The sequence below is a fragment of the Cenococcum geophilum genome (genome assembly GCF_001692895.1).
Source record: "Cenococcum geophilum 1.58 unplaced genomic scaffold K441scaffold_31, whole genome shotgun sequence".
NCBI lineage: Eukaryota > Fungi > Ascomycota > Dothideomycetes > Gloniales > Gloniaceae > Cenococcum > Cenococcum geophilum.
In genome coordinates, this window is record NW_027137589.1 from 638,930 (window position 1) to 711,018 (window position 72,089).

Below are 72,089 nucleotides of genomic sequence, written 5' to 3' on the forward strand. Positions count from 1 at the left end.
AGCTCTTAATTATTGTTAGGGGGCGCGCTAGCGGGTTAACGGCGAGGCTATATTTTATAGCCATCGCTGTAGAATAATTAAGGATATAAGACGGCGCGTAGAAGACGGTATGGTAAGAGATAAAAGATAGGCTATTAACTAGCTAGAGCAGCTACGGGGCCGGCGTTCTTTAAATTAGCTTTATAAGAATATCTAACTACTAGCTCTTAAGGCGGGGGAGGGAGGAAAAGGCTCTATATTAAATAGTATATATATATATATAATACTATCTTATTATAAAACTACTATAGTAACCAAGACGCCTCAATATAGGACTGTACTACAGCAACTAAGACGTCTTAATATAGGACTACTGCAGTGACCGAGACGCCTCGATATAAGACTATACTATAGTAACTAAGACGCCTTAATATAAGACTATACTATAGTAACTAAGACGCCTTAATATAGGACTATACTCTAGCAACTAAGACGTCTTAATATAGGACTATATTATAGTAACTAAGACGCCTTAATATAGGAATGGCACGCGTTTAGGTGTTTAAAATTTAGAGCAACATTACGCGACCGTCTAGAAGTACCGATCTAACTTAAATTATGTACCTTTTCGCCCAAAATCGCGTGCAAAGGTACTTGGGGGCGGTCGCTGCGCAACCTCGTGTAGGGTTCGCGCTAATTATTAGTAGAGGTAGCCCTAACCTCGTATTAACCTGGGCCGTAACCGAGCTAAATGACCCCCCCCGATATGTGATAGGTATAGGCAGTAAGCTAATTTAGGTCTAGCTTTGCTATATTGGTAAAATATAGTACCCTACCAATGGCCTCAATAGTTGGTGGTTGACGCAATTGGCGCGCAGTTGAGGGCATTTGGCAACTCGACCGACTAGCCTATGTCATATTTTTTTGACACGCAGCCTACGCGCAGTCTGCGCGCAACCTACGCGCAGTCTGCGCGCAACCTACGCGCAACCTACGCGCAACCTACGCGAAACCTGCTAGCAATCTACGCATTTGGCAACTATAATTATATTTACCTCTTTTATACTAATAGCATATTTTAAATAAATAAAAGCTACTTTAAGGCTATTTATAAGGCTAGCAAAATAAATATTATTTTAGATAATTTAATATAATATAGCAATGGTTCTCTTCTACCTATCTACCTATTAACTTACCTACCTACCTATTTACCTATCTACCTACATCGCCTACCTATCTACATTACCTACCTATCTACATCGCCTACCTATCTGCATTACCTACCTGTCTACATCGCCTACCTGTCTGCATCGCCTACCTATCTACATCGCCTACCTATTTACATTGCCTACCTATTTACATCGCCTACCTATCTACATTGCCTACCTATCTGCATCGCCTACCTATCTACATCGCCTACCTATNTACATCTNCCTACCTATCTATATCTGCCTACCCGTTAGCATTTACTTACCTATCTATATCTGCTTGCCTATCTGCATCTAATTACTAGTCTATATCTGCCTACCTATTAGCATCTACCTACCTATTAGCATCTCCCTATTTATGCCTACCTATCTATACTGCCTTAATTCAATCGATCAATTAAATCGTTTATAGTATTCGCTAGCTAGTCGTTATCGTCTAGCTCTGGCGACGGTCGTCTGGTTCTGGCAACAGTTATCTAGTTCTGGTAACGGTCGTCTAGTTCTAGCGACGATCGTCTAGTTCTAGCGACGGTCGTCTAGCTCTGGCGACAGTTGTCTGGCGACGGTCGTGTGGTTCTAGTAACGGTCGTCTAGCAACGGCGACGGTCATCTAGTTCTAGTAACGGTTGTCTAGTTCTAGCGATAGTCGTCTGGTTCTGGTGACGGTCGTCTCATTCTAGCAACAGTCATCTAGTTCTGGTAACGGTGTTCTAGTTCTGGCAACAGCAATAGTCGTCTAGTTCTGGTAACGGTCGTCTAGTTCTGGCGACGGTCCTCTGCTAGCTGCCATTCTGGTGCCTCCCTAAGTAGGGAGGATGTAAGGAAGGATAAATAGATAAAAAAAATAAGATGGCTATATAGGAGAGGCTATCGGGAATATAGCGGGGACCCAATGCAGAGCTTCGTGTAGAGCCTCTGTACGCAGAGCTTCGCGCAGAGCCTCGTGCAGAGCTTCGTGCAGAGCCTCGTGCAGAGCCTCCGTACGCAGAGCTTCGCGCAGAGCCTCTGTACGTAGAGCTTCAGGCAGAGCCTCTGTACGCAGAGCTTCGTGTAGAGCCTCGTGTAGAGCCTTATGCAAAGCTTCGTGTAGAGCTTCGTGCAGAACTTCGTGCAGAGCTTCGTGCAGAGCTTCGTGCAGAGCTTCGTGCAGAGCTTCGTACAGAGCTTCGTGCAGAGCTTCGTACAGAGCTTCGTGCAGAGGCTTCGTGCAGAGCTTCGTGCAGAGCCTCTGTACGCAGAGCTTCGTGTAGAGCTTCGTGTAGAGGCCTTATGCAGAGCCTCTAAGTAATAAAAACTATATAAAATTCATTTGCGTAATTAGCATATAACTTTACCTTAATTGCATGTTAAAGGAATATACAGTTAGCTTTTAAAGTTGTTTAAGTAGGTTAACTACGTATTATTTAACTTTTAAATATATTAAGTAGGTTAACTACGTATTAAGTTAGTTAAATTACATATTAAGTAGGTCAACTGCGTATTAAGTTAGTTAAATTGCAATTTAAGTAGGTTAACTGCGGTGTAAGTTAATTAAATTGCATGTTAAGTAGGTCAACTACTACGTATTAAGTTAGTTAAATTGTATATTAAGTAGGTAACTGCGTATTAAGTTAGTTAAATTGCATATTAAGTAGGTTAACTGCGTATTAAGTTAATTAAATTGCATGTTAAGTAGGTTAACTACGTATTAAGTTAGTCAAATTACGTGTTAAGTTGGTTAATTGCGTGTTAAGTTAGTTAATTGCGTGTCAAGTTAGTTAAATTGCATGTTAATTACGCGAAACGCGAACACCAAAGTCAACTTAAATCTTATCCTGCGAATATTTTCCCGATGTATTAATATAGCCGTAGGTAGTATATCCCTTAGTATAGGCCGACTTAGTAGTTCTAGCTTTAGAAGATCGTCTTTTTTCTTAGATAGGTCGATATACTACTATACCTCATTAGTTTTAGTTATGTCTTAGATAATAAAGAACCATTAAATCCAATTAAATGGCTTATTAAGGATAAGGTTGATTTTTAATTCAGCAGAGGTTATTATTTTTAGAATTTAATAGGTTAGGAAGGGTCTAGGTTAGGGTTTAGCTAGCGTCTTAGCAGAACCTTATTTAGATATTCCGAACTTTTAATTTAATTCGTTAGTTTGTTTATTAGTTAGATTTTATTACAGGGAGCGCAATTAATAACCCCTACTAATAGCTCTAACTACGTCTAATTTTTAATTTATAAATTGGCAGATCTATAGGTAATAGTTATTTTAAGTAGCTCTAGGTGCGGTATATATAAAATCTTAACTATAGTATAAAGAAGTCATGGCTGCTAATATGCGGTCCCAAGTAGCATATATTCTTAGAGGTCACGTAACTCCTTATATAAGCGACATTTCCGCCCTTTAAAAAAAATTTAAAAAATTTAAAAAATTAATTAACGCTATAAATAGTAGTAATATTAATCCGGCAATACTGCCAATTCTCCCTATATACTATTATATGTATATCTAACAGCTTTAGAAGCGGTAAGAAGATAGGACGGATAGGGGGGTTAAAATTTAGAAAATTGGATTTCGCGGTTAAGTTGTTTAAAAGTTAAAAAACTAAGATAAATGCTATATTCTCCGCTTACCTCTAAGCTAGTATATAATTTCCTAATTAGGAAAAGTCGTTTATAAGTAGTTGCTGCTGCCTCTATACAAAATCTTCTTATTATACCTCTTTAGTCTTACTTATAGATAACTGAAATTGTTTTATATTAAACCTACGTTTAAACATAAGCCCTAAAAGCTTCTTAACTTATAAGATTGCTATATAGGTTAGCCTGGCTGTCTTATCCTTTTTCTTAATATCTAGAACTACCTAGTTAAGTATTAGGCCCTAGCTTTTATATACGGTAAGAGCAAAAGCTAGAGTAATTAGAAATTGACGCCGTAAGTAAGAGCCTCTTATACCCTCCTACTTATAAAGTACGGAAAATATAGGGATAACTTTCTTACTATCCTACCGAGTGAATAGGGTAGGTTTGTTATACCTATCTACCGTAATTAGTAGTAACTGAGGCTAATCCTTTTTAATATCCACGTGTCCCTTCTATATAATATCTTTAACTATACCAGTAGTACTGTTTACTAAGCCTAGTTTAACCCAGATATTCTATATTAGTATTACTTTTACGCCAATATATAGGGCTAGATTCTCTATAGTATCGTACTAATTAGGAGTAACTTTCTATATACCTATACTAGTATTAACTAACTTAATAGCTACTACTAGCTATAAAAGGTCGCGAAGCCGAATAGCGTTATACTTACCTATAGTAGCGCGTATGCTATATAGCTAAATTGCGTTATTAAAGCCCGCAACCTTATTAGTAGATAGGCTCTGCTTATACTTAGTTAAAAGAAGCTTTTAGGTCGAATTACTTATAAAATCACTACGTAGCTCTATAAGGGCGGTCCTAAATACAGAGCTCTTAGCGTTATTACAGCCCTGCCGCATAACTTGATCTAGGACAGCAGTTCGGTTAATTGCCTTATAGGCTCCTTTTCTGTAGCTAGTAAGCTCTAACGGCCTAGCAGGTAGATTACTGTATAAGGCCGCCTGATTTATAGGGGGAAGCTAATAGAAATCGCCTACTAGTAAGATATTTAAGCCTCCGAAGTAGTCGTTGTTATATATAAAGTAGATCTAACAGAGGCGGCGATTAATCTAGGCTAGATATACTTGCCTAATTATAGATTTCTCGTTAAGGATAAGATAGTAAATATCCTTAAAAGCTTACTATAGAGGCGTAAGACTGGTAGTAGGCAATTCCTTAAACGGGCGATTTACTAGTAACCTTAATAGATCGTATATAGTTCTGCCGTTAATATTAAAGGCAGTTACCCTAGTAGGGGCCGCTTAAGCCAATGGCATCGGCTTACTATTAGCCCTTGCTATATTATAGAGCGTAGTAAAGAGGATAGTAATAAGATATAATTTACCGGTTCCTGCCTCTCTATTAATATTAATCCGTAGTAGAGAGGGGCCAAGGCCTACTTAGATCTGCCTATAGTAATTAACTATAATATTATAGATATAACACTGACCTAGTTATAAGGAGGACGGAGTTGCTATTTAGGATAGGCGGCTCTATAGTAGAGGCTGTAGCTATACTTCCTACCAATAAGTCCTCTTATTAAGCTACGGGTACGTACCCTAATACGTACTCCAGTTGTAGTTATAATTAAACTCCCTATCACTAAGCCTATTAGGATCCTTAATTTTAACTCTATTAGTATTTTAAACGCGGGCATACAGGGCCTTAAAGAACTGATATAACTCCAAGTTATCTGCGAAATCGCCCTTAAACTCATTAATATTATTAGCAGTTTCGCGACCTTTCTCTAGTTTTTAATTACAGAAGTAGTTAGGCGGGTACTAATAAGAGTTAATATAAGCCTAATAGGAAGTTATATAATTAGGGGCCCCGAATCTATTAATATAAGTAGCTACTTCCTTATATTCCCTCTACGGGTAATAAAGAATGAGCTTTATACGGCAGAACTTAAAATACTACAAATAGGAAGGATCGCCGTTATATTACGGAAAGTACGATATAACTTAAGGCCTTACTCTCGGTTAACGCTTATAAGTAGAGTAATTAAAATAGAGTAGAAAATTAAGGAAAGTAACATCCTCTACCCTATCTAGGCGGCGCTTATATTTCTTATAGTTAGACAGTCTGTACCCTCTTAGTTGCCTATCTATAAGCTTATATATAGCGCTTTAATTATCCTCCTAGCGGCAGTCTAAAGCTACCACAGTTCTTAAGCCTTTGGAAAGGGGAATATTAAGAAGTAGATAGTATACCTTCTACACCAACCAATCGCGTTCAGTAATAAGCTTATTTATAAACTTAGCTACTACCAAACTAAAGGCATAAAGACTGTTAGCGTGCGGCTGTACTAATTAGAGTAACTCCTAATAGGAAGTCAACTTCTTCTCCTCCTTACTGCAATATTTGCCTATATAGTTAACTATTACTAATATACTTATAGCAGGCGACGTATTAATATTTGCCATCCACGCTAGTATTATAGCTGTATTATAGCCATTAAGAAGCTTATTATTACGCTACGGACAAAACATCTAATGATATGGATTTTAATCCTTTAATACAGCGGCCTTATCGCGAAGAGAATATGGAAAGTAAAAGCGGCACTCCTTTACTCCAGCGGAGCTGTATAATTACAGCACCTGTCGTACCAACCGCGTGCCTACGCGTTCGGTACGCCAGGTACGCGTTTACGCGTTCGGTGCACCAACCACTTGCTTACGCGTCTGGTGCACTTATAAAGCACTAACTAATCAGGAGAAGGACGCATCAGTATATAGACCACGTAGTCTGCTTAATACAATCGACAGTTACCACCATCCCAAAGAGCATACGATACTATACGTATTTCGTGCCCCGGGATATAACTCACTCGTGCTATTAAATTAGTACGAACACTAATCAGTAAGCGCGTATAGATCAGCAATCACTCAATACCCCCCCCCCGAGCGATACTTAACAGCGACCACCCGTTTAGACTCCTAGTACGACCTATTAGAAGGTCAGAAGTTAGGGATTACGGACTATCACTAACTCTATATACTTATTTAAGTCTTAGTACGGTTTACTAGAAGTTATAAACGCGAATATAAACCTTTACGGAACCCCCTATTCTCAACCCTCTTCAAACCTTAAACCCCTATTCCTACTACACCCTCCCTTAATACCCCCGACCTCTTTTCGGACCCCTTACGGAGACCCCTACCCTTCTACNAACCNTTANGGACCCNTTAATNNCCTTTANNGACNANTATAAGACCCCTNAAACTNTTACGGACCCGCTAATTGATTTTACGGACCGTTACAAGACCTCCTCCACCCGCTATAAGCTACTATAACCCGCCACAGCTTATATAGATATACAACGCTATATAATATAGCAGATACAAGTAAGCAAATTAGTAAAGGTCAAAAGAAGTAGAGCTAAGGAGTCGACCTTATGTCTACGGACGACGTTAACAACTATATCAATTTCAAAATCCTTAAATACGGACACTATAAGCTTCTAAACAACGACCTATAGGAGTAATATAAGGAAGACTTTGCGGACTTTACGGAAGCTATTCTTAAGGCTTATAACCCTACTGCTATCTATAACCTACAAACCCTTTTACATCACTAAGGTGTATAGGTTAAAAAAGATAAACAAGTTACTGTTATATAGTCCTTATATAACACAATATAGGAGAAGGACTAAACGGAATAAACTAAAGAGAAAATCCTAGACCAGGTTAAAGCTATAAATAATCTCTCTACTTCTCCTAAACTTAATAGCATCGCTAGCCTTATACCTAACCTACTTAACTAAATTCATCCTATAAACCCAAGCGATTTTAGAATTAATTTTACGGGCTAAAGCATACCCAGTACCCAAGTTATAGACCATAATACCCCCGTAAACCAAAATACGGACTAAAACCCTTCCGTTAATAAAGCTACAGATCCACAACCTACCTAAGTTATAGATCTGTAAGCCATATATCTATAAACCATATATCCGTAAGCCATATATCCGCAAGCTATAGATCTACAAGTTACAGATCCGTAACGCACCTAAGCGAAGACCTACGGTAAGGAACTAGCTAACCTAGCTAAGCTCTATACCGACAAATCTAAGTATAGCGGTAAAAACGACAATTTTAACTTTAAACTAACCATCTTTATGGACCTTTGCTAAAAGGCTAACATTCCTAAACAAGAGTTTAGCCAAGCCTACTCTACTATGCTGCGCGGCCTAGCACTTAACTACTACTACACTAACCTTAAGAGCAACCCCCTTGGTGTTCCCTTTAATAAGCTATATAAAGCTACCTATAACTACTTTAAAGGACCGGAATATAAGCGTAATATCCTTACCTAATGGAATGCAACTAAGCTACGGACCGTAATTAACAAGAATACTAAAAAATCGACTATAGAGTGTCTGCAAATCCTTATTAAAGACCTCTAGTACCTATAGTACGGCCTTAACGCTAAACTTTAAACAGACGACTTCCTATACAACAAACTTATTACAGCTTACCAGGAAGTAGAGCCCTATAAGTATACCTACTATAAGCCTACAGATACCTTAGCTAGCCTTATTAATAATCTACGCTCCTCTATTATAATATATAAAGTCTTAAACCCGCTAGGCAGCACTTAAGCTTTCGCTATAAATATTTAATATCTATAAATAGACTTAGACGTCTACTTTACGGACCGCCGCTACCGCTAGCAGCACCCATACCGACTAAGTCCCACTTATAACCCCTATAGCAACTCCCGTATAAAAGTATACCCCCATAAATAAATAAGCCAGAAGTGCTTTATATGTAGTAAGGAAGGATATTAGTCTATAAGGCATACCTAGGAAGAACATAATAAGTCTAAGAAGAGATTTAACAGACGGATTAACTAGTTTATCTTAGATTATAAAGGAAAGGAAGCAGAAGAGTCTTTTAACAAGTTAATGGAAGCCCTAATAATTAACTTTAACTTAGATACTTAGGAATAGAAGACCTTAGAGACGTTCTTAACTACTTTCGGACCTTTTACGGACAGCCAAGCCTTTAATATTACGACCGTATTAGCCGACCGCTCCTTTATACACTTAATTGCACCCAAAAACTGGCCCATAAGCACACCCGTTAGACCCATTATAGATATTATGGACGTTACGGACCACGAACAGGACCCATTTGCATATATTACCACAGAACGCTATACCCCTAAGGAATTCTACGGTGTTATAATCGACATAGGTGCCTCTAAGAAGTCTACCGTAGGCTATAGACAATACCTTATATATAAGACTACCACAGATAATAATATGGACATCAATATTATACAAACTGGGGCTATAAACGTCTAGTTCGGCATTAGCTTAACCGCATTAATTAGATTAGCTAAAGTTAAGACTCTAATTAGCCTAGTTAACTTCCACGTAGTAAAAGCAGACACCCCCTTCCTACTCTATTTTATAGATATAGATAGGCTATAGGTGTACTATAATAATATTATGGACACCTTAATCGGCCCCGTAACTGCCCTAGGAAGCAAGCATGTTACCTTACTAATTATACAACAATTTGGACATCCGTTCCTTATATGGGGAGAGACCCTACGGACGTACATTCAGGAATCTTTCGACTATAACCTATGCTACCTTACTAGTATAGAGATCCACCGTCTGCACCGCCGTTTCGGCCACCTGTTAGCCGAAAAGCTATATAGAGTCCTTAAACACTCTAGACATAACGTTAATAGGAAGGCAGTTGATTACCTAACCAAATACTGCTCCTTTTACTAGAAATACAGACGTTCCCTAGGCCAATTTAAGTTCACCCTTTATAAGGACCTTGACTTTAACCACTTAGTATACATAGACATTATATACATTAACGGCAGTCTAGTATTATATATAATCGACAAGGCAACCCACTACTAAGCCGCCCGTTAGTTACAAAATATATCCATAAAATATACTTAGAATATTTTACGGACCTACTAGATCGACATATACGTTAGACCTCCGTAGTATATTACCCACAACACCAGTAGGAACTTTATTAGTAAGGAATTCCAGCAGTATACTACGGCCATAGCTATATTAATAAAAGCTGTTTTAGTTAAGGCGTATTAGTCTATTAGGTTTGTTAAGCAAGCTCACCCAGCCTTATAAAGAGCTTACTAGATTATTACAGACGAATATAAGGACATCTAAAAGGAACTAGCCCTATAGATGGCCGTAAAAGCCATTAATAACACCGCTAGCCCTAACGGACTAGTACCCACCCTCTTAGTCTACGGAGCCTACCCAAGGATAAGCAACCTAGATCCCCCTGCCCCATCTATTACAGAACGAGCAGCTATAATACGGAAGGCAATAGCCGAGATAGTTAAGCTACGGGCTAAACAAACTGTTAATAACGCCCTACACTACCGCAATAGACCTAACACAACCTCAGTACACAACCTCTCGCTTAACTCTAAAGTCCTTATATAGCGTAAAAGCGGCAAGTGGACCGGACCCTACCGTTTACTAGCTGTAGAAAACGAGACGTACTATGTATAACTTCCTAGCAACCTAACCAGCTTTAGAAGCACGTCCGTAAAACCCTACTTTCGGCCCGAAGACACCCATGACGTCAAGCCAGACGAACTAGAAGCAACTGCCAAGCTAGACAAACCAGAGGTAACCGCTAAACCAGACAAACTAGAAGCGACCGCCGAATTAAACAAGCTAAAAGTACCCTTGCCTACCCTAAAAGTCCCCTAGAAACCCACTAAACCCACTATACCTACTATAAAGCGCGGTTAAGGACGCCCCTAAAAGCACCCTATAACTAAGAACACTATAATAAAGACTTACCTAACCTCCGCAGGAATATCCGCAAGGCAATCTCCGCCTGCGGATATATTAGTTCTAGTATAGGAAACCCCGTTTACAAACTTACAACGTAAAGAAATTAACGGACTACTTAAAAAGGGTATCTTTATAGTTATAATAGAAAGAGACATTCCGCAAGGCGCCTATATATTTAACTTACGCTTTATTAATAAAATTAAGCACCCTAGTACTAATAAAGCCTTTAAGAAATTAAGGCTTATTATATAAGCTTATAACGATAAGGGAAAGGACTTAGTCCTTATATAATTACCTATAATCTAATAAGTCAGCCAACGGATTATACTTATACTTACGCCCGGCCTACAGCAAAGTAAACCCGTAGCTTTTTACCTACGGGATATCTTATAAGCCTACGTATAATTTAATACCTACCTAAGTAGGGACATCTTTATATAACTACCCTATAAGCTTAACTTACAACTAAGAACAATTTTATAGGTTATAAAACCTCTTTATAGAGTACTAAAAGCTAAAAACCATTAGTTTAAGATATACTACTAGCACTATATTAGTAAACTTAAAATGGAACAGTTAACCTACAACCCCTACCTCCTATACAGCCCATTAAACGGCCTTAGTATTATTGGACTCTAAACAAACAATACCCTCTTCTTAGCAGACTAGATATTTGCGGATGCTAAAGAGACTAAACTATAAGAAGCTAAGTTCCTGGTAAAGCTATAAAAGTAGTTAACTAAATAAACTCTAATTAAATTTAACGGAGGCTTAATTATATAAAAGGGCAACTTAATCTAGCTAACCTAGGAACGCCAAGCTTAAAACCTAAAGCTTGTTATAGCAAAGCCTACAGACCTTACCAGTTCCCGCGGAGAGACCTATAAGACCGTAAATACAAAGGACTAATACGCTGTATAGCGTGCAAGAGGCGCCTATATTGCCACAGTCTGCCAACCCAAATCTGCCTATAACTTATCCTTTACGGCCCAAGCAGTAGATCCGCAAGAAGAAAATATTAAGCAGCTTAATAAGCGCATTTAGTAGCAAATTAATAATGCAGCAAGGGGATTTACTTTTATACCACTGGACCTAAGTTCCCTTAGCTTACTAGCATTTACGGACGCTTCCTTCGCTAATAATAGGGACCTATTATCGCAAATCGGCTTTATAATTGTACTTACGGACAGTAATTAGGACGCAAATATACTATACTAGTCTTTAATTAAGTGTAAATAAGTAACCCGCAGTGTACTAGCTTCTAAACTATATATACTAGCTTATAGCTTTAATATAGTAGCCACAATCAAATTAACGGTCTAGAAGATTCTACAACTAAAGTAGTTACCCCTAGTCTTATGTACCGATTTAAAGTCCCTCTATAACTACTTAGTTAAGCTAAGTACAACATAAGAGAAGAGGCTTATAGTCGACCTAATATGCTTACATCAAGCCTATAAACGACGCGAGATTACGGAGGTTAAATAGATTAGCGGTGGAAACAACCTAGCAAACGCTATGACTAAGTTAAAACCCTAATTAACACAAATAACCTTAACCTAGAAGTTATGGAATGGGTGGAACAAGACTAACGGAGCATCTATAGTACGTCTACGGCCCGTTAGAAGGCCGTACGGCTTATACGGCCTATTATTCTGCTACGGTGGTCGAATTAACCAATTACGATTTTCCATCCCCGGGATGGAAAATCGCCATTGGCTCGCTTAGCACTAGCGCCTTGGCGGTCCTCAAGATCTGACTTACGGCTCGTCTACTGCCCGTTAAAAGGCCGTACGGTTCATTTTACGGGTCGTAAGCAGAACTTACGGCCAGCTTGGGGCACCGTTTGGAAGGCAGCCTAGACGGCACCTCAGGAAGATTTCCTATGTATTTTCTTTTGTATTTTATGGTTCTATTAAAGCAATTACGGAGGCTGTACACAAGTGGTTTCATTTTTCAAGTACCGCTAGTATATAATTACAGCACCTGTCATACCAACCGCGTGCCTACGCGTTCGGTACGCCAGGTACGCGTTTACGCGTTCGGTGCACCAACTACTCACTTACGCGTCTAGTGCACTTATAAAGCACTAACTAATTAGGAGGAGGACGCATCAGTATATAGGCCATGTAGTCTGCTTAATATAATTAACAGTTACCACCATCCCAAAGAGCATACAATACTATACGTATTTCGTGCCCTAAGATATAACTCACTCGTACTATTAAATTAGTACAAATAGGAGCCTTTCTTTAATCTTAAGCAGTAAGATTTAGTATAATTACAGTGCTGTTAAAATCGATTAAGGTAGGCGGTAAGAAGCTTACTAGTATTAAGCTATTCCTTATAGCTAAGAGTAAAAGGATATTAAAGATTAGAAGGCCTAGATTAATTAAAATTTATTACGGATATAAAAGCAGCCCAGTGCTTAGTAAAAGCTACCCTTAATTCACTAGTTAACAGATCTGGCCTTAGGGCTATTAAACTCCATAAGAAACTATATATATAGCCGCTACCTTACACCTACCACTTATATTGGGACTAAAAGTTAGTGCCATTAAACAGACCTATAAGTACGTGCTTCCTAAATAGATTAAAGCGGCGATATAGCCAGTAAGCAGCAATATATAAATTATTATTAAGATTCTAAGAAGCAATCTAGTAGCGTTAAGCCTTATTAGCAGCCTTATATTTATTAAATAGAGGCATATAAGAGTATAGATTATACTAATGTAGATTAGCTGCGCTAAGTATAAAGAATAGAGACCCGCTTTTAATATTTTCAGCATAAGCTATAAGCTTATTTCTCTTCTACTTCTAATAAGGCCTAGTACCTTTAAGCTTCTATATATACCGTATAATCTTATTTAGAACCTAACCACCCCTATTACTATTTATAAGATTACTAAGCTTATCTAAAGATAGACTATTTTTATCTAATCGGCTATAAAGGAAGCGGGTAGCGTTAAGGGCTTACTCTTTTATAATCCGATTAAACACATAATAGCGAAATAAGGGGTAGCGGCCAAACCGACCGTCCTGATACTTAAGCATATGCTTGGCGTACGCAGCTAGGGTAACTATACGGCTTCGTAGCATATTAAAGTCGGCTTTGCTATAAGGAAATAGAGTAGGAAAGGCGCCGCGCATAATAAAACTAGCTAATTGTTTAGAGAGAGGTATCTACCGCACAGTAGGAACCTCTAGGCCCGTTTATAGGTCTTATTAGTATTAAACCTCGCGACCTAAAAGTTCTAATTTATTAAGGTTAGGCACTAGATTAGGAACTAAAGTATCTAGTACGTCGTTATTAAATTCGCTGTCTAGTATATTACTACCAAGCTTAGTAGGCAGAGAATTAATAACAGAAGGACGTTGCACAGGAGCAGTAGGGTAAGCCGTTAGGCTACTAGAATTAGACTCCAACTTATTAATATAAGGTAGCTAATCTAATATAGAGCCATTTTTAGGTAAGCTAGTAAGCTAGGTACTACATATTTTAATATTACGATAATTAAAATAATTAACCTTTAGAAAGTAAAGCCACTATACTATAGCAAAGCGCCTTATAGTATACCGCTTAGTAAACCGCCGACTTAGGTATTCGCCACCCTCTACTACCATAGGCCTCACGACCAGTATATTAAGTTTAGTAGGTAGCCGTAGTAGCTGCCTCTAAGTCTTTAGTGTATTCTGGCTAAAGTAGCAAACGTAGCTAGTATAGCGATATTACTGGCCGCGTATACGCACGACTTACAGATAAACGTATACACGCGCAATTAGAAGCTCCTCTACCGCGGTAAGTATAGGTAGGAAGCCGGAAACAGGCCCTAAATTAAGCCCGTTACTTTCACCAAACAGGGGAGAAAGGGTTAGATCTTTAAGGCTATCAGCGTCCTTAATACAGGCTTTATATACACCTATATTATTACCCTCCATAGCTAGGCCTATTTAGAACCACCACTCCTTATAATAACTACACGTCTCTATACATTCAGCCTATAGTATACTCCTAAACTTCTTAATTCGCTCCCAATCGACAGCTAAAACGGGTAGTAGTGTAGCCGTAGTTAGAGCTTGCCGCGAGGGAGCTTACTATAAGGGAGCTTGCCGTAAGGGAGCTTGCCGCAAGGGAGCTTACCGCAAGGAAGGTAGTATTAGTAGTAGGGTAGGTATTAGCGGTAGAGCAGGTATAGGAGCTAGTTCCAGTAAGAACGTATTTAGGCCATTTAGAGTGCCTCTTCTACTACACGGAGCTTTATCTATGGTATATAGCGGAGGAGTAAGCAAGTAAGCTTCACCCCGTTAATTAAGAATGCGGTACTCCCGTTATATTGCCCTAATTGTCTTCCGCTATTAAGCCATTTTAGGGGTATTTTAACTATTCTGGCCGCGAGGCAGGAAGGCGTTCTCAGTATCGTTTTTAGGTAGTGCAGTTTGCTAGCGCCTTATAGGACGATTCCTAGTAGTAGAACCTAACTCTATAAGAGCTCTCCGCTTATTTAAATCATATTTAGAGGCCTAAAAAAGTAAGTAAAAGTAGAAGTAATATATAGGGAAGACGCGCCTTTAACCGATATAACTGGCACAGCTTTAAAATCTTATTTAAAGGGCCGTCTTTAACAAAGTTAAGGCGGGGCTTATGGATATAGCACTTGCTGCACTTAATTACAGTAGGATCTGCCATATTTATAATATATATTGTGGTATTAATAGAGGTGTTAATAAAAAGGAAGGCGTAATACTAGGATATTTTAATATTTATAATATTTTGATATTCGTCACGTGGATTCTGCCATAACTTACCGCGCGTAAGTTTTTTTTCTAACCAATCAAAGGCTGGCTTGGCGAGGGTTTAAAAATTTAGACACCTATACACCTGAAAGTAATAGACCACTCGTACCTCGGGTCAATAATTTCCTAGACAACGTGCGAAGAATAAGGAAGTAGGATGTTTGGGAACTTTAATAACAACAAAGCGCAAGCATTTCCTTCATACACCTTTTCCAGTGCTTGCAAAGACCCAGGTCTATGCAGTATGAACCATGTATCGCTACATTTAAAGATTGCAAGATGCTAAATTTTCCATCAAAGTAGCAATACATCCCAGCAATTAAATTAAGAATATTGTACTCCAGAATCGCGTATTGGAGCTCTCTAAAATACATGCAAATCCAGGTTCTCCTTCGCAAATTGAGTGAAGATAATGGCAACAGTTACACAAAAGCCCCTATCGAGTTAGGATGCAAAGTATGCCTCAACTTCACTATTTGACTCCCATGCGCCACTCATGTGTACGCGTGATTCGGTATCCTGGTTGTGTCCTCGTTGGTGGCCAGAAGGCATGGCAAGGACGATACAAACAGTCTCCTCTATCCACTTTACGCCCGAGCCAACGGCAAATATCTAGGTAGGATAACCCAACTCGGCAGATGGAGCCACACAAACCAGCGTCGAATGCCGAGCTAGCTAGAAGTCATGCATAACTCAACACCTTGGAAAGGCAAATGGTCGCGGGACTTGACTAGCTTGTCATAAATAGAAGCAGATTCGTGTTTTATTTCAACCCATTCACACATTACTTGATCAACGTCTGATAGCTCCCTCCAGCAACTTGCGTATTTTGAGTGTCCTAGATCTGCCACCTTTCGAGTATGCGAACCATAGCTTATCTAGAAGTTCTAAAGGTGTAACTATTTCACGTCGTAAGGAGTTTCTACGGAAAATTTTGGAACGGCCTATGAAAGAGCAGGTCGCTCGCAAGCCCGGGTCGGCACCATGTTGCAATAATAGCTGGACTGTGTTAAAGTTCAACACTGTTACCGCAGCATGAATTGCAGAGCCATGGAGTCCACCGTGAATGTTAGGCTTTGCACCGCAACCCAAAAGTAGTTCCACGACTAGTTTAACTGAATATGTGGTGTCTGGAATGGAGCATACAAACTGAAGTGCGGTAAACCATTTGCCTCCGGTCTCATTAAAATTTGCCCCATGGACGGCGAGGAGGCTCAGAATTTCGATACAATCATCGACCCTCCAGGCAATAGATGTATCATGTGAAGTTAGAAAAGCGCGGATTGGAGAAGTGCCATGTTCTGGACCATTCACATTAGCCCCTGCGAGAAGTAGCATCTCGACTGCTTGCGGGTTTACGTGTTGTGCCGCAACCCCGAGTGCAGTAATTTGACCCTCTGGGGAGTAAGCTTTCATCCCAACGCTGATGTCGACTCCATATTCAAGTAGAACTGCGAGACAACGCGGGCTTTTCGCCGCCCTTCCTATTGGCGTATTCTGGATAGTACGATGCGGAGATGATTCTAATCCGTTAGGGTTGGCTCCTCGCCTGAGTAGATCCCTGATTTGGCTGATGTCAACATCCCTGATTTGGCTGATGTCAACATCCCTGATTTGGCTGATGGTTTGGCAGACATCCCCAAGATTCCGCACTAGCTCGCGAGTCAAGGACTCGTACTCCTCTGGTGACAGCTTTGAGCGCTCATCAAATGCTTTCGCAATCGCTACGTGATTGACCTCAACGCGATTATTTGCAGACAAGCGGGCCTCATTCTGGTTGAGCCTTTTCCTATACTCCTCCAGCCTTTTCAGCCCCTCCTCGTGAAGTATCTGCTTCACTTCCCGTTTTTCCCGGTGTTGTTCATTTGTCATGCGAAGCTAGACTAGAATGTTAATTTCGGTAAATGAAAAAAGAACCCAGGAATACTCACTTCTTCCGTCTCGTCCTCTATGGCCATAGCGAGGCCGGCCTGCCTCTTTCGTTCAGCCTCGACAGCGTCATGCAGATCTTTGGGAGCTTCAGAGAAATTTCTTTTTTTGCTTCCATGCGACTCCGACTCACTAATTCCGCCAAGGGATGATTTGGGGCTATTAAAAGAGCTATCGACTAAAACCGAAGCGTCTTCTATTATAGTTCTCGGCGCTTTAGAGATGGTATATACTGAGCTTGATTCCTCGTCGTGGTCTTCAAATAGCCCGTCTATGATGTTCTTGGGGAGCTCCTGGGTGTTGTCCTGCGGAAGATTCAGGTGCTCTAAATGACGCTCGATTTCTTCTTGTTCCGCTACGGCTCTAGGCGTACTAGGAGCCGTTTCTTCCTCTAGTTCCCCATCGGAAGCATCGTACGTAGTCTCGGCGTAGGTTGTCAGGTTGTCCAAGTATCTCTGGAGCATGAAACCTGACAAGCCATGCCCTTCTAGACCCTGTAGCTCCACGTTCTTCGGAAGTTTCGCCTGTAGCCGTGCAATCTCTATCAGTATCTGGGTAGTGTCCTCTTTGATGCCCGGAATGGCAGCAGTGTCATCCCGGATTTCTTGGGTATCTGCTTTGATATCTCGCATTATAGACCTAGATTACATTCATTAGCACACGTTCATAGCCTTACACTAACGAACTCACATCTCAACCATCTGCAATGCAATATCCAACGCGCTTTTATGAGCTTCCAAGCTGCTTCTTAACTGCTCCATATCGGACTTCCCACTCCAGCTCCATTGCACGCCCTTCTTCAGCCTCGCAGACTCGCCACCATGTTTCTCCAGCGATGCTTCAATCTGACTAACCACACCACCGCAGTTCTTCACGATGCCTGCGACCTGCTGTGCCAGCGATGGCGGGAATGCGCTGCGGGCAGTGTTGCCGGCATCGTGGGCCAACATCTCTAGCACCGTCGTGAGTGAGTGCAGCTCGCGGGACACTGCGTCGAGGTCGCTGCGGGCGCCGCGGACCTCCCGCACGAAGCCATTAATCCGGACCGTGAGCTTGGTGATAGTCGCGACCAGCGTGACACAGCCGGTTGTTATAGAAAGCGGATCCATAGGTGCGGCAAGCGGTACCTAAAAGTAGGTGGCCATTAATTTCCTTACGATGTTCATGGGCGCAGAGGTAAGGCTGCAGTGGGGGCTGAAGCAGCGAAGGTTAGGTCGATGAAACAGCGAGCTGAGGCGCAGTCATGCATGCAGACAATTCCCTTTTGACTGGTATTTATGGTCATTTCATTTATGCCAAATCCAGTGGCCTCGATTCGAGTAAGTAATCCATACAACTCAGATAGCACCCCCAAACCAATTGCAGTCCTCAAATAGAAAATCTATATACGATGCGCGCTTCAAAACCAACTCCAGAGCTTGACACCCTTCACCAAGTTCGCTGAACATTGGCGAGAATGACACCGCTCATAGACCTGCAGCATGTCTTAAGGCTTCGGTTTCCCAGAGATTGAGGCTCCTCCTGACTTCCCTCTTGCGAAGATTTCTGCCCAGGATGTCCCCAATAAGATTGGCGTGCTCGTTGTCGTTCCGCCGTTGAGCGCCATCTGCGTTCCCACCATTACCATTTCCACCTTTTGCATTCGCATTTTCACCATTACCTTTACCTCCTGCCGCCGCCGCTGCTTTGTGGTGCTTCTTCTCCGTGGTTCCATTGTTGGCTGCCGCAGTGGCATTTGTGGCTGCCGCAGTCGCGTTTCCAGCGTTACCACCTTCACCCCCCTTTCCCTTCTTCCCTTTCCCGGTGTGTGTCATCGTGCCATTAGTCGCTGCTGCTGCCGCCGTTGAGTTTGAGTTTGCGCCAGCTACTCCGGCTCCCTTTTTCTTTCCCTTGGAGGCTTCTAGAATGCATCGTCAGTTTGTATTACCTAGATAGCTAACGCAACACATACTGGTCTTAGCCGCCTCGCCATCATGTCTAACTGTCAAGAGAGATGATACAGCATCCCGCAGAGCAATTGCTCTCTTGGTAATCCAGTCAGACTCTTCGAAGGCAATGTCCTCACCGCGAGCGAAGTTTGTGGAAGGAATGTTAAGTCCTTCAATGCCACTGTTGGTCATGACAGCTTGTATTGCTATTAGTCAAGACCAGAAAAGGTAGGTAACGGTCTCAGCTTACGTCCAGGCTTGACAGGAACTGGGTTGGCAGCCACTAAGGCCACCGAAAGGAACGTGATAAGAGGATAAACAGTCTTCATGATAGAATGATATAAGGAAGAGAGGAGAAGCGAGTGTTTTCGTGGTAGTTAATGATTGAATGAGGTGAAGAAGCAAGCAGGTCAGGGAATGAGATTTGAGCCCGGCTCTTTCGAAAAGAATGAAGATAGAAGGAAAATGAGTGTCCAGCACAAGTAAACGAAACTGAAAGGTGGGGATGGAAGTGTAGATCCTTAAGCTGCCGCAGACATAAGGTATATGTAGAAACGGCCGAGAACGGTCGGAGAGTAAATAAGGTCAAAGATCGGCCCCAAAAGAAGACGGAATTAGATGCAACATCTTTCCAGAATTCGATTCATATCTAACTCAAGACGTGTGGAGGATGCCTGAGCCTTAGGGAATTTTAATAGGGACTCTGAGAACAAAGACCCACCTCTCGAGCGGAGAGTGGTGGTATTCATTGCCAAGTGTTCTTGGCTGGCGATTTCTCATCCTGATTCAGAACATAAGATAGGATGGAGCACGTCCCGAGCAGGAGAACAGCTTCAGAAACGAACGAATCACAAACATGAGAAAAGTAACATGACGTGATTTGAAGAGGACCGACCACTACAAAAGGAGATTCAAAACTCTGGCCCCAACGTCTGTTGTCTGAGACCGCGTAACAGGGGAGGCTGGAAGGCAAAGGATGGTAATGAAGCTTAATAAAACGCATAAGCTTGGCTTGGGTAGTCAAACGAGGAACCGAGAAGCCCGCGTTGCGAATATGAAGCTTGACGGGTTTCAGGCCCTCGATACTGCTCACGTAACAGCCTCCCAACACTGGCCCTAAGAATTCTTCTTTTCAACAACGGAACAAGCCGTGGCGGCGCGGAAGAAAATGACAGCCGCTCAGCCAGTTTCAGCCGAATCCTGCCTTGGGGCCGGTAAGAAATCCAAGGTCGAATAGACGACGGACACAAAGTGGTTGATAGAGCTTGGCAGCGGTGAGAGTCAACATACGCGTATGCTTGCCTCCGCAACATAAATGGAACGTCGGAAGAACAGCGGTTACTGAGGCAATCCAAAAGGAGTCGACAATGCGAAGAGAGTAAGAGGTGGTTCTTATGATGGACAGGAAATACTTCAGGAGAAGGAGAAGGAGGAGGCTCAATCTAAGCTGCAAGTAACATTCGGTTATTACTGACTTCATTGACGTAGCTTATGGGATTTTGACGGATGGTCTTACCGCTTGCCTATTTAAGCTTAGGTAGGGATCAAGCTATATCAGCCAAAGCGCTTACGATCGCTGCGTAATTGACGGTAGAGGCATCTACTATTACATTTGAGGTAAGGCTTTGATTATAAAACTAAAGCTTCATTTTATTAATATCGTATATAGTGCTGCGTGATGGCTTTTATTAAGAAAATGCCTGCAATTAAGCATTTGAGGCATTAGTTTTGATGTTCAAAACCGTCAAAAGCCCATAAGCTACGTTAGTGGTTCGTTTAGATTTTCGGTCGTGCTCTTTCCACTCGGTGTTTGCTACGGATAATTATGCAACTTCGTCATTCGAATGCAGTGACTTTTGCACCCAACGAACTCTTTCCAATGCTCCATTCCGCCAAACCTACCCTACAATGGCCTCCAAGACCCTCTCCTCGTCGATAACATGGCGCAGTCTTCACTCTCCAGCTCGTTTAATTTGTACAGCTGCTCGACCTACTCGCACTGCCACACGAAGAAATATTTTCGACGCGTACCGGCCTGCCCTCCGCGTTGCCGGTCAGAGGAGAGCAATCACGAACACCGCTCGAGCAAGGTTTGCAGAAGCGCAGGACTCACTTGACCCGCGCCAACAGGAACGGGAAAGCGACCAGGTGGATGTTTGCATTGTGGGTGGCGGGCCAGCAGGCCTCAGCGCCGCCATACGACTGAAACAATTAGCCAACGACGCTGGCAATGAAGACTTCCGGGTGCTGCTGCTGGAGAAGGCCGGCGAACTGGGGGATCATATCTTGTCTGGAAACGTGGTGGAACCTTCTGCTCTAAATGAGCTGCTTCCGGACTGGAACTCGGAGGATAACCCAAGCCGATTCGAGCATGTCACGCCTGCAAAGGTTGACAAGATGCGGTTCCTTACCAAAAACCAAGTCATTCCAATCCCAAAACCCCCACAGATGAACAATCACGGCAATTATATCATAAGTCTAAACCAATTCGTCAAGTGGCTAGGAGAGCGCGCAGAAGAGGTGGGAGTAGAAATATACCCTGGCTTTGCGGCATCTGAGGTATTATATACACACGATGGATCTGTGAAAGGCGTTGCTACGAATGATTTGGGCATCTCGAGAGAGGGTAAGCCTAAAAATTCATTTGAACGAGGCATGGAATTCCATGCTAGGGTCACCCTGCTTGCTGAGGGCTGCCATGGAAGTCTGACAAAACAAGTCATCAAAAAATTTGATCTCAGGCGGGACAGCCAACATCAGACTTATGGCCTCGGGATTAAAGAGGTGTGGGAGGTGCAGCCAGAGAAATTCCAGGAAGGTTTGGTCGTCCACTCCATGGGTTATCCTCTGCCATCGGATACCTATGGCGGTGGCTGGATGTATCACTTTGGTGAAAACATGGTTAGTATTGGTCTCGTCGTGGGTCTGGACTATCCGAACCCTTGGTTGGCACCGTATGGGGAGTTTCAGAAGATGAAGCATCACCCTCTATACAAATCCGTCCTCGAGGGAGGAAAGTGTATCTCTTATGGCGCGAGAACCTTGAACGAAGGTGGCTTTCAATCAATACCAAAGTGTGCCTTCCCTGGAGGGGCTCTCATTGGTGATACTGCTGGATTCCTCAATGTTCCTAAGATCAAGGGCACGCATACGGCCATGCGGTCAGGAATGTTAGCTGCAGAGGCTACCTATAACGCACTCACATCATCTGATGATGGCAGTGTTTTCCTGTTTGAGTACGAGGACAAGCTCCGGGCCTCCTCCATCTGGTCCGAGCTCAAGCAGGTCCGAAATATGAGACCATCATTTCACAGCTCACTTGGCTTATATGGTGGGGTTTTATATTCCGGTTTGGAAGCATATATACTCCGTGGAAACGTTCCTTGGACTTTAAAGCATGGGAAACCCGATCATGCTGCAACAAAGACTGCCGGTCAGTGCAAGAAGATCGAATATCCTAAGCCAGATGGCAAGATCAGCTTTGATATTTTGACCAGTGTGAGTCGAACGGGGACCAACCATGAGGAAGATCAACCTGTGCACTTGCAAGTCAAGGACTGGGACAAGCATACTCAGCTCGAGTGGCCCAAGTACAAAGGAGTTGAGAACCGATTCTGCCCAGCTGGCGTGTACGAATACGTCGAGGATGACAGCAAGGATCTTGGGGTCAGATTCCAGATCAATGCCCAAAAGTAAGTTCTGAACCCAAAGTTCCCTGGAGCGTCCGTGCTTGAAACTGACATTCTTAGCTGCATTCATTGCAAGACGTGCGATATCAAGGATCCCGACCAAGACATAAACTGGACCACACCTCAGGGAGGTGAAGGCCCAAAGTATGTGTTGACTTGAGATGGCGGGTCAGTTCCGGGTACACAGTTGCTGCGCGTCATCTGGAGGACACAGCCCTATGCATGCTGATGTTTTTTGGCAATGAAATTACGCAGCACTCTCAACGGCAAAACGGCAAAACGGCAAAATGGTGCCAAGAGGGTTGTATTATGTATAATGTAAATAGCTTACTCGTACCCGCTCTCGCGATGGGCGCGGGCGGAGATATGACCTCAATGCCAGGCTGGCAGACAAGGTAGTCCCCTTGCACGGGATGTCTTGGGACAATGGGCTGGGACAATGACTTAGGAGAACAGAAACAGCGAGTTGGGCATTCACTCTGCAGCCGTGACTGGGCATTTGGTGATTCGCCTCGTGGTCGCAGTGTGCAAGGTCGCACCAGGCATATAGCTATCATGGCCATTAGATAATAGCTCTTGTCGGTGGATTGGACAGCTCGAGGCCGAAAGCAGCCACCGTAAGCGCAGCCGATAGGGGCTTAGCGGCTGACAGTAGCGCGAAGAAGTGAGGCGAACCTGTGTCGCCCAGTCGTCCAACTTTTCCTTCCAACCCAACTTCAGACCACCCACCATCATCTCCATCACTTCCACCAAAACCACTACCACCTTCCCTCATAACCCCCACTAGGTCCCTCCCACATTCCTATCCGCCCTACAAATACTTCTTCCGCGCGGGCGCTTACTCGATATCGGCTGTGCTGCCACCTGTGGCCTCGCCTCACTTTTCTGGCTCCGACTTCAAGGCCAAGGCTACCGCGCGTTTTTTTTTCCTGGTGGTAGAAACATATTCAGCTCGACTCCTTCGCTGGAACAAAGCCCGTCACGTTAGGCGTCCACCATGACTGAAGTGTCCTCTACGCGACTCTACCTTGGTAACCTACCTCGCAATGGTATGCTTGAACTTCCTACCCTGGATGGAGCTCCACCCGAGGGCGCAATGCTTTGGATAAGGAACCTTCGTGGATCCGGGATCACTCTCTCCTCCGTGGAATTTGGCGTCGCTGACTAGCAAACCCGTGCAGCCACAAAGGCCGATGTTGAAGCTCATTTCCAAACCCATGGCACCGGCGAGATTACAGAAATCAAACTCATGAATGGCTTCGGCTTCATCGAGTACAAAGATGCCATGGACGCGCGCGATGTCGTTCCAGGTAAGATGCTCAATCCATTGTATCTAACGCTCACGCAAGGCGCACATGCTAACTCATTTTCTCCAACAGCCTTCCGTATGTATTCTTCCTTTCTTTCATCACGCAATACCTAACTCTCGCCGGTTTCTAGATGGCTCCGACTTCATGGGAGAACGTCTGATTGTGCAGTTCGCGCGCGGATCGCGTCGGAATGAGAACTTTGCTCACCAAGAACGCGCTGCTCCACGTCCCAGACGGACTGCCTTCCGGATGCGTATATCTGGCCTTCCTGTTGAGACCAGCTGGCAGGTTAGCTCACTCCCCATATCATTTGGTTCTTGGACCACTGGATGCCTTTCAGTTTTGGATTTTTGAGTTCTTTGTTTTGTTTCATCCATGGCTTCTATCCAATTCACCTCATACCCCTCCGTTGGCCATATCTATCCATCAGGAACAGAACCCACCAACCTGTTTCTTTCACTGCACAGCCTAGGAATTTTTGTACCAGCAGGTTTGGATCTGAAACCTCGCCCATCCATCTACGAGGTTTAGCATATCGTCAGGATTTCTTGGATTACTTGTTTGCTTTCTTCGTCGTTAAGGAATGAATCTGGCTGTAGGCAACTGGACTTACAGGACCTTGTAGGACCTCAAAGATTTTGCCCGCCAATCTGGACTCGATGTCGTCTACTCCGAAGTCGGCCGCGATCGCGACGGGTCTGGGTATGTTGAATCTCATAATGGAGAGTACACACAGGATAATTGACTAGTTTTTAGGTTCGTGGAGTACGAAACCCCTGCGGATTTGAAGAACGCAGTCGAGAAGCTAGACGGTCGTGAATTCAAGGACAACACCGTTCGATGCGTGCAGGACGTCAGCTCTCCACCGCCCCAGCCGCCATTTAAAATGCGTCAGCCTTACCCAGCACAGGCTCAAGACGAACGTCCTCGCGATCGTTTCCGGTCTCGTTCGCCTCCCCCTGGCCGTCGGGGGTATCCTCCTGCGCCAGATGACTATTATCATGATCGCCGTGGTCCTCCTCGAGGCTATAGTCCTCGTCGCGATGACTATCGCCGGCGCTCGCCGCCACCACGCGATTACTATGATTCTCGCGATCGCTATGGCCGCGCCTCACCCCGCCCACGTGGTCCTGTTGATGAGTATGGACCTCCTCGCCCCCGCTACCCTGAAGATGGCTACGATGCGCGTGGACCGCCGCCCCGTCGTGGTTATGAGGCTGATCCGTACATGAATGGTCATGGTAGACCGTACGATGGCCGCCCTCCGTCCCCTAGGGGCCGTCCTAGGAGCCCAGGCCGTACTGGCTATGACGACGGCTACGCTCCACGTCCCCGCTATTGGTGAATACTCCTTTACTTCCGTGCTCTCTCTAGCGCAGCTTTTTGCAGGTGCATTGAAAGAAGGCTCACCCTCGCAGACACTCCCATTACGTACCCTGTCACTCACCCCATATACGCCTTGGCTACCAAACGTTTACGGCTGAGTGAGATGTGTAGGATTATCAGACCAATTATGGTTTAAGGGTTCCCTCGGATGTTCGTCTGTTTCTCATATCTCTTTTCCTTTCTCTGTATGATATGGGCCGGCATGCTGTGACTACTCGTTCAGCGTGGGTAGGATTGGATTCATTTACTACTCTTTACATCTCAACTACTTTCGAGAGTGGTGGGCGGTCTAATTGTCGTTCGCTCCCAAGGATTGATCTGCTTCGATGACATGAGCATATTGACCTCTTTATTTAGCTGGGCGGTTCGCTTTCTGGGCGGTTACAGAGAGACAGAACCCGGTCTATCTTATTTTGTTTCGTGTGCTTCAATGGTCTTAGGCTTTCGTGGGCGGGTTGCGGAAAATGGGGGGTTTGGGTGGTGGTTCTGTAGCTGTGTTATAAAAGTTATGGGATCTGGGTTTCGCTCACTGTCTGCTGTTAGTGATTACAGTTACTTTGTGATAGGTGGATATCTAGTTTAACTTCTATAATCCTAGTACTACTTGGCGCCGCTACTGTTATTCTAACTCTGCTACCGCGTATCAATTCTTTTTTCCTGTCCACCAATCTAGCAAGGTAACTCTAGCGCGTTCGAGTCAATAAAAGCCTAAATATAAAAACGATAGAGACCTTTTTAGCCTTCTAGACCCGCTTTTTATACCTAGCCGGCTAAGCCTAAATTCCCTATAAAGACCTAATACTAGACCTCTTTAACAAGCTTACCCTAGACCTATAGCGCGCTATATTATTAGTTTTTACTACTATATAGACGCTAAAGGTACTTATCCCTTAACCCGTCAAAATTGGTCCTTCTCTTATCGATAAAAATTAGACCAATCGGAGTGGTTGGATAAATATAAAATATCCCAATCAATAATAATAGCGAATATTTATCGATAAGAGATGGGCGCTGACGGGTTAAGAGATAGACTACTGCCTAGCTATTAACTAAGGCTTTTATTAAATTAAGGCACGAGCTAAGTAGTATAAAGCTAGAAACTTTTTAAACTAGACTATCCCTTAGCACGGTAGCGTCCTACGAGCAATGGTCTGTGCGCGAACACCAAAATCAGAACAACGCGATAACTATGTGAATTCAAGCAGTCAATTGCCCACCACCGTTCTGCAAGGAGGACAAATGCTAGCTACCTTATATTAAGCGACTTGACTCCAAAGATTGAGCGTTTTTATCAAAATACTATAGCATTTGGCCAATATTAAAGGCTTCGAATTCCTGAGTACAGGCACTGAATTCGGCTCCTCTAATTGGCTAGTTCTTATCGATACCGGTAGGACGCGAAGTACCGTGCTAAGGGATAAATACTCCTAGAACGGCCTATAGTGCCCTAGCAAGATCTACAACTCCTATAGTACTAGCTATATAGCTCGCCATTAATCTAGCAGCTAGCCGCGTAGCTAGTCCTACTACGGATCCGGCGTATACTTGGCCTATATATAGCGACCCCTATAAATAGGCCCTTAGTAATTAAGGAGCTTGCCTTTTATATAGCTAAAAACCTACTTTACTAAGGACTGCTAGATGAAGGTATAAATAGATAAGGTTTTATTAATTTAGAAAAATAGCGCGGAGTTAGAAAAAGAACCTTAAAGAAAGACTCTTCTCTAGGGGTTAAAGGGATTAATATATTATATATTAATCTAGGTTAGCTAATTAGTAGAAGAAGCTATACTATCCCTTATATGTTACGGACCTTATATTAACAGTAGTATAACTACTAAGAAGAGATATAAATGGGTTAGTTAAGATAGTATAGGAGGCGCTAGAACCGATTAAGCTATAGGATAAAGGGTAGCTGAGTTATATGGCTAGTTACGTTATAAGTTCGGAACATAGGAACGTAAAAACGTGGGAACGTGGGAACATAACGTATTAACGTACTAATGTACTAATATACTAAGCTCTTTACTATAGGGAGGAGTTATATATTTAAGGACACACGGTATCTATAAATAGTTTTTCTTCTTTATAGTAAATCTTAGAATATAATTAATGTGGTTTATTAGGACCCGGGCAATATTAGGACCTAGGCCACTTGCAAAATCCACTAAAATCGCGATTTTTAGACCCTTATAAAATTAACCAATTTCTAATAATAATTAATACAAATTTAATAGTGGCCTATTAATGCAATAACTAACTTATATAGGAAGTACTAAAAATCTTATATAAGCGGAAGTAGGTTAAATAGNAAAAGTAGGGNAANNTTNCCCTACTTTTNCTATTTAACCTACTTCCGCTTATATAAGATTTTTAGTACTTCCTATATAAGTTAGTTATTGCATTAATAGGCCACTATTAAATTTGTATTAATTATTATTAGAAATTGGTTAATTTTATAAGGGTCTAAAAATCGCGATTTTAGTGGGTTTTGCAAGTGGCCTAGGTCCTAATATTGCCCGGGTCCTAATAAACCACATTAAAGTTAATTTATTAGGTAACCACTCTACTAGTTATTATTACATTATTAACTTCTTATTTACCTATATACCTAGCCCATTAATAAGTTTACTATAGTATTTCCTATAAGGCTTCGTTATATATTTACTACTAAGGTTATAGTATTAATAAAGTTAAATAATATGCCACTAAAAGTAGTAGCTATAATAGCGTTAACGGTCGCGACTATCTTGGGATTAGGTAATGATACTAGTATAATAAATACTAACTTTTAGCTAGTTACTATAGGATAGCTATAGGAAATAGTTAATTAATTAATAGATAATAATAGGATACTTAAAGAAAGAATTAATGGAATTAGAGCAGCTAAGGTTAAGTTACCCTTAATTAAGCAATTCTTAGGAGAGAAGTTAAAACTTAAAGGATTTCTTATATAAATGCACTTTAAGATTATATAAGGAGTTAAACTAGTAACGCCTATAGATTAAGTTACTTATATAGGATTATTTTTAATAGGGAGAGTACTTAAGTAGTTTAAACCTTACCTTACGGAGGTATAGAAGTATAGTATAATAACTACTAACTAGGAGGTACGGTATATATTCTTAAGTTAAAGTAGGTTTATAGAACGCTTAATATAAATATTTAAAGACCTAAAGGTAACTACTATAGTGGAATAAAAACTTTAAAACCTAGTATAAAGGACTTTAGTAATTAAGTATATAACGTAGTTTTAAATATTAGCTATATAGGTTATATAGAATAATAAGGCGCTTATAGTACAGTATAAGTAAGGACTTAAGGCAAAAATTTAGGATATAATTGTAAGGGATATTATTGCGGACACCTTGGGTTGCCCTTAGGACAACCCCCGGACGCCCCTTAGATAGTCGCCGGTCACGTGCCGGAGGCACGTGCCCGTAGTATATAGTCTCCACGATCCCAGAGGCCTTACCTCCTTAAGGATTCGTCTCTCTTACTAATCTATCCTGTTCCAATCGTGTCCTTATAGCCCCCTGTCTACAAGATCCCCTTACAATAATTATCCTAATAGAAGATGTAGATACTCTTAGAGATTTAATTAACTAAGTAATTAAGATTAATAATAAGATTTACTAAAGAGAGCAGACTAAGAAGGGTTAGGATAGAGTTCTATAGTTATATAAGGCGTAGGGTACATAATAATAAAGTTAAAATTAGAAATTATAGTATAGCGTAGAGCTAATAGACCTAAGCGGTATTAAAAAAAATAGAAAATAGAATAAACGACTATAGAAACCTAGAGGGTAAGGATTAAGTAATTAAAGGTCTAAGGAGTAGAGGCCGAACTAGGGATTTTAGTAGTAGAAGACGTTTAGGCGGACTCTATAGTAAAAAAAATAGTTTAAAAAAGGAGCTTATATAAATTACGGAAAATAAGGTTATTTTATTAGAGACTATAAAAGTAGATAGAGTTACTATATAGTAAAGGGAATAAGATTAGTAGAAGACATATATATATAAAGGGATAATAGTATACTATAAGGAACTAAAGAGTGTTTAATTAAAAGTTTTACGTTTTGTTATAATAATATATACTAAATTTATAAGGACACTAAGTATAGTATAAGCTATTAGCTATAGGAGCTAAAATTATTAAAGTTTAAAGGAACTAACGAACTATCTCGTAAATTAGATATTAAGGACGATAAATTTAATATAGGCGAAATATTTAGTAATAATAAGGTAATAAGGGTAGCTTATTAGGAGACTATAGACCTTAAAGATATTATAAAAGAAGTAGAGGATAATTCCACTATAAAATAGGGAATATTAGTAGGGATTAAGACCTTACTAGATATAATATCTATCGCTTTATAAGATATAAGAGAAGTAAAATAGTAAATTACTTTAGCACTTAATGAAGGTAAAAAGCTAAAGGCTTAAGATTCTTAAAATAAGATAAGATATGCTTAAGGACCTATAATGGACGACAACTAATAAAGTAGAGTAATGGCTTAGTTTAGTAATATATAAATAAGCTTAGGATGAAGTTTCCTAAAGGTATAAGATTCTTAAGATAAGATAAGTAAGATTTAAGACTCTTAAGATAAGATAAGAATACTATAAAAGCCTAGTTAGACTAAGGCTAGAGCTAAGCTTAAGAAAAAAGTAAGCTTAGGATTAAGAATCTTATAGGACTAAGATTTCTAAACGCGAATAAAGACTATTAAATAAACTAAGATTAAGAAGTAAGAAGACTTTAAGGATCTACTTATAAGGCGAAAACTAAAAGAAAATAAAAAGAAATTTAGATAGAGAATCCTTATATAGTAAGAATAGAAACTAGACTAGAGATTTAGTATACTAGGTTATATAAGGGACAGAGTACTAGTATAGAAAATTACTAATAGGCCTAGGGTAGGTATGCTAAGAGCTAAGTAGCTTACTAAACTAGAAGATAAAGAGAATCTAGGAATCTCTATTAGATTTAAAAAATAATGTATAAAGGGCTATTATAATATAATAATAAGAAGATACTTCCTTATAGATAAGCCGTATATACTCTAGCAGCTATACTAAAAGTAGTATAGATAAAGACATAACAATAAGTAGGAAGATTTCTATATATAGTTAGACAAAAAGTTATTTAGAACTACCTTATTACGGAAAAGATAATAAGTTATATTAAGGGAGTCTTAATTATAACATTAAAGGATTTAGAGAAATAATTAAAGGATTAGAGAAGTAAGGGGTATATCTTAGTACCTATAAATAAAGTTATAACGTTTAGATTAATATAGTAAAGGTTTAAACTTAAAGATAAAAATAAGTTAAGAGTTAACCTAAAGCACCTAGTATACTATACGCTATTATAGATTATATGCGTGGATAATATATATAATATATATAAGAACCTAAAAGAAAAGAATTAGAAGTACCCTATAAGAATATATTAGGCGCTAGATAAGTAATAGTATAGAAATACTAAATATATATATAGATAGTATTTAGTAGAAGTATAGGAGTTAGGAGACTTAATACTTTAACTAAAAAGATTCCTTATAGAAGAATACTTAGACGAATAATAGTAGTAGGAATGCCTAGAGAATATATATTTATAGTATATTCTCTTCTATATTAGTTAAATCTCTACAATTTAGACGTTATCTATATTACTATCTATCCCACTTTTATAAGTAAAGTCTTTGTTAACCGTAGCGCTTTAAGAGAGTATTTTTTTTAGTATAGAGTTCTTTCTAGCTTTATAACGGGCGTCTTCTTAAATAAAGGCTAGGTTGTGGGCCTGGATATCCTATTAGTAGGTAAGATTAGTCCTCGCAACTAGTGTCTTATAGTTAGTTTAGATTTCTCTAATAAAGAAAGGTAATTTCAGTCTATCCTCTAGCTAAATAAATCATCTTTACTATATATTTAACTAGATATTAAAATAGGACATCTATTTTTAGCTAAGAATTATATTATAAGACCCTAAGTCTAGGATATAAAAGGGGATACTATACTAGCGTTGTCTATTAAGAGCGATATATATATCTATATTATACTGTTATTAAAGCCTTAGCGGTTTTTGATTGGTCTAATAAATTGGTCCTAGTTACGTGCTACTGTAAGAGTACATATATTGGATCCCGCCACGCTTACGACAAGTTCGCAAGCACTCTCTGTCTTTTTGGCCGTATGGCGACGTGCGGGCGGGACACGTTACAATTATGCTTGCGAACTTACTGGGGCCAGGTGTCGTGGGTTCGATCCCCATCGGTCACTTCGCTCTGGTACAGTCTAACGCGCATCCGTGCGATGAGGCGTCAGTGGAGATTCCGATCGCTTATGTTACTGGGGACTAACTAATATGGTGATACTCTTGGCGTTTGATCCCTGTGGAGGCCCGAACGGGCGCACAGAGGAATCCCTGCGAGCGCTCGGGGACGAGCGCGCAGAGGAGAGGGCAATTGTAAGAGTATATATATTAGGTCCCGCCGCGCTTGCGACAAGTTCGCAAGCACTCTCAGTCTTTTTGGCCGTATGGCGACGTGGAGGCGGGCCACGTTACAATTGTGCTTGCGAACTTACTGGGGCCAGGTGTCGTGGGTTCGATCCCCATCGGTCACTTCGCTCTGGTACAGTCTAACGCGCATCCATGCGATGAGGCGTCGGTGAAGATTCCGATCGCTTACGTTACTGGGGACTCCTAATATATGGTGCGACTCTTCGTGTGCGGACCCCCTGCGGCTTGGCGTTCGAGGACGAACGCGCAGAGGGGAGGGCAATTGTAAGAGTACATATATTAGATCCCGCCGCGCTTACGAACAAGTTCGCAAGCACTCCGTGTCTTTTTGGCCGAATGGCGACGTTAGGGCGGGAAACGTTACAGCTACCCATTAAATTCGCGACTAAGCGACCTCTTTTCTACCCCTTACTGCTCTCTATCTTTCCCCCCGTTTACTGCTCCCTACTTACTATAATACTACTCCCTACCTACTATAATACTACTCCCTACCTACTGCTTAAATGCCTTCCAATTGTATATTTTGCGCTACCTATAGGCAGTATCGCCCTTCCGCTAACTTTACAACAAACCGTCTTGGAGCTGCGTATAAAACCTATAAATCTTACAAGGTTAATCCTTTTTTTTCCCTTTTTTTACTACCTTTCTAACTCTATATATATAGGAGAAAAGAAAGGGCCGGTCCTAACGATCTTTAGCGGACCTTCGGCAGCCTATAAACCAAACTACTTCCGCCACTACTTCCGCCACTACTTCCGCCGCTGCTTCCGCCGCTGCTTCCGCTGCTACTTCCGCTGCTACTTCCGCTGCTACTTCTCCCTCTACTTCCCGCCTCCTTATACCACCCGTATTAACCCAGCCGCGACCTACTATAGTCCGTCCTATTACGGACTAGTTAGATATTAGGCCCATAAATATAGCCGCTATTACTACCATCCGCCCTATTATAGAGCAGTTAGATATTGGGCCTATAGAGACGGCCTATAATTACTATAAAGCTTTATACTAGATAGATAAATAAGTTAGCTCTACCTAGGCTAAAGACCCTTACTTTAAGACCTGCTGTAAGTAAGGCAATATTATCCTACCTTTATTTAAACCCCTGCCGTAGTATTTATAGACCTTACTACATTCCTAGAAACGATTTACCTATACATTTTAGGACTAGCTCCATTTATATAACGCGGCTTTAGCTTTTACCTTTATTAACTATACCACTACTAACCGTGGTATTACTTCGGCCGGTATTAACTGCTTCTAGATTTATAGCAAACTATACCACCTTACTAGGCCTATCCCTTAACCCGTTAGAGTCCTACGCTAAGGTCGCTTAAGTTTATAACTAAATTTCATTAGGTGTCTTTCGCTAATCTAGATACTTTAATTGGCTGATAACCGTTAGACGAATTTTAACGGGTTAAGGGATAGAAGCTCCCTCTAGAGCTACACCTTAATATACTTAGCTTTACTTTTACAACCCCGCCTACGCTACTAATATCCGTTTATAGACTAATCCGCAGCTTAATACGGATATTTTACGGCGCCTTACTAATATACTATATAAGATTAGCAGTCTGTTTATTATGTTATACCAAACTACCGCAGAACGGCTTTAGGCGTAAACTACGTCTACTCTATTATAGATTATTCTTAACCCGTAAATAAAGCTAATTTTTAAAGCGGGGGCTAATTGGCGCTATAAAAATCTACCTACGGCTAATAAAATTGCTATTGTTATTTCTAACGAGTATAAAAATTCTATAACTCCTACTAGGTTCCTAGTAGATATTAAAGAGCAAAAGGATAGAAATAAGCTACAAATTGGATATAGATAGGCGTTAGGGTTTCTTAATTTCTTATTATCTTTTCTATTATTTTTAAACTACCTATTAGTTGTTAGCAACCTAGTACTTTACTAGGGAGCAGTAAACCCCTAGTCTAGAGGTTTATAAACTATTAGGACATAGCTACTAGTATATATTAAGCTACCTAAAAGGATTCATATATATAGAACTATAGCGCTATAGCCTAGAGGCTGCATGCGTAGTATTATACGTAGTATAATACAATAGATATAAAAAATAAAAATAAAAAATCTAGCTACCGCGATATTGTTCTTGCCAACCATAGGCCGCCTAGTAAGCCCCTACGTTACTACTATATTAGCCTAACTTACGCCGCTTATATGCCGCTATACTATATACTACTCTTACCTTACGGCGACTATAGCTGGCACTAGGGTATACAGCTCCGTAGTAATTTCTATACCCGCTAGCATAACCAGCTTCCCTAGCGAGCTTATTTTCGGTTTTACCTTTACGTCTATAACGGCTCCAAACTAGTGCTGTTTGCCTTTTGCTGGCTATTTTAGTAGTATATAATTAATGTATAGGCCCTATATAACCAGAATAAGCTTAACTAGATCCGTTCCTACTAGTCTAACCTTAGCGTAGACCTATATAACGGTATTACAGATACTATCTCCCATAGAGATATTAACGCTAATTCTATTAGCCGCCGTATTATCCTTCCTTTAAACTACCTAGGTAGTGCCCGCTTTATCGGCTAGTACTACTAAGATACTATAGCTATAGTCCGCCGTTACGGCCACCTAAGCCTATTTATTACTTTTACGACTAATCCGCGGTGGGATAAAGTTATATACGAGCTTTTACCTTTCTAAGCTGCTACTAACCGCCCTAATTTAGTTGCCCGTATTTTCCGTATAAAGGTTAGCTACCTTCTTACTAACCTTAAGAAAAAGTAGATTTTTAGTAAATTCCACGGCTATATTTAGACTATTAAATATTAAAAACGGGGCCTACCGTATCTCCACCTTCTTCTCTTTTTATATCTATAGAACTGTAATTCATTTATAGATCTAGTAGTTATTAACTACTATATACCTATAGAGCTCCTATAGCTTATATAAATACCTTTAAACCAAAGCTTATAGATTGCTATTTAATAAAGATACTAAGCTAAGGAGAAGAGGAAGAGGTATATATAGAAGGAAGGGTAAATAAATACCTCGAGAGGACCGTTAAGGGGCTAGTAATAAGCGAGCTAATAGCACGGTAGCAGAATATGGCAGAACTTGGCAGGTAGCGTACCCTAGCACCGTTATACCTTAAGGGCAGCTATATAAAATCTCTATATATTAAGCCCCTAACTAAATTAATAGCTATTTTAGATAAAGGGCTAAATTTAAGCCTATACTAATTAGATAATTCTTTAGGATATTACCTTCTAGTAAGCAACTAGCGCGCATATAAGAGCTCTGCTTATATTTAATCGCCCTTAAATATAGAGTTGTCTTATTAGCGCGCTTATATTACTTAGCAATTCTATTAAGAACGCGTTTATATACTATACCGTTAATATTAAGGACCTTTTAGCTACCGCTCTTAGTAAAATTAATATTAGTTATAATATTTAGATATTTACTAATAAGCTATTACTACTTAGCGTAGTTACTTATTTTACCAATAAAGACAATAAGCTTTAATTAGTTCTTATTAGCCTCCTATAAATAAGAAGATTATATACTAGTAAAAACATTATACAATATTTAATTCATTCTTGGCTACCTTATAATAGATAACGCTATAAATAATAATAAACTCTATATTTAATTAGAGGAGACTTTTATAGTACTAAATAAGAGACGACTTTAATATAGTGGGTATATTATTAAGGCTTTAATAAGTTTAAGAGGGAGCTCGTTAGTACAAGTAATTAAGTAATTTTTAAGGAGTTTTATAAAAAGGGCTTTATAGGTAAGCTATATATTATATAGATACTAGGCTATTATAAAGACTTTACTAAGTACTAAGTAGAGGTTAGCATTAAAAAAAAACCATTTAATTATATAGAACTCCTACTGTCGGAACGTTAATCACGTGATGTGGTTACGAGACCACGAAGCGAGGTTAACTAATCTGACCTTGGAGCAACCCCTTACTTCAAAATAACAATTAACTACTAACTTCAACACCGCATACGTACCACTACGAGTGATATTCGTGCACGTTAATAAAGCGAGTATACCAACACTAATTAGTAGACGTATAGATTAGGAAATATGTAATAGCAAAGCTTAAAACTACATATTAGCTTAACTGCTAACGCGTTAGATTGCAGAGCTATCGCCCTATTTTAGTTAAAGGAGAAAACTACGTTACCCTCAAAGCTCGAGACCACGTATCAGCCTACTAATGCGTTAGATCGCCTAGAGAATCGTATCTTTACTTAGAGAGAGCTACGTTATCCTTAAAGCTTGAAACTACGTATTAGCTTAACTGTTAACGCGTTAGATCGCCTAGAGGACCCTTAAAGCTTAAAACCACGTATTAACTTAACTATTAATGCGTTAGATCGCCTAGAGGACCGTATCTTCGCTAAGAATCGTCTATAGTATCTAAGAACTATAGATTCGTCAATAGGATATATACACACCTTTATACTCTTACTTTAACACTTAAACAACGACCTACCCTTATACCTACCTTTATACCTATAACTATGGCATAAACGGAGGAAGAATAGGCCGTAATAGCTAGTAAATACAGATACGGAATTAATATAGATAAGGCTACAAAGGACGAACTAATAAAGTTTATATAGACGACGATATACCTAATACAAGACCTTACGGACAATAACTTATAGACCATCTTTTAAGAGCAGTTTGAAGGGTTTATAGTAGAGAACTTTAAGAAGATACGTATAGATACTAGATCTAAGCTGTAAAAATATCTCCTTAAAGGAGGTGTATATATTTAGGCAAACCTAGCAATAGAGTTACTATATCCGAACTATTATTTAAAGTTATATAATAAGAAGAGCTGCACCAATAGACAGATAAGGAGATTGTAGTAACTATTAAGGAGTTAGCAGAACTACTGGCTATAAGAGTACTACAAAATAGGTTAAACCACACTCGTAACGGTCTATCGGCTTAGCGTATAGCTATAATTATAATACCACCTAGGTCTAGTACGCAAACACCCGTATTTATACCTCTAGCCCTACTACTAACTGCTCCGCCAATTCTACTAGCTACTCTAATTGCTGTACCACTAGCTACTCCAATTGCTGCACTACTAGCTACTCCGATTGCTACCCCTGCTACCCCTACTACCCCTCTCGGTCCTTAATCCCCTAATTATAAATAAATCTACGCTCTTATTAACTAACTACTATAGCCAAGAGAGCAGCAACTGCAGCAGCTATAGTAACTGTAGCAGCTATATATATATATACTACCCGAACTAGCCGTACCTAGTATAGAGTAAGAACTTAGGCAAGGACCTAGATACAATAAGGAGGTAGCTATAATTATAAAGATCTACACAGACGACTAAAAGTATGATAGAGTTAGTAACAGCTTTAACTTTAAGTTGACTATTTTTTATAATATCTGCAAGAGATCTGGCTTACCACTAGAAGGCTACGCAGTGGCATTCCCTAGTATGCTAAAGGGGCTTACTTAGGACTACTACTATAATAGTAACCTTGAGTTAAGACCTTTTACTAAAGCCTATAACTATATACAACAATTTTTTAAAGGGCTAGAATACTACCGCAAGAACCTTATAGAGTGGAATAGTATAACCCTCTAAGGAGTTATAGACAAGAACCCTAATAAGTTAATCTATTAGAACTTCTAACTACTTATAGATAAGCTGCTAAAGCAACGTTATAGACTATATCTAGACTTTTATACGAACCGTATTCTTATAAATAAGTTGGTTACTGCTTACTAGGGAGTACTAGTATACCGTATTACTGTCTCTAACTCTTTAGAAGACCTCTCTTAGTTAATTAGTAAGCTATAATCCTCTATTATTACGTGGGAAAAAGAATACCCCTATAGGCCTTAATAAGATCGTCTTACTAAGCTTTTTTTATAGATTAATGCTATTACCGAAATGACCAGAATCAAGACCAAAACACTAATCGCTACAGTAGTAATCGCCCCTATAGAACTAACGGCAGACTAAAGGCTAAGTGCTACATCTATAAGAAGGAGGACTGCCGTTTGTGGAAATATATAAATAAGGAGCGTAATCGATCTAGAGACGACTATAAGAGACGCTTTATTAATATTAAAGGCCGCAATAAGGGCAACTTTAACAACTACTTTAAATAATATGTCGCCGTCTGCGAAAGAGATAAAGAGGATAACTTAGACTTTAAAGCCTATACACACAACGCTGACGACTCTGGGAGCGATGCTGGAGAACCTAATAATAGTTCTACCTATATTACTACCCTTAGAACACTTACTATAGAGGAAGCAACCTTTATAAGCGTAGAGCTAGCTAATAAGGCTTATACACACCTGCTTACGGCTTTAAAACTCACTATGGAGTTTACTACGGAACCTCGCATGGAGACCGACCTATTTGCCTATAGTACGGCTATAGCTACAGCATTACGATACACCTCGACGGTCTTTATGGGAATTATGATTAATATGGGTACTTTGCGTAAGTCTACGGCTGGCTACGGCCAATTCTAAGCTCTATAGGCCGTAGATAAGTCCATAAGTCTTAATACGTTAACTAAGGGCTAAGTAACTGTCTAATTCGGGATCAGAGCCTCTACGTCTATTAGAACTATAGACGTTAACAGCCCTATAGGCAAGGTATAATTCCATATTGTTAAAGTAGATATGGATAGACTCTATATTAAATACGATAACCTAAAGGACGTTATTATTACTCGCACTAAAAAGGTGCTAGTAGTTAGACGATTTGGCTACCTATTTCTCTTATAGAGCTTCTCCTTATAGTCTTATTTAGTTAAGTCTTTTAATACGAACCCTTGCTACTTAACTAATATAGAACTACGACGTTTATACCGTCAATTTGGTTACCTGTTAGTTAATAGACTATAAAAGCTTCTTAATAAGGCCGGCTATGGCTATAACACTAATAGATTTGCTATTAAAGAACTAACTAGACTCTGCTACTACTGCTAAAAGTTTAGCAGATCTCTAGGTAGATTCCGCTTTACTCTATAAGATAATATTAATTTCAATTATAATATTATTGTCGACATTATGTATATTAGCGGCTCCCCCCTACTATACGTAGTCGACAAAGTAACTTAATTTTAAGCCGGCAGATAGCTATAAGATATTAGCGCTAAGCACACTTAGGACGTTTTATAAATATGCTAGATTAATAGCTATTTAGGACTACTAGACTTAATCACTATAGACGCTAAAAAGAACTTTATTAGTAAGGAGTTTAAGCACTATGCTACTACTATGGGAGTAACTATAAAGTTAGTCCTAGTCGAATCACACAATTCCATTAGAATGGTAGAACGCTACTATAGTCCGCTATAACAAGCCTACTAAATTATTACGACTAAAATCCCTAAAATTAGCAAGGAGATGGCCCTATAAATAGCCTTTAAAGCTATTAATAACACGGCTAGCCTAGAAGGCCTAGTCCCTATACTCCTAGTCTTTAAAGCCTACCCCCAAATAGTTGAATCGGACGCGCTATCGCCTTTAGTCATATAGCGAGCTGCGGCTATTAAGAAAGCAATAGTGGAAATCTAGAAGCTATAAGCTAAACGACAGATTGCTAATGCTCTTAATATGCGAAATAGACTACGAACTAATGCTATTTATGGCCTTCCACCTAGTTCGCCTGTTTTAGTCTAGAGAGAAGGTGTTACCGACTACCAGTACTACGTCAAAACACTGCTGTATCACCTACTGTGGACCGTAATGGTTACAGCCGCCTTAATTAGCCTAAAATGTCAATTACGGCTATATTGAGGATAAGATTAAGGGGTACTTGTGACCTACCTTTGTTCGTGTATATATAGATACTTTAGAGCTACATTTACAATCAAGTCGCTTATTCAATTCTCCCACACTGCACTGTTACAGAAGGCAATACTAGCCAGAGTAGTTATTAGGACGGACCATATATGCTACTTACTGTTAATGGTAAGACCTATACCGTAAAGCTATTAAATGGGCCTACGACCTTCCGCTCTATAGTTGTAAAACCTTACCTACTAGACCTATAAGACCTAGTTGAACTATAAGAGTCTGTTAAATTAGATAAACTAGTACCTTTACTAGCTAAACCTTAATTATTACCTAAAGCTAAACTATAGCTACCACTAAAGCGAGGTAGAGGTCGCCCCTGTAAATACCTATTACTTTCTTCCGTTGTAGATACGGCTGTTATAGACACTATAATAGATATAGGCGCTCTTACGGGTGATATTGCGGATATTACTAATATCGCTATCTACTTATAGGACGATGATACTGTAGATACGGCTAATACTACTATTTACTTATAGAACGATAGTAATACCTAATTTAGCGCTTTACGACAAAAGGAGGTTATAGGCCTACTTAAGAAAGGCGTTTTTAAGATCATTAAGCTATATAATATACTAAAGGGGGTTAGACTCTTTAATTTACGGTTTATTAATAAGATTAAGAATAAGGGAACCGATAAAGCCTTTAAGAAATCGCGACTCGTTATATAGGCCTATAATGATTTAGAGAAAGAGCTAGTCCTTACTTAGTTACCAATAATTTAACGAGTTAGCTAGCGGCTAATTCTCTATATCGCTCTTATGCTACTATAGATACAACTTTACCTCTAAGATATCTTATAAGCTTATATCCAGTCTACTATAAACCTAAACCGCGAGTTCTACGTATAACCGCTACACGAGCTAAATAAACAATTGGGAATTAATATGGACTCTATTCTGAAGGTTATAAAGCTACTTTATAGAGTACCTAAAGCTAGAAACTACTGGTTTAAAACATACTATTTATACTATATTAATTAGCTGCGAATGGACCAGTCTATATACGACCCTTGCTTACTTTATAGTAATAAACCTTTCGGAATTATTGGCCTATAGATTAATAATACGCTATTCCTTATAGATGATACCTTTATAAAGGCTAAATAAAGCGAACTATATAAGGCTGAATTTATGGCTAAGGAGCGAGAGTAACTAACCGCTAATATACTAATTAAGTTTAATAGAGGACTTATTTAATTAATATAAGATAGAAGTATTACGCTAACGCAAAGGCGCCAGTATAAGAACCTTAGTATAGTTAATATTATGCCGGTAGATAGTACTAGCTCTAGAGGAGTTACGCGTGGCCTACTTACGCTAAAGGACCAGTATATCGCTTAACATGCTAGAGGAGCCTATATCGCCTTAGTCTATTAGCTAGAGGCTTTATTTAACTTATCCTCTACTACCTAGGTAACTAATCCTAAGAAGGTAGACGCGAAGGAGTTAAATAAGCGCCTAAGTTAGTAGATTTAGAACTTATATAGAGGTCTTAAGTTTGTTAAATTGGAGGCTAAAACCCTATAGCTCTTAGTCTTTACGGACGCTTTATTTGCTAATAATAAGGACCTCTCTTTGCAAATTGGCTACGTTATTATACTAACTAACGCAACTAAGAAGGCCAATATTATCTATTGGAGCTTAATTAAGTATAAAAGAGTTACTAGAAGCGTTCTGGCTTCTAAACTCTATGGAATAGCTTATGGCTTTAATATCGCCGTCGCTATTAAGTCTATAATAGATAAGGTCCTATAGATTAACCTCCCGCTTATACTTTATACTAATTCTAAGTCGCTATATAACTGTCTTGTATAACTTAGAACCACACAAGAGAAGCGATTAATAATTAATGTAATGTGCCTATAATAAGCCTACGAACGTTAGCAGATTATAGAGGTTAAATGGATTGATGGTGAAGCTAACCCTGCGGACGCAATAACTAAGGGGAAGCCTTATATTGCTTTATAGCGACTTATTAACACGAACTAAGTCGATATATAGGCTGTAGGTTAGGTAGAACATAAGGAGTGATAGAAGGTGGTTTGCGGGTTATGTGATTGGCAAAAGATAGCAGAATTCGGTAATATAGCAGAATTTAGCAGAATTTAGCAACTTAGCAGAATTTGGCAGAATTTGGCAACTTGGTAGAATTTGGCAGAAAATTATTATTGCGTATACGCTACGTATAGTCTAGAAGTAAACTTAACTTTAGAGTATAGATTAGCCTCTTTTTTAGAGTTGCTCTAGTGTCGGAACGTTAATTATATAATGTGGTTACAAGACCATGGAGCGAGGTTAACTAATCTAACCTTAGAGCAACCCCTTACTTTAAAACAACAATTAACTACCAACTTTAATACCGCATACGTACCACTACGAGTGATATTCGTGTACGTTGATAAAGCGAGTATACCGATACCTACTTATTAAAGACGGAGGCGTGTGGTAGAACTCTACTTAATTTATACTAATGTAAGCTATTAAACTTTATAAAGGAATTAACAAATATATACGCGTATAGAGGTAGTTATATAGAGATATAATATATCTATTAAAAGATACCCTTATTAATATAGATTGGGTTAATATTAAACGCTTAATTAAGATCCCAAGGCCCTTTATATAAGCTATTAAGCATATAAAAGGCAATGTTAATACGCTTAGCGTTAAGGGCTCTTATAATACTTTATAGGAGTTAATTACTACTATATAACTCCTTTACTAGGGTCTCTAGTAAATAAAGTAAGAGCTTAGTAATAAAGCTAACTTATTTTTAAAGTTAGGCATTAATATAGTAATTTAAAAAAAATTAATTAATACTTTAATAAGATAAAGGAAGAGAGTCCTTTCTATTTTGCCGCGGTAATACTTTATCCTTTACTTAAGTATTATAACGAAGCCTTGTAGCAGGAACTACGGTAAGCTTATTAATAGGCTAGGTATATAGGTAAATAAGAAGTTAATAACGTAATATCCTTTTATGGAGTGGTCGCCTAATAGATTAACTCTAATTATATTCTAAGATTTACTATAAAGGAGAGAACTATCTAGGTAGGGACTGTAGTCCTTTAAATACACAACCGTACTCCTAAGAAATCCCCTTTATACGTAAGGTACGCGTTATATATATTATACGTACGTTCCCTTTATATACTATATATACTATATATAACGTTATATAACCTTAGCTACTATTTCTTATTATATAGTTCTATTAACTCTATTTTAGACCGTACTTAAATTAACTAACTAGCTTCTTCTAACTCCTCTCTAAGTAGTTATAATATTATACTTAAAGCGTCCATAATACTATCTCCCTCTTCTTTATCTTTATCCTTAAAGATTCTAAATATCTCTAAGTTATTTACTAGAGGTATAATATCTATTTAATTAATTTAGTTAATATTATTACTTATTATACCTAAGGATCCTTCCTCTTTATAGGCGCAACGTCGTGCTTACACTATTGCTGCGATATTATTTCTTAGTGAGATTATACTATCTCTATATTCTTACTATTTAAAAGAGAGGTTAATTTATATTACGTTAATAAATCCATTTTTGTAATAACCGTTCTCTTACTTAGAGTGCACTAAAGCGAATATTTATTTATCTTATAACGTTCGCTTTATTTTTAATACTAAATATACACAACCTATTACTTTTAATAGTCGTCTAGTTCCCTAGCTAATTTATCTTAGGGTTTTATATTTAATCTACTACTACACAGCTAAATAGTAAACTATTTTAAGCCTTTATTAAGTTAGAATGTTCTTATAATATAGAGTAGAAGGCTTTTAAAGCCCGTATCACGGCATCCACTTAGTTACTTTGTCTTAAGAAGGTTTATAAGAAGGTCTGTTTTAAGGAGTAAAAGCTTATAGAATAAGGTTTATAGAAACTTAGTAATAAAAGAATAGATTCTTTCCTTACTAAAAAGGAAATAGATCTAAGTAGTTCGGCAACTACTCTTCTTAGGTCCCCCTTAGGTGACTTATTCTTTAGTAATCCTTCTTTATTAATACTACCTAACCTAATCTCTTCTAATACTCCTATACCTTTTTTATAGCGTTTTTTAGATTCTCTAGTAGTTTTTAGGTAGTCTTATTATAGCCTATCTACTTAACCTTATACTATATTTTATTATTAATATCCTTATAATTAATAATCTTTAAAACTTACTATTTATCTTCCTCTTATTCTCTATACATGTTTACTTTATAAATTAGTGGCTTAATATTCCCGTATACTGGTTTTAGTATTATAATATATTATATAGGGTAGATCTTTATCTTAGCTAGTAGGTTTAACTTAAACGTAACCGGTAAAATCTTTTATATAATTTTAAAAGGTCCCAGTCTAACATAGTCCAATTTCTTATTTAGTTGTTAACTCTTAAAAATTTTATATAGTAGCTATACTTTATCTCCCTCCTTAAGATCTGGTCCCTTAGTATCGGTATTACTTCCGGTAATACGTATTGCTATTGCAATAGTGTAGGGGTGGTAACTGATTTTGATTAATGCTTCTTGATTCTCTTATTCTACAGGTGGAATTTAGTGGATTTCCTGAGCTCGCTTAGCTCACGTGATCGCGTGCGACCGCATTGCGAAACCTTGTTTAGACACTTAGATCTCTTAGTATTATAGTACCTTTTTATTCTTTTTTATACCTTTTTTACTAATTCTATAAGGTCTATATAAAGGTTTATTAATATCTTTATTCTTTCTTTAGCTATACTACTTATCTTCTTTACTTATTATAGTAATAATAATATTCTTAGCTCGTATCCGTAATTTGCCTTAAATAGTAATATACTTATTCCTTTCTATAGTGTTATATTATATATAAACTATATAACTAGTAATAGCGATACCTAATTATTCTATACATAATTAATATAATATCTTAGATACTATTCTAGCGTCTAATTTAGTCTTTTTATTTAACCGTCTATCTGCGGATAATATACGGTAAAAGTTACTACTTAAACTCCTTGCTTCGCTAAGAATACCTCCTAAAATACTGCTATAAATTTTAGATCTCTATTTAATATAATCTTACTTAGTGCTCTATACCTTATAAACACTTCTTTAATATAAATTTTAGTAATATCTATTGGAAACACAGGGCAAATCACCAATACTACTTAAGTAGATACAGTAATGGAATAGGTTGATAAAGCTTGTTGTTCTAGATAGGGGAGGGTAAGGAATTTAAGGTTCCTCACCACGCTAGTGCCGCGACGGCACGTGACGGTAAGTTGCCTTACGTGACGGCAATATGCCGCATGTAAGGGTAAATTGCCTTATTCCCAACACTGGCAACTCTTCTTTTATAGTTGCTATCTATATGTAAATAGATAGTATATAATAATACAACTGTGGGCAGACTATAGTAGAATTTAGTAGGTAATACGCCTTATTCTGCCAACCCGGACTTTTACCAACTAATTACGATTTTCTATCCCCGGGATGGAAAATCGCTATTAGCTTACTTACTACTAGCGCCTTAGCGGCCCTTGCCGCATTTTCTACTCCCTTTTAACCTAACCTTTAACTTATACACGTAGAGTATTTATATTAATAAACGTCTCTAGTGCCTTATTTAGGTTTGCCTTCGTTATTGCATCTACTAGGTTATCTTAGCTATTAATCTATTAAATCTTAAAGAGTTCTTAACGCTTATAAAATTGCTATAGTGCTATAATATTAATTATAAGGCGCTTCTCCTTTATAGTACCAAGCTTAACTAAATACTTATAGAGGGAATATAAGTCAATGTATATAATCGTAGGGATAATAGGGAGTTTAAGTTAATCTGTAATTATCTTTAAGGTAGTTCCAATTATAATTACTATATTAACACCGCCAACTATTCTATATATCTCTAACGCTAGAACGCTTTGAATAACGCGCTTACTTTTAGTTAAGCTTTAATAGATAAGATTGCCGTAGATTATAAAGTTATTCTCTTTGGTAGATTCGTTTACAATAATAATCTTATATCCTAGCTAGAAGCTAAAATCTTTATTATTTATAAATAATCTATTAATAAATATAAAGAGCTTAGCGGTGGGAAGATTAATAGGCATATAGAGTAGTCCTTAATTAAGATGGTTTATTTGCTAGGAAAGACGCTTATTTAGGTTAAGAATATTATCCTTAGTTAGTTCCTGGTATTAGGCGGCAATAAAGAAATTAAAGGAAGCTTTAAGTTAATAGATAGAAGTAATATAAGCTCCGCGAGCGCGTTGCTCTATATATCCTTACTTTAGAGAATTAACATTAACAACGTTAATCTTCTTACCTTAACCCTTCTAGCGTAAAGCAATGGAATCCTTATTTAAGGAGAGGATGCATCTATTAAAAAGTAATAGTGTTATTAAATTAAGTCTTTCCTTTAGCTTTACTATAAGGTTTGCCTTTACTAGCTTATCTTCTTTAAGAGCTAAGAATTGGTCGTCTCCTAAGATAATTATATCATCTATTTATATGCCGACGATTCTGAATAGAGTTCCTATAGTTATAATAAAGAAGTAGGGATTAAATATAGAAGTAGTTATTAAAAGCTTCTCCTTATGGTGCTTGCTGTAGGTAGCCTACTAATAAGTTCCTACCTCTATAATTCCATATAATAGCTTAAGTACAACTATAATCATATCCTTAGGATATTAGTGGCGAATTTGCTCTAGAAGGTATACTAGTATTAAGCGCTAAAGGCGCGTCTCTAATTAGGTATAGGCCTAAGTGATATCTTATAAATAAACCGCCATCCTATTCTTTATTAAGAAGGGAGCTAGCGTAATAATAACTCATTAATTAGCTTATTAAATTATAGGGGATTATATAAGGATTACTTCCTTACCGTTATTATTATAACCTTAAATAACTAGCCTTAACTTCTTAAATAGGGTATTAGTAGCTTTGCCTTTAATCTTATTAACCATTCTTAACTTAAATATACGAACTCCATCGAACTTAGTAGGGTTGTATTTCTTAAATTTAAAGACTCCTCTTATAATAAGACTGTTAATCTCCTACTTATCAAATACTTAGAAAGGAGCTCCTAGAGTTATAATACGGCCTTTCTTTTAAAGCTATTTTGCGAGTTTAAAGTTAGCCTTCTCTTTAGCTATTATAAAGGCCATTAATAGTTTATCTCTATTCTTAATAGCGGTAACAAATTACTCTTCGAAATTAATAAGATGTTAGCAATTTCGTAATCCCTTTAGGCAACCTCTACCACGTCGTAGTTATAGTACGTCTACTATAATTATATTAGAATCGCCTTCGCCTTCTAGAGTACATTAATTATAGTTCTCCTCTAGGGTATTCTCTAGGGCATCCTATAAAGGCTTAGAGCTATTATCCCTATAGTAGGGCTTAATAACAGTTAAGCGGAATTAAGTAGGTCTATAGGGCATCTAAAGAGTATAAGTTTAACTATTAATTATAATAAATTTATATAGGCCTAACTATCCTTCCTTTTTACGCTATACGCGTACCTCTAATTAGAGTGGTAGATTAAGCGTAGTTAAGGTATTTAGGCCATTTCTTATTCCTAGTACGTTGTTAATCTAGCGCATAGCGTAGAGACGTCGCACCTCCTTTATTGCCTTATAAATAGCCTTAGCTTATTACGTAATAGAGGGAAATAGTAAAGAATTATTAGTTATTTAAGGGTAGGCGCTAAAGACTAGTAATATAGGTATAAGCCTATCTGGGCTAGCGGTATCGTTAATAGCCTTAACAGCTATTTATAGGATAAGCTCTTTACTAGCACCCTTTAGTTTTAAAGAAATAATCTTATATACGCGGCGTAATGGCGTATAATATTATTCTACTTTTTTAATACTATTATATGCCTTAACGGGGACTTCCTTAACCTTAATTGTTATTGCCTTTACCTATTATTAAAACTCTATAGATAAGAAGTTCTTTCCTATATTATAAACGATTTAATTAGGGGGTTCTAAGTAGATATTAATCTAGCATAATTAAAGAGTATCCTATACATTCCTAGCTAATATATCTTTTAAAAAGCGTGCGGCTTAGAAGGAGGTTAAGAAGTTAATAACTTAGAGTACTAGCTTACCGCTAAGATATATAACATCTATGATAATATAAAAGTTAAAGTCGTAGTTATCTTTAAGGGTAAACTTAAATCGGCTAGGGGACTTTTAGTTTATTTAGTAGTAATAGTAGTACTTTATAAGATACTTAATTGCCTTAACCTTAACTTTATAGCCTACTTGCTAAAGGACTCTAAGTAGTTAGTAAATAAATAGGTGGCTAAAACGATGGTGTAGTTAACGTAGCTCTAACTCGGTTAGGTAGCTCTAAGTAACGCTCCTTTTTAGCTATTAAAGGAGTAACTAAGGGTAACCCTACTTGCGTATAACGGGTATCTAGTTATCTCCCTAAATAAGTATATTCTTAAGGTTGTTAAGCTTAATACCTAATTTGTTTATATTTTGGATGCAGAATAGGAATAGGGTGTTTATGGAAATAATATAGAAAGTGATATATCCTAATGGGGTTTGGACCTTAATTGTGCTAAGAGAGGTTGTAGTACCCTTACCAAAGCAAATTATATATTAGCCTGCCGTTAATTAGTTAATCTAAATAGAGCTATTAAGCTACTAAAGAGCTCGAACTTAAGGCTCTCCTACTATAGATACTCCTGCGGCTCTAATATCTAGTATAATGCTATAGAAGACGTTCGCTAAGTATCTATTATTAAAGGAGAACGCGGAATTTTCCTTTGGCTCGTTAAAGATATCTAACTTTATAATAGAATGGAACGTAGATTAGTTATTAAGGATAGCGACGGTCTATATGCTATTTACCTTATTATACTTAGTAAAGTATTAGTTAGGAGAGTAGTCTTTAATTTCCATATTTATAAGGAGCTATTTGGCCTCATTAACCTCACCCTTAAGATCTTCTTCGCCTTTATATTAAACCAGGAAGCTTTAGAAGTAGGCTATAGTAACCTTATAATTTCTAACGTTTTGTACGCTCTAGCGAAACTTATTATATACCTCTTTTCGTCTGTTAAGGGGGTATCTAGTTAACTAGCAATTTGGCTTCTTATAAATATAGTATTTCTTTTACTAATTATTGCGAAATAAACCTCCACGAGGACCTCTATAATTGCTTTATAGTTAACGTTAATTATACCCTCTACTATATCCCCTACTACGACTACTATATATTTAATTAGTCCAGTTATAATTATATTGGTTAGCTAGGTTAATTAAAGTAGGTTAGAGTTAGGCGTTAAATTGCTATACTTCTTAAGAGCGTAGGGCGGTACTAATAAAGGATCTTAATTAAGTATATACTCCTTTATAAGTACTTATAGGGTTAAAGAGAGTAAAGTTATATTCTTTAATACCTTAGTATACGCTAATAACTTAATTACGTAGGCTAAAGTCCTCTTAATATAATTTAGATAAACCACACTAAATTATCTAGAGTTAATTAAAGAGCTTTTAAAGATAATTAAGTTAAGAGGTACCTGGGTTTATAGTAATAATTCTTAAGAAGGTAGTCTCTCTCCACTCTAATATATACTACTGCTTATTCTCCTCTATTTTAAAGTGGCATCTTATTTTATATATTATTTGGTTAAAATTGTATCCTTTTTTTACTAAACGATTATAATAGAAGGTACTAGCTTAGCCCTTAAGCATGACTAAATAAGTAATGTGGTATTAATTAGGTTCTAGTCTAACCTTCTAGTAACAGTTGTAGAAAATATATAACTTTAAATTGAGGATATTATATAGTTCTCCGCTAAACTTCTTCTCCTATTCTAAATAGAGCTTTATAAGCTTTATAAGCATTTTTAAGGTGCTTCTAATTAGTATTTAGCTGCATTATATTATAGGCTGTAATAGTAACGTAGATCTAGTTAACGGAGTTTAAAGGTTATTAAACCGCGAAGTAAAGGGATCTTACGCTTATTAGGGGTTGTTAATTAAGGCTATAGGTTAAGCTAGTTAATATAGGGGAGTTAAAGATAGAGGTGGAGGCAATGGATATAGAATGTTAGAACTCGTGCCTAGAGTAATAGAGTTAGAACGCGTCTTTAGTAGTATATTACTTAGGTTTTATTATAATTTAAGCTTCTTTATAGTGCGTAGTTAGTGCTTAATCTCTTATAGAGTCTATTTATGCTCTTCCTTTACATTAATAACGTGTTCCTAAATATTGTCCCTAATACTACCCCTATTTATAGGGACAAATACTCTATACTCCTAAAGGAAGTTACGGAAGTCCTATACGATATCTTTATTTATAGGAACCTATATTTCCTTTGTTTATCTAATAAAGTCCTCCTTTATATAATACTATAGCGCGGTATTATTATATTTACTATCTTTATAGTGTTCCATGCGGTATACTAAAAATCCATTTAGGTCCTATTACTTAGTGGTTATAAAGTTAGTTACGGCTCTGTCCTATATCTCTAGGTTAATGTCTTTTTTATACTTCTTTAGATAGGTTAACGCTATAGTAAGTAGAATCGACAAGGTATTATACGTTAAAGGTAGGCAGGATTTTCGGTTTTATAGTATCTCATAGGTTTGCTGTCTAAAGGTAGGCAATTTAAGATATTATTTGACGCGTTTCGGACGTTAACTTAGGACCTTAGGTTTAGTAACACTTCTAACCTAAAGTACTTGACTAAATCTTTATAAACGTAATTATTCTGCGTAATAGACGCAACTTAGTATCTCCTAGTACTTAGTAACACTTCTATTACTAGTTTTCCGCAAATCTAAGGTAGCATAATATCGCCGGGATCCATTCTATATAAGCGTATATAGCACCCCTATATAAGACTGTCTCTTCTATTAATAACCTAGCTACTCTATAGTTAACTATATATTTAACCACTAATTAGTATTAGAAATACAGGGCAAATCACTAATATTACTTAAGTAGATATAGTAATGGAATAGGTTGATAAAGCTTGTTATTCTAGATAGGGGAGGGTAAGGAATTTAAGGTTCCTCACTACACTAGTGCCGCGACGGCACATGACGGCAAGTTGCCTTACGTGACGGCAATATGCCGCACGTAAGGGCAAATTGCCTTATTCCCGACAATATCCTTTATTAAGATTTCTTCTATATATGCTATAAAGTAGCCCTATTTAGTTAACTTATCTACTATTACTAAGATCACGTTATGTTCTTATCCGGTAATAGGATTTCTTAACTTTAATAACTTAATAATAAAGTTATATAATATAACCTCCTATAGTCTTTCTAGTATTTTAATAGGTTATAGCCCTCTATATAGCTTATACCTTATTAGTTTATTCCTTTAGCAGTCTAGATACTCTTTTATTACTTTTCTTATAATATTTCAAATTCCGTTAATAATATATTCTTCTTAAAGTCTTAATACTAGGCCTATTGCTCTATTATATCCTTAAGTTATTCCCTTATAAAAATCTTCTATAAAATGCTCTGCTATACTCTTTAGGATATACTTCACTTCCCGATTTTTAGATATATCCATCTATAGATCTTCTAGCTATACTTTTAGAATTCTTTATACCTAAAAGCTTTCTAGTGTTTTATAGACTCTTCCTAGTTTATTATCCTCCTAAGTTGCTACTAGCTTAGGGTGGTTATATCTAATCTATCTATCCTTATCTTTACGTAGTATTGCTCCTAATAGCTTCTTATTATTTTATAGTTTAGCTTTTCTACTAAGTATATCTACTCTTATATTCTTAGTTCCCTTAGTATACTAAATCTTAAAGTAGTATTCTATAAGCATTTCTACGTATCTAACTTATTTATAATTAAGTTCTTTTATTATTAGGAACCCTATTAGGTTCTTATAATCTATCTTAACTATAAATAGTTTTTCTGCGCCTTATAAGAATGCTCTCTATTTCTTTAGTGCTATAACTATACTTAATAACTCCTTATTATAGACGTTATAGTTTAATTCTAGTAGTATTATCTTCTAACTATAATATAATACTAGATACTATACGTCCTTATACTTCTATAGTAAATATATTCCTAACGCGTAGTTTAATACGTCTATTTCTATAACCGTGTTTAGTTCTAGCTAGTAGATTTTAAGGATTAGTTCTTAGGTAAATAACTCCTTAAGCTCTTTAAACAACTTCCTTTATTTGTCTCCCTATGCCTATAGTTCCTCTTTCTTTATAAGCCTAGTAAATAGTTTAATATTCTTTAACCATTGTGCTATAAATCTTCTATAGTAGTTACAAAACCCTAAAAATAACCTTAACCGTATTATATTCTCTAGTTCCCGCCAACTTACTATAGCTTTAATTTTCTTTAGGTCTATGCTAATATAACCTAGTTTAATAATAAATCTAATAAAATCGGTCTTCCTTATAAAGAACTCGTATTTCTTAATTACTACTAGCATCTATTCTTCCTATAGTCTCTTTAAGACCTATTTAATATATTCTCCGTATTCTTCCTCTATTATTAAGTAGATAATAATATTATTAAGGTATACTATAATAAACTTATTAAGGTGTTCTCTTAATATTAGTTACATAAGGTGATATCACGTAGCTACGGTTCGTAGATAGTATAATGATTGTTATTCTTAATTAATTAATTCTAAGAAAGGGTGAGGAGGGGCGAGGAGCTTAAGGCTCCTCGCTACGCTAGTGCCGCGGCAACACGTAATTATATAACCACATGTAATACAATCCCGACACTAGCAACTCTTCTTTTATAGTTACCATCTATATATAAAATACCGCTTAACTAGCGTAATAAGTATTAATCCTCCTTACTTACTATTGCCATTATAATATAAGTCTCGCTATCCTAAAATTTGCCTCCTGTGGCGGCTTGTATAAATACCTTCAAACCAAAGCTTATAGATTGCCATTTAGTGAAAATACTAAACTAAGGAGAAGAAGAGAAAGGAGAAAGAATCGTTTGGAAGTAGTAGGTAAATATCTTACGAATGCCGCTAAGGCGCTAGTGGTAAGCGAGCCAATAGCGATTTTCTATCCCGGGGATAGAAAATCCTAATTAGCTAATTGGAATCAGGGTTTATAGAACGTCGTAGGTATCGGAGGTCCGGGTTAGGCTTGGCATAACCTCGGGTTACGCACAACCCCCTAAGGTCCGCGACATATCGTCCAAATATCACCCCCCCCCTTTAGTAGTGGCCCCTACTTTTTAGACGCGTTTTTAAGGCCTAGGTTAGTACTAGGTTAGTACTAGGTTAGTATAAAGGGCCTTAGCGCGCCTTTAACCTCACCGTCGCCTTAATAATTTATTTTTCAACCCTTTCCTATCCTTATGCCCACGCTAGCTTACGCGGGGCTTCTAATTTTATATAGAAAGGCCTACCGTAATTATAATTGTATAATATAGAGCCCTCTTCTCCTTCTTCTCCTTTAATATTTACGCGTTTGGTGGCTTTATTTACCCATACCATACTTACGCGTTTCCCCTTTACCTCTTACAGATATAGAGTCTTTTAAGAATCTCCTTACCCTATAGTCTACTTTATGGTCAACGGAAGCCCCCCTAGCCTCCTCCCCCTATAGCCTCTAAAGTAAATTTAAGGCCTAGATAACACGGCTATATAATATTTATAAGGCCTAGCGCTTAAAGAATACTATAAGGGCGTATAAGCTAAAGTAAAAAGAGTAGGAAGACTAGTGCGTAAAACTAAAAGGTAATATAAATGGCGCCTAGGTAACAGAAGATAAGCTTTACCTATTTTTAGAGTAGTAAGTTATTAACTAAGAATTATGGGCTGCTGGCTATTAAAAACAGAAGTTAAAACGGAAAGAGATGTGGAAAGATAGTAAGTGGGTAAAGAAGAGGTAAAAGACAGTTAAGCGGGTAGAGCAGCTAGGGGGGAAGGCAGCCGTAGGGGTAGCTATAGGGGCAGCCGTAGGTATAGGGGAGGAAGCTATAAAGGAGGAAGGGGAGATATAGGACGAGGAGGCCTTAGACGCCCTATTTAACGAAATAGTCTAATACTTAGTTATAAATAGCTATATCTCCGCTATTACCGAGCTTTATATATAGCAATTAGAAGGTAAAACCTTGCAGCCGCTATAGGGGGCAAAGCTCTTAGTAGTACTAGATAGTGTCTACCGCGATAAGGACCGGATTTAACGCGTTAACTTTATTAATTAAGGCCTATTTATAATTACTAGCGGCTATAACGTTAAAGGGCTTAAAAAGGCGATTACTTGGTGCTAGGAGACGGGCTCTAAGATACTAGGTTTAGTTAAGTCTTACCTTTAAACTATAGCTAAGTATTTATTAGGTTCGTATATACCCTATTTAGTCTATATAGCTGCCGTTTTCTAACCCGTTCCTTAGGCCATACTACTATTACCTATAGTAAAAGTAGATAAGATGTTTAGCTTGCTAACTTTATCCTTATTAAACTAGAGAATAAAGGGCCTAAACTAGACGAGTTAGCACTATATATAATTATATTAATGATATAAGGGAAGCAGAATTAGTATGGCAAGGTTAAGTATATAGGCTATATGCGGAACGCTAACCCTATTCTCTACCCTCTCTTTATAGTAGCCTTCTACTTCTTTAACCACTAGGGTAAAGACGGCGCTAAGAGCTTTCCATCCTTTCGGCAGCTGGAGGACTACTATAACCTATACGTCTTCCCTAGCAGTATTAAAGTACTATAACAGCCGCTAAGCTATTATACGCAGTTTAAATAGAATAAAAAGATATTCTAGGGGGTAGGAATTTACTTAAAGGAGAAAACCTATAGCGCCTATAAGTAGAGCGTCTAATATACTAAGCTTAGCGGCATTAAGGAGACCTAAATTAGATGGGCTGGATGCTAGAATATAGACGCGATAATAGGAGCCTACCTTAGCTACCTACCCCATACGTTTATGTGGTCGATCGCCAGCTTCCTAAAGAAAGAAAAGGGCTACTTTCTCCCCTACGCATAGGAGGTGCTAAAGGAGGCCCTTTATTTAAAGATATGGCCTAAGACTAATATCTAGCTAAAACGCATAGAGGCCTACTACCTAGGTAGGGCCGATAATAAGGTTATACAGCTTAACCTTACGGGCTTAGGATTTCTACGCCTCCTCTATATGCTTAGGGTAATCCTATTATAGGACTTAGTAATTCTACGCAAGCAGTTCCCGCTCTACCCCCTATAAAAGGACCCCCTTTTTGGCTGCGAGGAATACTAGAGGTTTACTACGCGGGTAAAAAGCTCGCTGGCTAATATAGTTACGCTAGATAAGCTAATAATGCGGAAATACTGGCCCGCCTATAAGGCTGTAGCTAAGCTAAGATTAAGGCCGCGATCTCTAAGGTAAAGGGGGTTTAATTATATATATAGATGATCTTAGAACGCCTTAGCGAAATGGAAAGGTTATTAGCATTATTTACACCTATATAGATCTAGCAAGGGAAGACGGGTATCTAAATAGGGCCTATAGAGTCTATATATCTACCTTTACAAGCCCGCGCCGTTTACTATAACGTCTACTATATCCGCGCCGCCTACTCGGCCGTTTATAATATCCGTACTGCCTACTTAGCCGCCGTCTATAATATCCGCACCGTCCGCTCAGCTATCTATAATATTTATACCGTCCGCTTAGCCGTCTATAATATCTATACTATCCGCTTAGCTGTCTATAATATCCGCACTATCTACTCAGCCGTCTATAATATCTGCACCGCCTATTTAGCTATCTACTATATCCGTATCGCCCCTACTAGCGTAGGCACAAGCTAATACTTAACTATCTCTTCTATTTATCCTTAACCTATAGGCGCTGCTAAGGAAATATAAAATGCTTTAAGGCAGTAATTTGGTCTTCCAGCTCTAAACTAAGTAGACTTTAGGGCTAGCGGGTAGGCCGTTAATTAAAGCTCTTAATTACTGCTAGGGGGCATATTGGCGGGTTAATAGCGAGGCTATATTCTATAGCCGTTGCCATAGAATTATTAAGGATATAAGACGGCGCGTAGAAGACGGTATGGCAAGAGATAAGAGATAGGCTATTAATTAGCTAGAACAGCTACGAGGCCGGCATTCTTTAGATTAGCTTTATAAGAATATTTAGGGCAGGGGAGGCTCCCTCTTAAGTAGTAAATAATACCTATTTTACTATAGTAACCGAGACGCCTTAATATAGAACTATATTAGTAACCGAAACGTCTTAATATAGGACTATATTGTAGTAACTAAGACGCCTTAATATATAACTGTACTGCAGTAACTAAGACGCCTTAATGTAGAACTGCACTATAGTAACTAAAACGCCTTAATATATAACTATACTGCATTAACTAAGACGCCTTAATATAGGACTATACTATAGTAACTAAGACGTCTTAATATAGGACTGCACTATAGTAACTAAGATGCCTTAATGTAGGAATAGAGCCCGTTTAGGTGTTGTAAATTTAGAGTAATATTACACAACCGTCTAGAAGTACTAATCTAACACAAATTATATACCTTTTCGCCCAAAATCGCGTGCAAAAGTACTTAGGGGCGGTTGCTGCGCGACCTCGTACGGGGTTTGGGCGCGTTATTAGTAGGGGTAGCCCTAACCTCGTATTAACCCGGGTCGTAACCGCGCCAAATTAGCCCCCCCGATATGTGATAGGTATCCTGATACCGGGTATTCTAATACCGGGTATCGGGGGTATCGACCGCAAGACTGCAAAAGTAATCCAGTAATATAATTGGTTAAGCACGTGCCACCACTTTAAACACAGATTTGACGGTGCAAGGAATACTTAATTCCTTAGTCAACTTTTTGCCTGAGAATCCTTGTTCTATCAAGGCTATAACTTAAATAACAAAACATGATCATGCAATGAGGCTGAAATCAGCCCCCTCTTGAGAAGTTGCTGAGCCTGTTGCACTGCCCACTTGTGCATGGTGCGCAACGGACACGAGCTTGAGCTTAAGTTTCTCACTTTTAGACCCGATACAGTGGTTCATGGCTGTGCTTGGCATGAATAATGGCGCTCTTGCATTTCTACCGGTGTCTCTGCAGGTCCACAATATACAGCCCTGGCAGCATATAATCCCCTCTCTGTCCCGTTAGGCCGCTTCATTATACTTCGTCATTTCGCCTCGAAAGTCCGCTGTGTGTACGTTTCGCCCGAGGTATTAGCAGTCTCTACTTGCCTGAATTGAGATTTGCCACCATTAACCTAGACGTGCATGGAAACTGAAAATCTGGCAGAATCAGTAAGGAGTTTGAAAAAGTTAACACATTTGAGTCGTTAATAAACTACAGATAACAATATTAGGCCGTCGCTTCCCCGAAGGGGTAAACATTTCTCAGCAGATTTATCAATGGCGGACTCAGAGTTATCCTGGGCCAGCGCATACTGGGCCCTCTTGCCACTTGGAGTAAACACCATGCTGCAACCATCGGGCAAAGTCTGCGGCTTTCATGCCTCGCTGAGCAGCTACCTCCGTAGCTCCCCGATCGTATGTGTAGCAGACGCTACATTGATCGTCATCTTCCGGTTTCCGTTTTACTGCATGAGGGACGCTCCAGGGGTCGCAGCGAAGAAGGTTCTCGTGGCTCGAGGCGCCGAGTCTACACCCTCTTGCTGGGGAAGTCTTCAATTCTTAGACAATACACCGATACCCAGGTCAATTGGCTTCTGTCCGGCTGCACTTGGTCTCCTTTCGCAATTCATTAAGCTGGCGTCCGTCAAGGGGATTGACTGGACTCTCACTTGGGCATGCTTCTACGTCGTAGACTTTGTAGTCATGGAAATAATGAAATTCCTCGCCCAATTGGAAGAAGACACCCCGGAGCTTGACAAGGACACACAGAGCGAGAAGTTCCTCTCGATTTGGGAGCGGCTGTGGGGTAGCGTAGCGATAATCCTACAGCTATATGCTACTACCTACGCCGATTTGAAGAAGATGAAACCGGATCCCATATTATCACGCAGGATTGGATTCCGTTTCTTTAGACTCGCTGGGCACTTCAATGCCGTTCCCATCTATATCATCGGCAACGAAATCGGGGCGAGCAAGCTCTCAGATAACCAGGCCAGGAAAGTCTTTCTCTCAACTCTCGCGATCTTCCTCATCCTTACAGGTGTCGAATGGACGAGCCCTCAGTATACCCAACTCTACTTCCTCGCGTCACTGCTCAGCTCTACCGTTGCTTGGCTTCTTAGGTTCAGCCCGCGATTTAGGGAAACCGTCTTAGGTTGTGAGGAGGAAAGAACAGAGCACTGGCATTGGAATGTGTTTGCTTTTGATTTGTTCTGCAGAGTTTTTCTATTGGGAACCTATTGGTACGTCCAGCATTATGATGCTACGGGAACGTTCAAACCAGACTGGACGAGTAACTTGGGGTGAGCAGTAGTCATCGCATACTGGAGAAATCAAGTTGTACACCCCAGATGTCAGACAACGGCATGGAACGGACAATGGAAGCTATCCCAGCTGGTTGTACGCTGGCAAAGCTGAGCATCAGGAGCTCGAAACTTCCTAGAATGTAACTCGAATCTATGTGTGCATGATGCAATTTCTGAAAGTATAGACAGTAACTGCGAATAACTATCTTAATTACATTTGCTATGTAAGCCCAGGACACCTACAGTCACGCGGTATACCACTGACTAATCAGTCCCCTCCTACAGGTATATTAACCTCGCTTCATACACACATACAGTCAAAACTCTTTATAACGATGCGGGTCGTACGGCCGACCGTATCGTAATATCAATGGTATTGTTATACATAAAGTCACGTGTTAGATTAATAAGCAGGAAAAAGGAGGCCGATACGTGGCCGGGTATTCTAAAAGGGTGTAGGGCATCTACCTCACGGGCCAAGTAGGGTCCCTCCCATGCAAAATCTCTACTGGTTATAACGATTTTGGTAGGGAAAACTTAACGATATTGTGAATAGTCAGTATATTGTAATATTACACCAAAAAAACTTTGATTAGGGGGTGTAGATTGTAATATAGAGTATATCGTTGTAATCAAATATCGTACTAAAGAGTTTTGACTGTACACGTAAGAATATACATCATTTCTATCATTACCACCCCTGCTTATATGCTATCTTGTAAGAATAAGCGCGCGTAAGGTGAATAACTCGAACAAGCAACAAGCTAGGTGGGTCGGCCCGAGCCACGTCAGTGGCTCACAATGCTCAAAGCCGGCCTGACTAAATTACGGCTATGCTGTTTTCGACCTGCGTTGAACAGTCAGCAAGTGGGGCTCTCGTTTGTTAACTCCGCTTGATGCGGCATTAAATCACTACCGAAGCGCAACGAGCTCGAATATTCAATCGTTTTGCTCGGTATACAAACTTCGTCTATTTATGTGTATGTCAATTAGGTTTTAAACGGGATACACAAGCTTACTAGTAAATCCGAGGCTGTCCGGAACGATACGATTATGTATGCCTTTGATAAATTATGGTATTATAGGCTAAGTCGGAGTTTTCCACAGAAGACATTAAGTATGGATAAAGCTTAGGTTTTAAAGCTTTGATTCCGAGATTATCTGCGCCTCTCGATAGTTGTTAACTTCGTTATGAGGAATAGTACTGGTGGCTTCTCGCCACGTAGGGTTTCTCGGCATGTAGGGAGGGACGTTATACTCTTTCATTCCCACTTTATATGCTTGCTCGCTCGCTCGCTCGCTCTTACAACCTTCCAGATGTCTCTTGTTCTCATAGCGAATTTTATATGCTTAAATTTTTCAACTATCTAAATTACTGGCTTAGATTGGGGATTTAACTTGACGAAAGACCTCGTAACCTCCCAGAGGCGCTTGGGTTTTTAACTCCTCTAACAGGAGCCCGATTGAATTAAGCCCTTAGATATACTTTATTACGCTATCCTAAGCCTCCCGTTAAAGTTGCTGGTTGGTATTCCTAAGCTAACTTACTTCTTCCTCTGCCTGCTGCCTGAGCTCTATCTCTTAATTTACTTAACTCTTAAGCTAACCTAGCATTTTCCGTTTATAGCTTATTAATTTTTGCACTAAAGCTAACCTCTAGGTAGTTTAGCGTCTATAAGAAGTTAGGAAACCTAATAATTTAAGATATCTTGCACACATTTACCGATATTATAACGCCTTACGCTTTTGTAGAGTTTATCTTTATAGTAGCTGTAACCTATATAGCCTTAAACGTTATACTAACTCCTTTATATAATTCCTTATAAGCACTAATAGAATAATCGCTTATATTTTTTAAAAAAATTCTTAAGAATAGTTCCTCCTTTTCTAGTAGTACTTTCTAAATATAAGGATCGTCTAGGCCAGGAATAAGACGGACTTATAACAGCTCTATTATAATTCCTAACTTACTCCCTATAGAAGCGTTAGTTATAATTAAATAGAGCTTACTTAGTTTTACCTATATATTTTAATAATTGCTTCTAGTACTTATTCCTCCGCTTTCTACATTTAATATTACTTAATTATATTAGAGCCATTTTAGTTTATACCTCTATAGTCCGCGAAAAAATAAATAAAAGATTTATTTATTTATTTATTTATTTATTTATTTATTTAAACCAAGTAATATAAGGCTGCTTAGCTTAGTATAAAAACGATATAGGTTTTAATAGAATATAATTTAGGGCCCTAGAACTAGTCCTAGGATACCTATTTTAAGTAGGGTCCCTTTTTTAGGAACCTTCTATTTATAGTATAACTAAGATATATTATAGAAAAGATAATGGCGCAACATTTTTAAGAGGCAAGTGGTAGCAATACTAAAATTAGCGTAGGTCTATGTTACTGCATTAATTCTTATTACTTAGAATTTAAGAACTTTAGTCTATATAGTGGGGATATAGTTAGGGGCGTAAATCTCTATTGGTAAACTATAACTATAACTATTAAAGACATTCTTAAAGTATCCTTAACAAAGTTAAAAGTTAAGGGAAAAGGGGGGAAAATTATAATAGAAAATAGTGCCTAATATATTTATTTAATTATGGAGTTATAGGCTCAACCTCAAACCTAGTAGGGAGTAAGAGTAGTAATTAAACGATAATCTCTTTAACCCCGGCCATAGTTATTCTAAAACGCTAAGGCGCTTTTGGGCTTTAAAGGCCTTAATTAGATTATTATATATATCTATCTTATCTTCCTAAGTGTTTTCGCTATTAGGATACCCTTTCTACTTAACTAAATACTAGACTTTTCTATATCTACTAATTTGGCGGACGCGCTTTTTAACTAGCCGTTTAATAGTAAACTAGTTATCCTCTACGTTTATAGGGGTAAGTAGGCTAATATCTCGAATAGCTTATATAGAGGTTAATTCTCTAATATTACCCTTAGTGTATTTGGCTGGTAATAATAGTGTAATAAAGCCTTGTAGTAGAAGCTACGGTAGACTTATTAATAGGCTAGGTATATAGGTATTACAAGTAAGTCAACAACGTAATATTAATTAGTGGAGTAGTTGCCCAACAGATTAACTCTAATTATATTCTAAGAATTACTACAAGGAAAGAACTATCTAGGTAGGGACTAAGGGTCCTTAAATACACAACCGTACTCCTAAGAAAGTTATTGCTCTATCTACTCTGTTTACTCTATTTGCTTTATCGCAGATCTTATAGATTATATAGATTATACAGATCACATTATATAACTCTACTTACTATTCCTTGTTATATAGTTCTACGGGTTCTATTTTAGACCGTACTTATATTAACCAACTAGCTTCTTCTAACTCCTCTCTAAGTAGTTATAATATTATACTTAAAGCGTCCGTAACACTATCTCCCTCCTCTTTATTTTCGTCCTTAAAGATACCTAGCATCTTTAAGTTGTTTACTAGAGGTATAATATCTATCTAATTAATTTAGTTAATATTGTTACTTATAATACCTAAAGCACCTTTCTCTTCTTTAACTCTTCGTTATACGCGTACAGTCTCTTCTATACTATTGCTTAATAAAGTAATACTATCTCCATATTCTTGTTATGCGAAAGAGGGGTTAGTTTATATTATATTGGCGAATCCTTTGTCCTGGCAACCCTCCTCTTATTTAAAGTGCACTAGAGTAAACGTTTAATCGTCCTATAATATTCGCTCGGTTTCTAACGCTAAGTATACGCATTCTATAACTCTTAATAGTCTCTAAGTTCCCTAAGTAATTTATTATAGGGTCTCGTGTTTAATTTACTACTATAAAGCTTAATAATAAACTGTCCGTTGCTTTAGTAGAGCTTTATTATTCGCGCAACGCTAAAAAAGAGGCTGCTAATGCTTAATAACGGGCTCTTAATTTTCGTCTTACTGCGTCTACTCGGCTAATTTGTCTTAAGAAAGTTCGTAAAAAGGTTTATTTTAAGGAGTAGAAGCTTATAGAACAAGGTTTACAGGAACTTGGTAATAAAAGAACGGATTCTCTTCTAATAGGGAAGGAAACAACTTTAAGTAGTTTAGCAGTCGCTCTTCCTAGGTCCCCCTTAGGCGGCTTATTTTTTGGCGATTCCTCTTTATTAATATTGCCTAACCTTTTCTCTTTCAATACTCCTATACCTTTCCTATAGCGTTCCTTAGATTCTCTAATAGCTCCTAGGTAGTCTCATTATAGCCTATCCACTTTACTTTATACTATATTTTATCGTCTACGTCCTTATAACTAACGATCTTTAAAACTTACTATTTATCTTCTTCTTATCCTCTATACGTGTCTGCCTTATAGGTTAGCGGCTTAACATTCCTATATACTGGCTCTAGCATTACAATATACTATATAGGGTAGATCTTTATTCTAGCTAGTAGGTTTAACTTAAACGTAACTAGTGAAATTTTCTATATAATTTTAAAAGGTCCTAGTCTAACGTAGTCCAACTTCTTACTTAGTTATCAACTCTTGAAATTTTTGTATAGTAGCTATACTTTATCTCCCTCCTTAAGATCTGGTCCCTCAGATCTCTTAGCATTATAGTATCTTTTTATCCTTTACTGTACCACCTTAGCTATTTCCGTAAGGTTTATATAAAGATTTATTAAAGTCTCTATTCTTTACTTAACTTTACTACTCGTTTTCTTTACTTAACGTGGCAATAATAATATTCTTAGCTTATATCCATAATTCGCCTTAAATAGTAACGTACCCATTCCTTCTTGTGGTGTTATATTATATATAAACTATATAACTGGTAATAGCGATACCTAATTATTCTATACATAATTAATATAATGCCTTAGATACTGTTCTAGTATCTAGTTTAATCTTTCCGTTTATCCATCCATCTGCGGATAATATACGGTAGAAGTTGCTGCTTAAACCCCTTACTCTGCTAAAAACACTTCCCAAAATACTATTACGAATCTTAGATCTCTATCTAATATAATCTTACTTAGTGCTCTATATTTTATAAACACTTCCTTAATATAGATTTTAGCAATATCTTCCGCTAATATTTCTTCTATATAGGCTATAAAGTATCCCCACTTTATAAGCTTATCTACTATTACTAAGATCGCGTTATAATCTTGTTCGGTAATAGGATCTCTTAACTTTAGTAATTTAATAATAAAGTCCTATAATATAACCTCCCATAGTCTTTCTAGTATCTTAATAGGTTATAGCCCTCCATACGGCTTATGCCTTATTAGTTTATTCCTTTAGCAATCTAGACACTTTTTAATAACTTTTTTTTTAGCTATCCTTTAGATTCTATTAATAATATACTCCTCCTAGAGTCTTAACACTAAGCCTATAGCTCTATTATGTCCTTATATTAGTCCCTTATAAAAGTCTTCTATAAACTATTCCGCTATGCTTCTTAGGATATACTTTACTTCTTAATTTTCGTATATATCTAACTATAGATCTTCTAGCTGTGCTTTTAGAATCCTTTATACCTAAAAGCTTTTTAGTATCTCGTAGACCTTTTTTAACTCACTTTCTTAAGTTACTGCGATTTTTGGATAATTGTACCTAATCAGTCCATCTATGTCTTTTCGCAGTAAAGCCCCTAATAGCTTATCGTCATTTTATAGTTTAGCTTTTTAACTTAACGCGTTGGCTCGCGTGTTGTCTATACCCTTAGTATACTAAATTTTAAAATAGTATTCTGCAAGCATCTCTACCTATCTAACCTATCTTTGGTTAAGTTCCTTTATTATTAGGAATCCTATTAGGTTCTTATAATCCATTTTAACTATAAATAGTTTTTCCATGCCTTGCAAGAATACTCTTTATTTCTTTAATACTACAACTATACCCAATAACTCCTTATTATAGATATCATAGTTTAATTCCAGTGGTGTTATCTTCCAACTATAATATACTACTAGATGCCATCTATCTGGATGCCTTTATATAAAATATACTCCTAGTATAAAGTCTAATATATCTATTTCTACAACCGTCTTTAGTCCTAGTTAATAGATCTTAAGAACTGGCTCCTAGGTAAACAACTCTTTAACTTTCTTAAAGAGTTCTCGCTGTTCCTCTCCCTATATCTATAGTTCTTCTTTCTTTATTAACCGCGTAAATAGTTTAATATCCTTTAACTATTACGCTATAAACCTTCTACAGTAATTGCAAAACCCTAGAAACGATCTTAACTGCGTAATATTCTCTAGTTCTTGCCAATTTACTATAGCCTTGATCTTCTTTAGATCTATACTAAGTTAGCCTAGTTTAATAATAAATTTAACAAAATCGGTCTTCCTAGTAAAGAACTCGTATTTCTTAATTACTACTAACATCTATTCTTCCTATAGTCTCCTTAAAACCCATTTAACGTATTCTTTATATTCTTCCTTATTTATTAAGTAGATAATAATATTATTAAGGTATACTATAACAAATTCATCCAAATATTCTCCTAACATATTATTAATACGCTTTTAGAACGTTACTAGTACGTTTATAAGTCCGAATTGCATAACTAATGGTTTATACAGTCCTTCCTTTAACCTAAAGGCTGCCTTCTATTNGTCGCCTTCCTTAATNCTNATCTAATNGTANGCCCATCTTAGATCTATNTTTATAAAGATTTNNNNATTNCCTATCCTNTCNTAGATTTCGCTAATTAAGGGTAAAGGATACCTATCCTTTCTAGTAATGCTATTTAATTATCTATAGTTAATGCACAGCCTTAGTTTGCTATTCTTTTTTAGTATAAACAGTACTGGATAACCTGCTAATAATTGTAATAGTCTAATATATCCCTTTCGTAAGTTCTCTTAGATAAACTCTTTTAATACTCTACCTTCTTCTTCGGTAAGCTTATAGATTAGAAAGAACCTTAGGTTTATTCCTGGTTCTAATTCTATTTTATAGTCCTATACTATATACTCTAACAGCTTTTCACTCTTAGGTGACCATAGTTTTTTACCATACTTATAGTATCTTCTTAGTATATAGCTTAGCCCTTTTTCTATTTCTTTATAGGTCGCCCCTACTTAGTACCATACCATTTTAGCTTATTATTATATTTTATAGCGTTATATATCTCTAATATTGACCTAACCTATAACCCAATTAATTTTTGGATTATATTCCTATAACCAAGGCATTCCTAATACTGCCTTATTATTCCCTAATAGTAATATGTTAAAAGACATCTTAACTTATCTTCTTTTAATGGTTAGCTGAATAGGTCCTATTTTAAAATTAATAATACCTCCTCTATAGGCTATTAGATCTCCTAAAATTGTTACTAATAGGTAAGGACATTCCTTCTGTCTATATAGTAACCCCATTCTTTTAACTACTATTAGCAAGATATAGTTCCTTATTACTCCACTATCTATTAATACCTTAAACTATTAATCTTACCATTTAACTCGTAAATTTAGGTGTCGTCCTTAAATTCCTTTAAGGGTCTAAGGCTCTACCACTAGCTCCCTCTAGTTCTATAGGCCTCTACTTTTCCCAACTACTAGCTACTAGATCCTGCTTATACTTGGTCCAACTTAGGCCAATACTTAGTTCGTTTTTTATCTTTAATATGCCATAAACAGGTGTTCTCTAAACATTCCCACCATTATTATCCATCTAGGCATTCTTCCATAAGGAATCTTCCTAGTTAAAGTATTAAGTCCCCTTATTCTTAAACTTCTACTAGGTGCCAACTATATATATACTTAGCATTTCGATACTTTACCTTATCTATTATCTAATATATCCTTATTAGATACTTCTAATTCTTATCCTTTAGTGCTCTATATATATTACACATATTATCTACGCATACTATCTACGATAGTATGTAATATGCTTAATATCTTAGGTCAACTCTCAGCTCGTCTTTATCCTTAAGTTTAAACCTTTCTTATATTAATCTAAGCGTTATAACCTCGTTCGTAGGTACTAAGATTTGTCTTTCGCTTCTCTAGTCCTCTAATTGCTCCTCTAGATCCTTTAATATTATAATTAAGGCCCCCTTAATATAAGTTATAGCCTTCTCTATAATCGGGTGGTCTTAGACAACTTTTTCGTCCAACTATATATAAAAATCTTCCTACTTATCATTGTATCGTTGCCTATACCACTTTTAATACAGCTATTTAAGTGTATATAGTTTATCCGTAAGGAAATATCTCTTCATTACTACGTCATAACAGCCTTTAGTGTGTCGTTCTTTAAACCTAGTAGGAATCCCTAGGTCCTCCTCTTATTCCAGTTCAGTAAGCTACTTAGCTCTTAGTATGCCTACTCTAGGCCTATTAGTAATTCTTCATACTAGCGCTCTGTCCCTTATACGTCCTAATATACTACATCTCTTATCTAGTTTCTATTCTTGCCATAAGGTAATTCTTGCCCTAAATTCCTCTATAGTTTCTTTTACATCGCGTCTTACAAGTAGATTTTTAAAGTCTTTGTGCTTTTTAATCTTAGTATCAACTTTTCGATCTTCAGGCTAAACGCTGTATTCCCCTAGTAAATCTTCTAGGTCTATATATCTATCTCCTAGTCTAATCGCTATTTGCGCTGCAGATTCTCTAGTCTATAAAGAAGCCTCTTACCTCTTACTTATAGGTGTCCTAATTCGCGCTCCGAATTCTTAACCCTTTAGATTTCTTAATCCTAAGCTTACTTCTAACTTAAGCTTAGCTCCTACCTTAGTCCAACTAGGCTTTACTAGTGTCCTTATCTCGTCTCAAGAGTCCTAGATCTCACTCATCTCGTCTTAAAAGTCTTATACTGTTAGGAATTCTTATCCCAAGCTCATTTATATGTCTTTAAACTAAGCTACTACTCTGCTCTATCGGTTTCCGTCTATTATGGGTCTTTAAGCTTACCTCATCTCGTCTTAAGAATCTTAGTTGTCTCTTATCTTGTCTTAAGAATCTTAAGCCTTTAGCCTTTTGCCTTTATTAAGTAGTGAGCTAGCACTAGCAGTTATCTACTTACTTAATCGTCTCTAGATATTACTCCTTCCGTCTTATAAAGCAATAGATGCCGTATCTAATAGTGTTATAATACCCATTACTAAACCTTGCTTTATAGCGGTCGCAGTCTCTACTTCTATTACGTTATTAAGGTTTAGATACCCCTAGTTAGTTCCTTTACTATCCTTATCGCTATTAATTAATAAGTACTCTAACTCCATTATTATTATTACTAATCTTTATCTGCACGTTACTGTAATATCTTAATCTAGCTTATAAAGTTAATCTTATTCTTTATCTAACTCTTTAATTCCTCTAAGTCCTTTTAACTCTAGCTCTTATAGCCAATAGCTTACGCCGTACTTAGCGTCTTTATAAATTTGGCATGCGTTATTATAACAAAACGCAAAACTTTTAATTAAACACTCTTTTGTTCCTTATAGTATACTATTATCCCTTTATACGTGTGTGTTATATACTACTAGTCTAGTTCCCTTTACTGCGTAATAACTCTAACCACTTCTACAGTCTCTGGCGAAATAACCCTGTTTTCCGCAATTTATATAAGCTCCATCTTTAAACCATTATTTTTGCTATAGAGTTTACTTAAACGTCTTCTATTGCTAAGATCCTTAGTTTAGCCTATGCTCCTTAGTCCTATAATCGCTTAATCCTTAACCCCTAGGTTTCTATAGTTTCTTACTCCCTCTCTTATAGCCCTCTTTAGTACCACTTAGGTCTATTAGCTCTACGCCATACCATAGTTTCTAATTTGGCTTTAGTTGTTACGTGTTCTATATCTTATACAACTATAGAACTCTATCCTAGCCTCTCTTAGCCTATTCCCTTTAGAAGATCCTATTATTAATCTTAATTGCTTGATCTATTAATTCCCTTAGGGTGTCCGCATCTTCCATTAGAATAATTACGTCCTAGACTTTAGCCTTAAGTCCCTATTTATACTATGCCATAAGCGCCTTATTATTCTACTTAAGTTATATAGCTAGCGTTTAGAATTATATTATATACTTAATTGCTAAAGTTCGTTACATTAGGTCCTAAAGCTTTTTTTCCGCTATAGTTATTGCTTCCGGGTCCCTAAACATTTATATAAGTCGCTCTATAAATCCGTTCCAGCTTAAAAATATAAACCGTACTTCTTAGTTTATTATTATTATTCCGTTTGCTTATATCTCTATAAGGTAAGGCTTAAACCACTTAAGTACTCTTCCTAATAAGAATAATCCTGCATATGCTACTTAATCCATAGTTATTGCCAGCTTTACTCCTTCCTGCGCAACCTTAAAGTGTATTTACGTAAGAAATCCTTTAAGCTTTAATCTTTCTCCTAAGAATCTTTCGATCAATAGTAACTTAACCTTTACTACTCCTATCCCATTAATCCTATTTTTAAGTGCCGTATTATCTCCCGTTAACTAATTAACTATCATTTATAACTGTCCTATTGTTATAGGTTATTGTAAGTTAATGTCTACTATACTAGTGTCGTTACCTAATCCTGACGTAGTTGCCGCCGTTAATGGCGTTATAGTGACTGCTTTTAGTGGCATGTTGTTCGACTTATTAAAACCGTAACTATAGTAGTGATTATGTAATAAAGCCTTATAGTAGAAGCTACGGTAGACTTGTTAATGGGCTAGGTATATAGGTATTATAAGTAGGTCAACAACATAATATTAATTAGTGGAGTAGTTGCCTAACAGATTAACTCTAATTATATTCTAAGAATTACTATAAGGAAAGAACTATCTAGGTAGGGACTAAGGGTCCTTAAATACACAACCGTACTCCTAAGAAAGTCGTTGCTCTGTCTGCTCTGTCTGCTCTATTCGCTCTATTACAGATCTTATAGATCACACAGATTATACAGATTACATCACGTGACTCTGCTTACCATTCCTCGTCACATGGTTCTACGGGTTCCATCCTAGACCGTGCTTGTATTAACCAACTAGCTTCTTCCAACTTCTCTCCAAGTAGTCGTAATATTGTACTTAAAGCGTCCGTAACAAATAGGCTATTAATTTATGGATTAGAAGTAGAGATATGTTCTAAGTACACGTTATAAGGGGTTATACTAGAATTAATATACCTAGGGCTAAGTAGATTAGCGCTATTAAGAACAACTAGAGCGTTTAAAGTGCTATACTCCTGCTTTCTAATCTCTATATATCCTAAGCTTAAAGTAGTATTAGTTAAGTCCTTTAGTTTTACGCCGCAAAATAAGGCTTTAGTAGTTAAATGGTCCTTTATATCTCTTACATATATAAGACAATCTATACCCTAGTTAGACGTAATAATCTTAGCCGTTAGTTATTAATATGTACGCGAAGTTAAAGTTATATTAAAATCTTTTTAATTTAAAGTAAGCGTTTTATCTTTATTAGGGGTTATAAGGTTTACTATATTAATTATATTATACTTAGACATTATACTACTCTAGGTGGCCACTTAAGGGAGAAGTCTAGGGTATTATCTTAAGTATTTTACTGCACATAGATGGCGGCGGGGTACTAGTACTAGGAAAGCTTCTATTCTTAGTTTAGCTACTACTTATATAACTGCCGAAATCTAATATTAAACGGCTTAAGGGTGTTATAGATTTGTTAGATAGGCATTAGCTAATGCTTTTTATTGTCTTATTAATAAAACCGTATCCTACTTTAGCTGGAGCTTTATTACCTATACTTAATTTCTTCTTATAGCTGGACCTCTGCTCTTAACTTTAGCTAGCTATATTTCTACCTTATAGTCTTCTTTTAATATTTTTAGTGATTTTAGTTTCTTAAGGTAATAAATATCCTAGAGATGGAATTTTAGCTTCCTAATTAAATTAAATATCGCCCTGTATTATAAACCTAGGTAAGGGTAATTTAGCGATTTACTTTTATCTAGGGTTTCTATATACCTATAAATATGCTCTTTCTATATAGCCCGTTTTAGGAATTAATGCATCCATACTATAGCTGGCGTAGTACTACTAAGGCAGAAAAAATAGTAGCTAGTAGTAGCGAGCACCCTATTGTATATAAGAGGGTTATATTAAATAGGAAGTGTCTTATAGTCGTCTAGATGCGCTTAGCAGTGGCCGCTCTATTATACCTCCCTAAAAATCTACTGGTTATATTAGAAGCATAGCTTAAAAAAGCCATTATAACTCTTTTTATAGCAGTTATATATATACCTCTAATTATAAGTAGTCTTTATCTTTATATTACTAAGCGGAGATTAAGCTGTCTTCCGCTGGCCTGCTAAGTTAAAGCAACAGTACTTCTTTAGCTTTAAGCCCGGTTAAAACTCTATTATAGTATTCTTTTAATATAGCGCAACTATATTATGGAGAGCGCTAAGGCCTATAGAGCTCTATAACCTTAAAAAGGACAGATATAAGGCGGTCCCATTTAAGTATAAAAAATTTAATTTGGTTAAATATAGTCCGGTAATAGTATGGTAAGGTATTATCCTTATTGTTAATATCCGGTTTATATGGCTGCACCTTCTACCACTTATAGAGTTCTTTAGTAGTTAGCTTGCGTTTTTACGTATAAAGCTCCTTTTAACGGGTTATAGAGTTTATGTCCTTCTTCCCTTTTAGAGCGGTAATTTCCTCCTCTATATTAATATATTTCGAGCTATTCTTAAATTTATATTACTTCTCTGCTAAGAGAGATTGCTATAGTTTTAGGTTATAAGGGAGAGATAAACTGCGGAAGAGGTTATTTATAATACTACGTAGCTTAGTGCCGAAGTAGCTTGCCTAGCCATTTATGCCACTATTATTAGGTATATAGTAATTATTAAATGTGTTTAAAGATCTCTACCTAGTATGCTTTATTCCTTAAGTGGCTAAATATAGCTTATTTTTACTAGAAATTAATTAGTAAGTAGCCTAAAGATGGAAGGAACGACTATATATATAATAATAATAATAAATCTAACCTACCGCCCGTCCCGGTCCCCCTAGTGGGTCCACGCAGGCCAATACCTTCTATAGGAAAAACTCTAGTTTAGAGAAAAACCCGATCGCGGGCCACGCTGGAGAGATAACAGCGTCCCGATATCGGAGCGCCAGCGGCTCGCCTTTTTCCTGTCTATAAGTCTGCATATTAAGCTTACTGGCCGCGCTTCGCGGACAATCTTACTCTACCCCTTCTTCCCTTATCCTTTTGCCATTATTTCTTTTACTAGTCCTTTTACCAGTCCTCCAATCTTTGGAAGGGCTAGTATCCACTTATATCCTCTATATCTATTGCCTTTATAGCTTAGAACTGGGTTAAGGCACCTAATTATATTAGCTATTTTGCAGCTACTTAGGCGCTTTTTTTGTTGTTTAAGACTTCTTAAAGGCGTTTAGAAGCGCATTCTTCTATAAAGTCCGCTCTTTAGTAGCGTGGGTATTAGAATAGTATATAGTAAACTATTTACCTTATCTAGCTATATTTGCACTATAGGAGAATCTCTAGTACTCCAATAGATGCAAGCTATACATTAAGCCCTATTACCTCTATATAGAGAAGAAATAGTGCTATAGCCTCTGCCTTTGTTAAGTCTTTATATAATAGGATTATAGGTTTCCCCTATGGGGTCCTCTACATTGTTTCTATACGGTCTTTAGCCTTTATCTGCCACCGTTGGCGCTATTCTAA

At 37.8% G+C, this 72,089-nt stretch overlaps 6 protein-coding genes across 6 annotated transcripts; 4 read left to right on the forward strand and 2 right to left on the reverse strand.

The window, feature by feature from the left end:
- Positions 1–15,728: 15,728 nt before the first annotated feature.
- On the reverse strand, positions 15,729–18,532 carry K441DRAFT_614274 (ankyrin). Its single transcript, XM_067645671.1, has 3 exons — positions 18,037–18,532; positions 17,349–17,985; positions 15,729–17,295 (listed from the first exon to the last, which is right to left on the reverse strand). The coding sequence occupies exons 1-3, from the start codon at positions 18,453–18,455 to the stop codon at positions 16,210–16,212; spliced, it is 2,142 nt and encodes a 713-aa protein (XP_067502128.1). The 5' UTR covers positions 18,456–18,532; the 3' UTR covers positions 15,729–16,209.
- A 280-nt stretch (positions 18,533–18,812) lies between these two features.
- Positions 18,813–19,603, reverse strand: K441DRAFT_678785 (uncharacterized protein; the record flags this gene model as incomplete). Its single annotated transcript, XM_067651188.1, has 3 exons — positions 18,813–19,246; positions 19,298–19,471; positions 19,525–19,603. The coding sequence occupies 3 exons, from the start codon at positions 19,601–19,603 to the stop codon at positions 18,813–18,815; spliced, it is 687 nt and encodes a 228-aa protein (XP_067502129.1).
- A 1,487-nt stretch (positions 19,604–21,090) lies between these two features.
- Positions 21,091–23,564, forward strand: K441DRAFT_614276 (uncharacterized protein). Its single transcript, XM_067645672.1, has 2 exons — positions 21,091–22,966; positions 23,024–23,564. Exons 1-2 carry the CDS (start codon positions 21,183–21,185, stop codon positions 23,121–23,123), a joined length of 1,884 nt encoding a protein of 627 aa, XP_067502130.1. The 5' UTR covers positions 21,091–21,182; the 3' UTR covers positions 23,124–23,564.
- A 286-nt stretch (positions 23,565–23,850) lies between these two features.
- Positions 23,851–25,804, forward strand: K441DRAFT_176110 (uncharacterized protein). The gene is made up of 7 exons (XM_067640348.1): positions 23,851–24,012; positions 24,145–24,273; positions 24,343–24,348; positions 24,404–24,561; positions 24,899–24,975; positions 25,030–25,126; positions 25,184–25,804. The coding sequence occupies exons 1-7, from the start codon at positions 23,961–23,963 to the stop codon at positions 25,616–25,618; spliced, it is 954 nt and encodes a 317-aa protein (XP_067502131.1). The 5' UTR covers positions 23,851–23,960; the 3' UTR covers positions 25,619–25,804.
- Positions 25,805–31,956: 6,152 nt separating this feature from the next.
- On the forward strand, positions 31,957–32,367 carry K441DRAFT_662742 (uncharacterized protein; the record flags this gene model as incomplete). The annotated part of the gene is made up of 1 exon (XM_067649092.1): positions 31,957–32,367. A coding segment is annotated over exon 1 (266 nt), but the record flags the coding sequence as incomplete, so codon positions are not given.
- Positions 32,368–57,257: 24,890 nt separating this feature from the next.
- K441DRAFT_176153 (uncharacterized protein) lies at positions 57,258–58,743 on the forward strand. Its single transcript, XM_067640349.1, has 3 exons — positions 57,258–57,300; positions 57,350–58,660; positions 58,709–58,743. Exon 2 carries the CDS (start codon positions 57,409–57,411, stop codon positions 58,435–58,437), a length of 1,029 nt encoding a protein of 342 aa, XP_067502133.1. The 5' UTR covers positions 57,258–57,300; positions 57,350–57,408; the 3' UTR covers positions 58,438–58,660; positions 58,709–58,743.
- Positions 58,744–72,089: the final 13,346 nt, after the last annotated feature.

Excerpts from the sequence above, each read along its gene's own strand:
- K441DRAFT_176110 (XM_067640348.1), top strand. The coding sequence starts at position 23,961 with ATGACTGAAGTGTCCTCTACGCGACTCTACCTTGGTAACCTACCTCGC. Across the intron at positions 24,013-24,144 it reads TGGTAACCTACCTCGCAATG|CCACAAAGGCCGATGTTGAA; the intron begins GTATGCTTGAAC and ends AAACCCGTGCAG. Across the intron at positions 24,562-24,898 it reads CTGTTGAGACCAGCTGGCAG|GACCTCAAAGATTTTGCCCG; the intron begins GTTAGCTCACTC and ends AGGACCTTGTAG.
- K441DRAFT_614276 (XM_067645672.1), top strand. The coding sequence starts at position 21,183 with ATGGCCTCCAAGACCCTCTCCTCGTCGATAACATGGCGCAGTCTTCAC. Across the intron at positions 22,967-23,023 it reads TTCCAGATCAATGCCCAAAA|CTGCATTCATTGCAAGACGT; the intron begins GTAAGTTCTGAA and ends TGACATTCTTAG.
- K441DRAFT_614274 (XM_067645671.1), bottom strand. The coding sequence starts at position 18,455 with ATGGATCCGCTTTCTATAACAACCGGCTGTGTCACGCTGGTCGCGACT. Across the intron at positions 17,986-18,036 it reads GCATTGCAGATGGTTGAGAT|GTCTATAATGCGAGATATCA; the intron begins GTGAGTTCGTTA and ends AATGTAATCTAG. Across the intron at positions 17,296-17,348 it reads TAGAGGACGAGACGGAAGAA|CTTCGCATGACAAATGAACA; the intron begins GTGAGTATTCCT and ends ATTCTAGTCTAG.
- K441DRAFT_176153 (XM_067640349.1), top strand. The coding sequence starts at position 57,409 with ATGGCGGACTCAGAGTTATCCTGGGCCAGCGCATACTGGGCCCTCTTG.